Genomic DNA, 60,948 nt, shown 5'->3' with positions numbered 1-60,948 from the left:
GCGGAGCAGCAAGAAGAGGCTGCGGGTGTCCTCAGGTGCAGAGAGCAGCTGGAGGACTTGAGGCTTGTTGTGGGATCCAGGTGCGGATCTACTGTCCAGAGGCGGCCCCCGCTACAAGGAGGGGGACTCCACAGCAAGGTGGGGGCTCAGATATGGGGAAAGTATGGACGGGCGGAAATAGATGTCTTTGCATCAGAGGAGAGCGATCAGTGTCCTGTGTTTTCCTCCCTGACCGATCAGAGCTCCGGTTGGTGTTATAGCTGATCACTCCTACTCTCTCCAGAGGGCGGGGACAGGGCCTGATCCTGACAGCGGAGACTCTTCAGCTGTTGTGCTATAGAGCTTTCAGCTTTTTTTCCTCCTCCTTCTTCCACAGGGGAGCAGGAGCGGCTGCTGTCCCGCACCTCCATGGATAGGACACCTGGCTTCAGGAGGTCGGAGCAGCTGTTTGTGCTCTGGGCTACAGCACATTTGGGGACGCCTGTTACGAAGCAGCGTTTGGGGGACAGTGCGAGGGGCGTGTCCCACAGTGAGACCCCGCCCTCATGGTTCAGAGAACTGGGGTTAATCACTGAACCTGACGTTCGTCACAGCGCTGCAGTTTCCCGCCTCCTGTCTGACAGTGACATCACACCTGCTAAACTTCAGGTGTCACTGTTGCATGTTAGCGCGGTGACGTCAGTCTTCAGGTCAAAGTGCAGCCTCACAGAACAGAGTGGACTCTGTCTTCACTGTGAAACGTTTGTTTGACTTTACACCACTGATTCTCCTCCGAGCCCCAGGACTGAGCTCTCAGGTGATCTGAAGGAGGCGGAGTCTGTGGCTCTCACCCGCTCAGCTCTTCCTCCCTGTCCACACATGATGGATACAGCATCACCTGCTCTGCCAGGTATCCTGAGGATGAAGGAGGAGATGTCAAGACAGCAAAGAATAAAGTGACTCTCAGTGTTTCATGTCAGACCAGTGTCTGTTGTTGGATCCTGTCAGCACATGAAGATTCATCAGATGTCAGTTATTTTCCTCTCAAGGATTTCATGTAGGGCCTGATGCTCCTCTTCTCTCTCACGTCTTTGTTCCAGATGCCTCCAGAGACGCCTCAGCATCCATCAGTCCACCAGGTTTGGTGTCAGCAGGTCCCTGGGTGAAGCTCCAGATGAAAGTGGTTTTACTTTCTTTAAAGCTGACCTCAGATTTGGGGGAATTTTTTCTGCTCTGTTTCTTTGTTAAAGTCAGTAGCTGTAACACAAAAATAAGAACATCTGTACTGAAGGTACAGATGTGGAAAACAAGGCAAAATAGCAACAACCTGCTCACTTTCATCTGGGTTTTCCAGACACATGTTAACTTCACAGAGAGTTCAGTACCTTCCTGATGGAGCTTGATGAGTATTTTAGAAACAGCTCTAACATGCAGATCTCAGTTTATCAGCATATCATAAATCATGCAGCAGGCTTCAAGTGTTGCAAACATTCCTCATTTTCTCATCAACATTCATCAACTTTTCTCAACTGTCCCAGAGGAGGATCAGCAGGAAAGAGGCTGAACACAAGGTCTTTTTCTGCTGTTTCCAGCTGTTACACACACTTAAACTGTCCTCATATACACATCACTTCTTTTTTTCATTTCCCTGTTGGGTGATCAAACTCTGTTTAAACTCAGAAAACACTAAATCCTGCTCATCACAGTGGATCTTTGTGCCATGTTTGTCCTGTCAGTCCTCCCCCCTCTGGTCTGCACTGAGACCCACAGCTGGTTGCATCTCTGCTGTGAACTGGGATCAGAAGAACCACCAGACTCATGTCTCTCAGCATCTTATCACTTATTGTGACACATTTCAAATTCTTTCAATCTGACCTCTGGTTCTTTCCATTGAGTTGCACTGATATAAAACACAGTTTCACACACAGACAAAATGACACGTGTCGACGCCGCATCCTCTCTGATCACCTGCCTTGATGAGAGGACTGACAGACGCATTTTCATTTTCATGTTGACCCCTAAAGAGTGGAGTGATATGTGAATGTCAATGAAGGGACTGAGGCTGCAGCTTGCTTATTGTATTTGAATATTTCCACTGTAGAGCAGGTGAAAATTAACTGTCAAACAGATTTTCAATTTTCATTTTAATATGGTCACAGAGCGCCCACATGAGTATGTGGAAAGGAAAATGCTAACTGGATTACTGCATTTTCTTTTTCATTTTTACTTATCACATCCTGTGGGCAGTGGGGTCACATGACTGCTGACCTGAACAGCACAGGTGTTGCTGACGGGGCAGCTCACACAGGTGTCTTCAGTTTTCTTTGTTTTGTGTCCTGAGCTCATTCTCTGTTTGTCCTTCAGCTGAGCTGCTTCCCTCCATCATCTCACCTTTGCTCTTGATGTGTTGAGTGAGGAGTTTATTTCCTTGTCTTCATTTTGTTATATTTATTTTGTTGTTCAGTAGCACATCTAATCTCCTGGGTTTGTTCTCACATGATTATACTGTATATTCACAGTCAGAATGAAATAATGAACTGATTTTGATCTTGAAAAATATTTGTTGCTTCATTCATGATATGATTTGACCTGTATTTACACTTTTTTTCATTTGACCACTCAGCTGTAACCACTCACACCTGACTGACTGCTAAAGATGAAATACTTTGAAATGGAACCTGCTGACTGCTTCTCCTGCTTTGCTGTTATTCATTAAATCATGTCCAGTGTAATCCTAGAACCTGGGCTGTCATCGTGACGGTGGTTCTTGTTCTGCTCAGGTAGGGAGCTGGTACATATGTCACTTTGTCAAACTCAAGGAGTCCGCAGACCAGAACAAGGATGTTAAACAGCTGACAGCGATAAGCATCGATTCAACTTTTAAAATTACAGATCTAAATATGACTTTTTTAGTGGAGCTTGATACTAAATGAACTATTGTAATGTGGTCGTATTTGCCTCTGAACAGTGGCAGCTAGAATCAGGCATAGGGTGAAATAGGCTCATTTTCCATGGCACCAGTAACCACCACTTAAACCACAACCAAGGACTGTGAGGTTTAACACAGCTTGTTTGATGCTGAGAAATGTGGTGTGAACATGTTTATGTGAGGTTAGCAGCAGAAGCTATTAAAGACTGACTCAAACTGTTAGCTGTAACTACTATTAAATGTCACTTTTACTGGCTGTTCTCAAACTAGTCAATTAATATTGGTCAATTTTCATACTTTTATACTCACAGTATTAAATGAGTTTTAAATGGATGATTGGTCGATCTACTGTGGAGTCGCTCTTTCACTTAAAAGGAAACTTTCAGGATTCCTGTCCACAGTACCTGCAGTGGTTGCTGTGTGCAGCCTCCTTCTTTGGAACAGATGGGAGCTTCCTGCTGAACTTGCACCCGACTGATTTAATAATGGTAAGAGAAATTAATTTGAAGTAAAATTCTACTCACTGTTGTTTTGTGAAGAGCTGCCTCAAATACCCTGAAATGGAACGTTTATGGAGAGTATAATTGTGTGTTTTCATAGGGATGCCAGAGTCCACCTCAGCCCAGGACCACACCTTATGGTCCCTGACAACCAGCAAGAAACAGTAAGTCATTGGCATGACTACACCCCACACCTGTATGGACTCAAATTAGCGTCAAAAGCATTTTGTACTTGCTCAAGGCCCAGGGGCAAACTGATTAGGTTTTGGTGGCTAAAGGTCAAAGGTCAAGGTCCTGGTGACCTCTCAAAACACATTCTTGGGAACGCAATACCTCAGTCACGCCTTGAAGGAACTTGTAATTTGAAATTTGGTGCAAATGTCGACCTGGACTCACGAATCAACTGATTCGATTTTGGTCACAGGTCAAAGGTCATGGTGACCTCACAAAATGCGATTTTTGCCTCGTGAACTAATGTCTCTGTAGCATTTATAGGGAACTTCTAGAGGATTAGGCTAAAGGTCAAAGGTCATGGTCACAGTGTTTCTGTACTTCAACTCACTTCAACAGTTACTCTCATTTTACTCTTTTTTACTCTTACATCACAGTTTGCATTCTTCAGACTTATTTTTCCGTTTCTTAATCCCAGTTCAGTTTCTTCTTCTTACAAATTCCAGCCAGCAACGCAGTCTAGCTTCATGTTATGTAGATATTTCTTCAGAAATATGATCTACTCCGGGAGAGGTTCTGATAACAGTGAAAGAAGAAACTGTTCTCTGTAAACCACAAGAGGGCCCCACTGATTCAAATATGAGGCCTTGTCACACAGGAGGAGAATCATACATAGGTATTAGTTATTCAGATTTCACAGTGAGTGTGTTCGGCTTATGAAAGTTGTTATAACACTGTAACAATAACACTACCTTTGGATTTCATATGGACTGTATGGATTTTGTGCTCAGTGATAACCCAATGACTATCTTCTTTGTATTTTATGTTTTGCTTTTATATGCATGATATGGTTGTTTACTGCATTTTACTAAGTGTCTATGGGGAGTCAGTCACTAGACTTTCTATCTTTCTAAAAGTGAAAGCAAAAGTGATGATTCCATAAGCAGCAGAATAATGTAAGATAAGACGTAAGAGACTATTCCTTAGGTTGTCCAACTGTCTGAATATGCAAATATGGCTCTTTCCTTTTTGCATGTGTCCCTAATACTAATGCATCTCATTGGTGTGTTTATTGTTTAAACTGACAGAGAATGAAATGTGGGAGGTACCTGAATGTAACAAACTGCAAGAACAAGAATATATGAAGTATTCCCAAATCAAATTATAAATACCTCTAGATATTTAGCATGATCAATATGATCCAAATCCAACACTTGTTGCTCCTGAGGCCTGTCAGGGCTTCTGTTCTAAATACCTCACATCTGTTCAGCATCAAAGTTCAGTCTTGACCTCGGAAACAGTAATTTGACAAGAAACAGGACACATCTCATGGTCTTCTGACTAGGATGGAGTTTGCATATATTATATACTGAGTCTGCAGTTGAGATACAGCTGAAAGCTTCTGTTAGCTTGTAAGATTTTATTTGATTTGATTTTCAAAACATTTGTCTCAGGACAAACATTAACTTCTTTAAAAACAGAGAAACTAGAACTCCTTTTTTTCTTTGCACAAATTAATTTGTATTTGGTTATTAGTATTCAGATCCCTAATTTAGCTTAAATAAAAGTACCACTAAATTAATGTAGAGCATTGCAAGAAGAAAACTAACTAAAACTTGTATTAGAAAAAGATACTTAAAGTATTAAAAATACTCTATTTGTAGACAAATGGCCCCCAGTATTTTACTGCTGTGGCTGGATGAGGTGGAGCTGATTTGATCTACTTTATATACAGCCAGTCATCCAGGGGCCCAAGGGGCCCTCCAAAGGGTCACCAGATCTGAGGGGTCGTGACATGATTAATGGGGGAGAAATCAAGAAAAAAGAAAGTTCTGCTATAGATTTGTGTTCATGTTTTGGATAATTGTGTAATTTCTGCTGTTTTTTTATGAAGCGTTGGACGGTTGTAGCTGTTTGGGCCTCGGACAGTTATTGAAATGAGACTGTGTGAAGTTTAGAGGGGAAACGTGTCTGTGATGGAACAGCTAATGACTCATTTACATGTGAAACATTACAAAGAGCCACAGCTGTGTTTTTGTTTGGAGCCAAGAGCTGAAAAGTTTGTGAACCAGTGGCTTCATCTTTAACAATATGTTGTATTTTATAAACTGTTTTTTTTTTAAATGTAAAATCTTGATTAGAAAAGTATCAGATTACTGCAGCTACCTGATAAATGTAGGTTCATTAACTGTTGTTCACATGAATCATCAAACCTGTGATGTTGTGATCAGTTTGACCATTTTCCTCCTGCACAGTGTTTAGATGCTGGTTTTGTAGCTGTGAGTGTGAACTTTGTAACTGACTGTGAGAGTGGAAATAAACACAGAGGTGGAAACACTGAGTGTGAGAGTCTTACTGCTGTTTCAGAACAACGTTTATGTTTTGATCAAAAATCAATCATCAGATTTTTATATTTAGAGAACAAAAGTCTGAAAAAGTCTAAGCAATTTCTGAATCTGATCTTTCCCAGTAGAGCTGGGTTGATAACTGGCCAAATCAATACATTGACCAGTATAAGCTTATTACTGATATTGGTATTGTGTATATGTGTACTGATGTGTAACAAGATGTTTCTGTTAAAAAATGCCACAGACATCTTTAAGGTACTTTAGATAAGTTTGTAAAGAGTGTTGATGTTTATGTTAAAGTGTCTTCGATATTTTTAAGTGTTACATTTAGTTTAACTGACATGAGACAGAGGAGGCCAAGTCACATATCTATAAAATGTGAAGGATGACACAGTAAAGTCCAAGACTCTTGTTCATTGTGGTGAATGTTGATATTGAGAAGCAAATTAATGGGAAGCTCTGTTTTTATTCTTCTGCAGAACTCAATTCACTTTGCTGGAAACTTAGTAAAATATGAATAATATTAGCTGCATAGATGTTGTGAGCTGAATATAAAAGCTCCAAGTGAAACTCTTCAACTTTATAATTTTTACTGCATGTTGTAAATGACAGATAACACATCCTGTCTCTCACAAACTGCTCCTCTTTGTGGAGCGCAGAACAGACTGAAAGACACTTCCCTCTTTTCTCTTTTCTTCCTGCTTCAACACGTATCAAGCTCCACCCTGTCAAGCTGTTTCTTTGTTCCCTCCCCCTCACAGATCTGTGAGTATGAGGATGGGTGTAAACAACATGTTGTGAACTGTAGGAGATGATGAGTCTCACTCACTGCAGCAGGTGAACGAGAGCAGAGATCTGTTTTCCTCCAGAGCACAGAGATTGTTTCTGTTCAGAGAAAAGTGAAACTGTTTGACTGAGACTCTCAGGAGGTGAAATGGCGCAGCAAGGAAATCAGCTGGACCAAGAAAGATTCTGCTGTTCCATCTGTCTGGATCTACTGAAGGATCCGGTGACTCTTCCCTGTGGACACAGCTACTGCATGAACTGTATTAAAACTCACTGGGATGGAGAGGATGAGAAGAAAATCCACAGCTGCCCTCAGTGTAGGCAGACCTTCATACCGAGGCCTGTCCTGGTGAAAAACACCATGTTAGCAGATTTAGTGGAGGAGCTGAAGAAGACTGGACTCCAAGCTGCTCCTGCTGATCACTGCTATGCTGGACCTGAAGATGTGGCCTGTGATTTCTGCACTGGGAGAAAACTGAAAGCTGTCAAATCCTGTTTGATGTGTTTGGCTTCTTACTGTGAGAAACACCTGCAGCCTCATTATGAAGCAGCTCCATTAAAGAAGCACAAGCTGGGGGAGCCCTCCAACAAGCTCCAGGAGAACATCTGCTCTCATCATGATGAGGTGATGAAGATGTTCTGCCGCACTGATCAGCAGTGTATCTGTTATCTCTGCTCCATGGATGAACATAAAGGCCACGACACAGTCTCAGCTGCAGCAGAAAGGACTGAGAGGCAGAGAGAGCTCCAGCTGAGTCGACAAAACATCCAGCAGAGAATCCAGGACAGAGAGAAAGATGTGAAGCTGCTTCAACAGGAGGTGGAGGCTATCAATGGCTCTGCTGATAAAGCAGTGGAGCACAGAGACAAGATCTTCACTCAGCTGATCCATCTCATGGAGAAAAGAAGCTCTGATGTGAAGCAGCAGATCAGATCCCAGCAGGAAACTGAAGTGAGTCGAGTCGAAGAGCTTCAGGAGAAGCTGGAGCAGGAGATCACTGAGCTGAAGAGGAAAGACGCTGAGCTGAAGCAGCTCTCACACACACAGGATCACACCCAGTTTCTACACAACTACCCCTCACTGTCACCACTCAGTCAATCTACAGACTCATCCAGCATCAATATCCGTCCTCTGAGGTACTTTGAGGATGTGACAGCAGCTGTGTCAGAGCTCAGAGATAAACTACAGGACATTCTGAGAGAGACATGGACAAACATCTCACTGACAGTGACTCAAGTGGATGTTTTACTGTCACAACCAGAGCCCAAGACCAGAGCTGACTTCTCAAAATACTCACAGGAAATCACACTGGATCCAAACACAGCAAACACATGGCTGTTATTATCTGAGGGAAACAGAAAAGCAACAGTAACAAGTCAAGAACAGTCTTATTCTAGTCATCCAGACAGATTCACTTCATGTTATCAGGTCCTGAGTAGAGAGAGTCTGACTGGACGTTGTTACTGGGAGGTGGAGTGGAGAGGAAGAGGAGTTTTTGTAGCAGTTGCATACAAGAATATCAGCAGAGCTGGGAGCTTTAAAGAATGTGTATTTGGATACAATGACAAATCTTGGGCCTTAGATTGTAACCAAACCAGTTATGAATTTTGGTTCAACAAAATGAACACTCCAGTCTCAGGTCCTCAGTCCTCCAGAGTAGGAGTGTACCTGGATCACAGAGCAGGTCTTCTGTCCTTCTACAGTGTCTCTGAAACCATGACTCTCCTCCACAGAGTCCAGACCACATTCACTCAGCCTCTACATGCTGGACTTCGGCTTTATAGTCTTTTTGGTGATGGAGTCACAGCTGAGTTGTGTGAACTCAAATAGACAAAGGTCATTTAAGGAGCAGTTGTTTCAAATCTGTATTTTAGTTCCTCACTTTATTTTGTCTCCATGTTTGTTGCTAAAAGCTCATTGCTGTTGTGTTTCTGCACTGCACACAGATCAGCTGTCAATCAAACATTATGGGTGGTACTTTGACCTCTTCTCATTTCTGGTTGTGTTGATGTTTGAGTTTGTTCAGGTGGAGCTGGAGCCATGGAGGATATCACTGCTCATCATCATGTTTGTTTGACCTAAACTCACATTTGTCCACATGAAAACACAAACTTGTCTGAACTCTAAATGTTTGTTGGATATTTGTGTTGATGTATTTGTGTGTTGTTGTTTCTCTTCCACTGCATGGGCCTTAACAGAGAAATCAGCAGACCTTCCTTTATCACTGATGTTTTGTTCTCACTGTGTAAAGACACAAATCTATAATTACATTTACATTGATGTGTTTGTCAGAACAAATGTTGTTGTTATTCAAATCAACTAATAAATAAGGTCTATGAGGTTTTATCAAAGAGTCTCTATCATGATAATAATCAATGAGGAGACGATTGATTCTTTTCTTTTCCGTCTCTGAGATTCAGGTGAAACAAACTGATTGTGTGGATTAAGTCAATCTGTTCATGAAATCACTGAACAAGAGTCATTGAACAGACTTTACTGATTCAATGTGGGAACAAACTGAAGCTTCACATCATCAATAAAGTTGATTTTCCTCAATAATCAATCAAATGTTTTCTTGTGTCTTCATTCCAGGATCTGATTCAAAGCAGCAAAAACTACAGCGTTACAGTGTTGATGTTCAGGGCAGAGGAACATTTGTCAGTCAGTCTCTGTCCTTTCAGCTTCCTTCACTAAAACACATTTGTCACAGAGAAACGAGCAGAGTTTTCTTTCACTTGTTGCTTCACAAACTGGAAAAATGTTCAGAGTTACTTTACTTAGTTTCACACTAAGTTTTAGTGTGAAGAAGTTGAGTGGAGTCCTGACGCACATAAGACAAGAGAGGTTGTGTTGTTGTGGACTTGAGGTCATTTTATTTGTTGTGATGTTGATTCACATGAAGATGAAACTTCACAATGAGGCTGTCATGTTCAGTGAAAGTCATCAAGACACAATAACTTTTCACAGCCGTCACTCGACCACAGTCACACAGCTTTTACAACAAGTCAAATGTTGAACAGTCAACAACAGATGGAAACTGTGCAGCCTGCATCAGCTCCAGTCTCGTCACCATAACATGAATATATTTCTTTAGGTTTGATTTCAACTGTTTCCAGTCGCTCAATCAGAAGTGTAGAAGTCACGTTCCCACCTGAAGACTGATGTGAATAATATTTGTAGACTGGAAACTCTTGTCTTCCATCTTTCCCATGTGACCTGAATGCAGCATCAGTGTTACAGGGTGTGACTCCTCTTCCTGCAGTGAACATCACAGCAGGTGAACAACTGAAATCTGAAAACTGATGCACAACACAAGAGGGCGCCTTCATCCTGCTGAGCAGGGATGTAGTGGAGGTTAAAGCTCCTCAGCTCAGTTTGGCTCAAGTTTTTATTGAAGATGATGATTTTAGGCTGAGAAGATTTATAATCAAATGCCTGATATTATACATCATGGTTCGTGCTGTGAAACTGATGGAAGTCATTATAAATTCATCTTTTAAGAAACTTTGAAGACACAAACGCTTCTGTATTCAAACACAACACATAAATCACCATGACTCCACTACCATGTGTCTGTAGGTCAAATCATGTGTAAGTGATTTATTTGTTTCATCTTCAATGCAACAAAACTCGTGGACAAATGTGCTCAACTCTTTTAACACAACCTTAAACCTTCAGAAGAACCAGATCCTCATTTAAAGGCTCTGTGTCAGGCCTCTGGCTCTGCTGTACCCTCTGGGATCGTCTTGCCCTTGGTTTCTGTGTGTTTTGTCTCCCTTCAGGTCCTGGTAGGTGGAGTTGGTATCAGTGCACCTGGCCAGTCTACCCAGAATGCATTTCAAATCATCCATCCTCATTGTCTCTCTCACTCCATGGCTGAAACCACCTGGTTTCTCTGGTTTGGTTGTACTTTTTATTTTGCACCATACAACACCACCCTTTCATACATCCACTTACTAACACTACTGACCCACTGACTGCACATTTCATATATTTACTTACTGTGAGTTTAGAAATGATTTGATTCTGCAGCATACTCAGTATTACATAGTTTTTTCTTTTAATATATTGTACATCTGGATTGAACATGTGTCAGAATATGTAGTAGGATTTTATTCATTAAAATGGGATTATTTTTTCAGGTGAGCCCTCCAACCTCAACCACCACATAGATCATTTGTCCCGACCCTTGTACGACCCATAAGAGTATCAGCAGCAGGCCGACCACAACTTTGTCTCCATTGTAACAACAACAAACACAGTTTAGACAGGGACTCTTGGCTGTAATGAGCTGCTCGCACAGACGACCGGTCATTTTTTACAGGGGGACAGTCTCAGTGTCTCTTTTATGGCCTTTTGGATTCAGAGCGTCCACACACTCTCTGAGCTTTGACTCCACTGAAGTGTGAACGACTCTACAGCAGCAGGCAGTGTGTGGTGGTGCTAAATGACAGGAGGTACATCAGTGTCTCAGCCTTTGACATTTTGACCCCAGAAGAGCACAGTGACATGTGATGTCATGTGTTTTTACTTCATAATGTCTCCTGTGGGCAGTGGGGTCACATGACTGCTGACCTGAACAGCACAGGTGTCTCTGACGGGGCAGCTCACACAGGTGCCTTCAGTTTTCTTTGTTCTGTGTCCTGAGCTCGTTCTGTTTGTCCTTCAGCTGAGCTGCTTCCCTCCATCATCTCACCTTTGTTCCTGCCTGTGTCGAGTGAGTATCTTATTTCATTATATTTCATCATCTCATTTATTTTGCTGTTAAGAAGTACGTGTAATCTCCCTGGTTTGTTCTCACATGATTATATATCTAAAGTAAGAATGAATTGATGCATTGATTTAGAATTGTTTTATTCAAGATAATAGGATTGACTGCAAGCAAAACATTAAATACTTTCAAATGAAACCTGTTGGCTGCTTCTCCTGCTTTGCTCATATTCATTAAGTCAGGTCCAGTGTAATTCTAGAAAAATTACATCTTCAAGTTTACGTGATCATTTTAATAAAGTCCCGTGTTTCTGTCATGACTTTAGCATTTTCTGTATAGTTTTAGTTATTTTTCTGCAGCAGATGCTTTGAAGATGAAACACTATATTATCATCATGGGTTGTGTATTTAAAAGAACACAACTCTGTTTAAGAATCCACATTTTTCATTCCTGTGCTGCAGAAACCAAAGATTAAAAATGTGATGTGAACCCAGTTTGCTCTGAAACAATGAGTGGGACGCTGTGAGGACATAAAATGTTTGTGTAATCTCTTACACCAAGATCAGTGTTTCAGACCTTAAACTTTATGTCCAATGTAAAACCTGGATGAGACCTGTTCGGGCCACACGACACAGCTGCTGTAGATTATGGCTCAGAGTAATTTGTTATATAACTTCAGTGGCCTGACTTAAGAACGCCAGCATTCAACTATTTGAGGATGACTTTAGCATCAGGTCTTTACTGCCAGAGTGTTTCTATGCTGTAATAGTTCACTTGTGCTCAGTAGCTCCTAATGTAGGGGGGTGGGGCTCAATTAAAAAGAATAAAGCAATTTCTGCATTCCACATTTTCATTTGTCTCTTATGACATTTAATCGATATGTTAGTGAAATACACACCTGCTGATTCTTCACAAAGCTTGTGTCTTGATTTGTCTGTGGATATTTGTCCATTTGAGGGTCTGTGTGATTTACAGCTTCAGGACAGATACTACAGACTTAACTGTCCTTGGGCACAGGAAAAACATGACATTTAAGACTTTTATTAAAATGCTTTCAGATGAATAAACTATGATCATATGTGTTGTCTGTGTGTCACTGGCTTCAGCTTCGTGCACAGTTGGACTTTTACTTGCAGTTGAGCTTCAGTTACTGCTTTAGTTTGTGGACTGTTCCTGCAGTTTATGGCCTGTGAGCGCTCCTTCACTCTCAGCTGCAGCTCATGGAGTCTGAGTCACTTCAGTGTTTTCTTCCTGGACGCCATGTTTGCTGCTTCACTCTCTCCTGTGTGTTCATGGCTCAGCAGCGGCTCTCTGGGCCTCGGCCTCGGCTCTGCCACAGTCACATGACAAACTGCACCAGAAAAGTCACCTGGGGAGCAAACACGCAGAAACACGCGAGACGATGAGGGAAGGCAGGTGAGCAGGAGGAGACGAAGAAGAAGAAGCAGAGCAGAGCTGCTCTGTTTATACTCTGCCCTCTGGCGGGAACTGGGCAGAGCTCGCGCCTCCCCAGCTTTAAATCCGGGTCACAAACAACATGGCGGCAGTGAGCCTCCCGGGCTCTGAGCGCAGTCCGCGGGCAGTGAGGGAAACACCGGCAGCGCCTCGTCTCCATCCCGCCGGGCTCCGACATTGACTCTCCTCCTCCTCCTCTTACATCCTGTCTGCTCAGATGTCAACTACCTGGTTCACAGGTGAGTCCGCCAGGTGTTCAGTTTACGGTGTCAGAGATCCTGTCTGATGGAGGAGGACTCACTATGAGGCGACAACAGGGGCTTTAAATCTTGAAACGAAACAATGGCATTGAAAACTACAATCTTAAAATCTTTAATGTTGATATTTTTGTGTTGTTCTGTGTCGAGCCTGTTTTTTTCCTTCGTCTTATTTTGATTTATTTACTTTTTTAAAACGCTGTCAGCATTTTTCAGTTTAACTTCCTGTCTCCGTGTTGGCGGGAGCGGTGTGTAGGATTAATTACTTCCGGTTGGACAGGTGCGTACTAAAGCAATGGCCTCCACACATTCACCTGGAGCTCCCAAACCGCAGGTAACTGTTGTTGACGCCCTGTCGCTGTTATTTGACGTAGGCCCTCGCTGAGGTGACGTCATGGATGTGTCATCAGACCTGGACACGGCGCCGCCGCTCAGACTTGCAGCCGCTGTTTCCGGTGGTGTTGCAGCGAAAAATGCCCCCGCGGCCCAAAAAGCGTTTTCCCACAGAGCGCAACAGTAAAAGATTTAAGACATTTTTAAGCCACGGGGTTTTAACCTTTGTAAAAGTTTTTCAAAGCCCAGAAGAGTCTTTTTTCTGAGTGACGTCACCACTGTGTACGCGCACTCTATCCGCGGTCCCGCTGTGTCTCGGGAACGAGCATGGTTGCTAGGTTACTGCCAGCGTCGTCAGGACGAGAACAAGTTAATGAAAAGTGAATAAACAACAAAGGCGAGTTTTCTTCTACACATCAAGTTCATTGATTTGTGATTTTTTTTGTCGCATTTATTCGTCACTTCTTACACTTTTTTCAGGAATGTAATTGTTTTTAATCGATATATTCGCCGCATCACTGGATTCACTGAGACGCCGCCATGATTGTTCTTCCTCCGTCAGTTTCTTCAGGTGTTTTAATTTCAGTCCCTGAGCTTCTGTGATAGTTTCTGTGATGTGTGAGCAGCAGAGTCTCCTCCTGACTGCAGGTCACCACCTGTCATCAACAACCACCGCCTCAGTATTTATAGATGAGGGACCTTCACTGTGTCAGCGGGTTCAGCTAGAACTGAGTCCGGCCTGGACGCAGCGTCCTCCGGGTCAGCAGCGGGGGCCTGAGCCGCTGCAGCCCGCGGCCCCTCTCTGTCCCTGAGGGAGGAACCGGCCTCATCACCGCCTCTACCTCCCTCAGTGTGAGCTCAGTGTACAGCAGCTATATGTTCAGAGGCATTCTTCATTTAAATTACATCTTTATAAAAAATAATTTTGATATATTTTCAAATCAAATATCTGTGAAACAGTGAAACATAGAAAGAGCAGTGACGGGACATAAAGCTTCACTACAGCCCTGCAGTTCTTTAAAGAAGACATGTCGTATAATCTGCTGCTCAATGACAGAAAGTAAACGTAATAACTTTATCTGATGAGTTGTAGTTTTCTGTCACATGCAGCATCAATATCTTAAAATTGCCTAAAAGACAATTTAAACGTAATATTTTTTCCTGGTTATGATTTTTTAAAATGTTGATTTTAATGTGACTTTCGGCTCTGAAGCTTCAGCCTGAATGTTGTTGCTGTATAATCCGTGTTTCAGGCCCCGGGCCGGTCCTGGATCAGTCTGTTACACATCAGTCCTCCAGCAGAGCTCTCGTGAACGCGCAGCAACAGATCGAGAACGTTTTTCGCTCGTTCTCATCGCCCAAAGGCATGATGGGAGTGACACTACTGCGCAGTCTCTATGGGCCGCGTAACGCGGAAGTAACCCGGAAGCCAGAAACTTTTTCGGCGTATGCGCCAGGCGAGCAACTTGTATTGAACTGAATGGCGCCATTTTTAGATCCGTCATCCAGTTCTTATAATACATCCATGGGTGAAGTTGGCTTTTAACGGACGTGACGTTGTTTTGACAAAGGTTTGCTGGATCCAGCGCTGACGTCAGCTGACACACCTGGTTAAACCTGGTGATCTCCTGCTGCTCTGTCTGGTTTGGGGTTGGAGCCGATTCTGCAGCTCCTGTGACGGCACCGAGCTCTGCTGTGCTGGGGTTTGATGCTGAGTTTCTTTTTCGTCAGCACCTTGATGAGACCTTGTGCAGCAGCAGCAACTCTGGCCTCAAACTCTTATTCATCAAAAGACTTCACGGTGCGGGAGACTGAGCGGCATCACCGTCAGCTGGATGACTTGTGTTGGCCAACGTTACCGCCTGTTCCAGCGGACCTCTGTGAAAACAACATCATGTCTGTTAAGAGTTAACTTCTCCCTCACTTTTCCTCTCACATTGAAAGACAAAAACTTACCTTGAACCTTGGTTCGGGAGCTCCGGGTGAACCAGGTCGGCCTCCTGTCAGGCTTCTGATGTAAATTCCCCCAAACACCAAAAAGGTGACAAAGTTCAATCTCAAAACCAGTGACACAGAAACATGATGTAAAACATAAACTGTCCCCACAGACATGAAGAAAAAAACTAACATCGTAATGATGAAAATATTAGAATTACAAGTTTTTCACGCCATTGTTTCCTTTTTCAGTTCAGATTTTGTTTTCAATTTCAAAGGTTTAAGTCACTGTTTTATTCCTATAACTCACTTGCATGGTAAAGGAAATGAATGAACTAGAAATGAAGCACTGATCCTTATTGTTCTGTTTGGGGAGAGGGTTACTCAGAAACACTGAATACATTGAAATGAATTTTTGTTTTTTTGCTGAATCCCTGACAAGTGATATTTTTATTGAATGATATCAGTGGTGAGGTAAAACAAGTACACCGTGACAGAAGAAGTGCTGTTGTGCACCGATAGAGCAGAAACCTGTATTAAACTCAGGGCTCAAAGTTCCCACAGAGAGTGACGGTGAAGTTACAAGTGCAAGTTTGGCCCCGTTTTTCAACCTGAATCTGATTGGACAGCGACAGTCCAATCAGAAACCACAGTCCAGATCCTGAGAGGTGTGGTCGATTTTCAAGCCCACGCTGTCGTCCATCTTGAAAAGCTACAACACCTTTCATGATCTGCCGTGGACATGAGAACCACCTGCCCTCTGATTGGCCCCTGCTTTGTGACTGGGCTGTCACTGTCCAATCAGATTCAGGAGTAAAAATATTGTCAAAATGCTTCATGTAGCTTCTGCGTCACCCTGAGAGAACTGTGAGCTTTATACAGTTTTCTTCTGTCTGTTCACAGACAATAACAAAAGCTCTTCTTCTGTCACAGTGTCTGTGTTTTACCTCCCCACTGACATCATCAGGGATCCTCAGTTCAGTTTATTCAGTGTTACACATTTGTGCAGAGTAACCCTCTTCCCAAACTAAAGAAGAAGGATCAGTGTTTGGTGTTGTGAACATGTGTATGTTGGCTCAGCAGTGAATGGTTTTAAAAACAGACTGAGACTATTGTCAGCTGTAGCTGCTATTCAACGTCACCTTTGCCAGCTGTTCTCAAACTACTAGATTTATATTAGTCAGTTTTCATACTTGTGTACTTACAGTATTAAATGAGTTTAAATGGATGATTGATGAATCTTTTTATGCTTTATTTCATAGACAGAGTTTCCTGACTTAAAGGCCTCAGACTGCTCTAAAACACATTTTAAAGTCATCCTTTGACTTAAAGGGAGACTTTTAAAAATCTTTCCAGGATTCCTGTTAACAGTATCTGTAGTTGAAGCTGTGTGCGGCCACCTCCTCTGAAACCAGTGGGAGCTTCCTGCATAACTCGCCCCTGACTATGTTGATAATGGAAAGTGAAATGTGTATGATCCTGTTAAATGGTGTCTCATGGTACTTTAGGGTCTCCTCTTTGCTCTCTCATCAACAGAGTATAATTCGATGTAACGGTGTCTAAGTACCATTTGTTTTGGATCTAACACAGGATTATATGTGGTTTCTGATGACAGCATAATTTAGCTGTGGTTTATGGTGTCTACTTAGAGTATAACTATGTTTGTTTACTGTCTAATAAAGAGCACATTATTTCTAGTTTTGTGTGGCTTGATACAAAGTGCAGCTTGTTACGTCTTATTAGTGCACAATAAAATAAAGTGCAAATGAGATTTGTAACAAGAAAAACAAGAGTTTGTGACTAAAACTGAACAAGCGTTATCAGTGGGGAGGAAACTCAAAGACGGTGCTTTTTTCAGCATCTGTGAACAGATACAAAGCAGGAAATTGTGTCAGACTTGGTGCTCAGAGTTCCCACACAGTGATGTTACAAGTACACATTTTGACCCTGTTTTAACCCCTGAATCTGATTGGACAGTGACAGTCCAATCACAAAGCAGAGTCCAGATTCTGAAAGGTGTGGTAGATTTTCAAGATGGAAAATAGCGCAAACTTAAAAAATCTACTCCACCTTTCAGGTTCAGCTGCAGAGATGAAGACAACAGAACCACCTGCCCTCTGAATTCTGCTTTGTGGTTGGACTTTCATTGCATAATCATTTTCAGGTGTGAAAATGGGGTCAAAGTTGTACTTGTAACTTCAGTATCACACGCTGTGTGGAAACTTTGTGTGCAAAGATTTATGCAGTTTTCAGCTTTGTAACTGTTGTCAGATTCTGACAAACACACAGTGTCTTTGTGTTACCTCACCACTGGCATCATTTGTTCAGTTTTCTTCAAAGTCTTGTTTTTCTCTTTACAAATACAAATCTCATTCACTCTTTATATTATTGTACTGTAATAAGACATAACAAGCTGCACTTTATGTCAAATTAAACAAAACTAGAATTAATATCCTCTTTATTAGACAGTAAACAAACATAGTTATACCCTAATTAGACACCGCTGGCTACAGTTAAATTATACTGTCATTAGAAATCACATATAATCCTGTGTTAGATCCAAAACAAAAGGTACTTAGACACCGTTACATCGAATTATACTCTGTTGATGAGAGAGCAAAGAGGAGACCCTAAAATACCATGAGACACCATTTAACAAGATCATACACATTTCACTTTCCATTATCAACTCAGTCAGGTGCGAGTTATGCAGGAAGCTCCCACTGGTTTCAGAGGAGGTGGCCGCACACAGCTTCAACTACAGATACTGTTAACAGGAATCCTGGAAAGATTTTTAAAAGTCTCCCTTTAAGTGAAAATATGCTTCAAAAACATTTCACGGTGAAATGAAGAGCTGCTTGAAATGTCCCTGTGCGTCCTCTAATGGAAAGTAATTTGATGTGTTTTCACAGTGATGCCAGAACCCACCTCAAGCCTGTACCACACCTTAAGGTCCCCACAACCGGCAAGAAATGGTAAGTCAATAGCGTTACTCCACCCCACATCAATATGGGCTCAAATTAGTGTCCAAATGATTTTGAGCTTGTGAAGTGATGTTCACAAATAATTTCAATGTTTGTAGTTGTAAATCAACCCTTGTGAACCTGTAAAATAAATTAGCACGAGAAATTCAAGTTTGTACATGGAAAAAAAAAAGTGCTTTTGTCAAAGAGATTTGTATTTGTTAAAAAAGAGACAATGAATCAAAACTAACAACACATGGTCAGTGTTGAGGTTAAACAAAGACCTTGTAAGAGAAGAAATGGTTTTGTCAAAACCTGTTCACTGATACACAGCAGGAAACTGTAAAACTCTGCGCTCAAATGTTCCCACACAGTGTGTGACAGTGAAGTTACAAGGATCACAATTTGTAGTGATCACCATCAGTCTGAGTGCTGAGTTTTACACAATTTTCTGCTCTGTATCTGTTCACAGACATCCACTTTCTTCTTTGACTGTTTTAACCTTTCAACTGATCATTGGTTCAGATTTGATTCACATAGTGTCTTAATTAACAAATACAAATCTCTTAACGACAAGCAAGTTTTTTTTCCACCTTCATACTAGACTTTCTCAAGCAGATTTATTTAACATGTTTACAAAGGTTGATTTAAAACTACAAACTTTGAAATGATTTGTGAACATGACTTTACAAGCTCAAAATCATTTGTACCCTAATTTGAGCCTATATGGTGTCGGGGGAGTAAGTCGGGGGAGTAAGTCGGGGGAGTAAGTCGGGGGAGTAAGTCGGGGGAGTAAGTCGGGGGAGTAAGTCGGGGGAGTAAGTCGGGGGAGTAAGTCGGGGGAGTAAGTCGGGGGAGTAAGTCGGGGGAGTAAGTCGGGGGAGTAAGTCGGGGGAGTAAGTCGGGGGAGTAAGTCGGGGGAGTAAGTCGGGGGAGTAAGTCGGGGGAGTAAGTCGGGGGAGTAAGTCGGGGGAGTAAGTCGGGGGAGTAAGTCGGGGGAGTAAGTCGGGGGAGTAAGTCGGGGGAGTAAGTCGGGGGAGTAAGTCGGGGGAGTAAGTCGGGGGAGTAAGTCGGGGGAGTAAGTCGGGGGAGTAAGTCGGGGGAGTAAGTCGGGGGAGTAGCCTCGCGCGAGGCTGAACGAGCCCGATGGCTGGGCGCAGGGCCGCCTGGGGGTCGGGCTGGTCCAGCCTCGCGCGAGGCTGAACGAGCCCGATGGCTGGGCGCAGGGCCGCCTGGGGGTCGGGCTGGTCCAGCCTCGCGCGAGGCTGAACGAGCCCGATGGCTGGGCGCAGGGCCGCCTGGGGGTCGGGCTGGTCCAGCCTCGCGCGAGGCTGAACGAGCCCGATGGCTGGGCGCAGGGCCGCCTGGGGGTCGGGCTGGTCCAGCCTCGCGCGAGGCTGAACGAGCCCGATGGCTGGGCGCAGGGCCGCCTGGGGGTCGGGCTGGTCCAGCCTCGCCCCCCCCCCCCCAAATGCTAATGCTAATGATATGCTAATGATATGCTAAGGACGAGGTTTTGAATGCACTGTACTGTTACAAAAAATCTGAATACATCCCCGACTACTGCTGAAGGTCATCACCTTCTGGGAGCCCCTGAAGCCCGTCACAGAAATCGTTCACAAGCAGTCGTTGTCCTGGTCGCCGCCCTCCTGATCTTTGAAAATAAAATCTGCATAGCAGGTCATCAGACAGCAGACAGATGCTCTTGTTTATGTCAGCATGTAGTGTGTTGTACAGTATGTTGTGTTTTAACTTGAAGTTGACATTTATAATCTGATGATGAATGGTTTACCAACATTCAGTGCATTATCACTGAATAGAAACACAGCCATGTCATTGCCAACACATCTTATTTAAACAGAGTACACTGATCAAAGGACTCAAGCATTAATTACAGCTTCTAAACCCTTTATGAATGGTGCCTTTTTAGGAAGAGGCAGTGATATGTCTTAAACTTTGATGCACATGTTTGTGGTTTTTTGCATGATGTAAATTTTGATGCCTTCATCAGGATGCAGGGAGAAAATAATGGATCAGAGGGAGGTTCTTCAATGAGACAGCGCAAAGTCTAAAGACTGTAAAGGCTGCAATCCAGCAGATTCAAGCTTCTTTAAAACTTTTTTATTTATTTGCACCAAACAAAATGCAATATCCACCACTTTATAATCCTACTCCTTCGATTTGTTCAGTTTCCTTTTTTTTCTCTGCTTCACCAGAAGAAATGATTTTTACTTTTAATCAACAGTACGGTCACGATGGGTGAGAGAACAAATTGTTTACCTCCTCCTTTTTTACTCTTTTTAATTCCTTTTCACAGACAAACACACACTGTAAAGAGGAATCCTCCTGATCCTGCTCCCTTTTCACTGTGTGAACATCAGGCTGAGAAAAATAACCTTATCAGATTCATAACAATAATCCAACCAACATTTAACTGCTGGATCATTTTACCTGTGTATTTTTATTTTGTAGGACCTAAATTTGCCCACTGTCTCTCTAACTGACCACTCAGCATCAGCCACTGTGTTTTTCAACATATCTTCTCCTATGTTTAAGGTTTATTTCCCTGGGTTTTCTTACATGTTTCAATGTTTAGCATAAGTTCATTTTATAAAAGTGAAGTTGATGGCGTTATCCTCAGCAGGTTTCAGAGTGCAGCAGTTTGTGTTTTGCAAATTGAAACTGATATTTTATTTTTGTCTTGTGAAAAAAACACTTTCTGCAACTTTGAAGTCATCGACACACAGTGAAGTGTCCATGTTGAATGAGGCTTTGACCCTGTGATTGTAAAATACTGTAAAAACCTGGACAGATGTGGTCGATGAAGTGGACAAACTCCTGTCTGCCTAAAAATCAGTCAACTTCAATCAAAAGCTTGTTGAACTTATCACAGCAAAAGTTTAGTGATTCAGAAACAAATGATTCACTCTTAGTATTTCCTCTCATTTAAAATTAAACTACACCCCTTTTTCTCTCCATCCACTAATCTTCCCGCTTCTTTTTATCATTTGAAATCATAGATGTCAGTTTCCTGTTGGTTTGAATCGTCCAGTCAAGTTAATCTAAACCTCTCTCCTCTCTGCTGCACAGGAGCCGACCACTGACCTGTAGACCTCCACCTACACCTCTGTCACTTCTTTGTTCCCTCCCCCTCACAGATCTGTAAGTATGAGGGTGGGTGTATACAACATGTTGTGAACTGCAGGAGATGATGAGTCTCACTCACTGCAGCAGGAGAACGAGAGCAGAGATCTGGAGTAAAATGCTGATAATGCTAACTTACGCCTCTAGTTAACCCCTTTTGTTTCCTCTTTTTAGTGGCTCTTTGCCGACAACAGCTGGAGCCTCAGTCAGTGGGTTGTCCAACCATACATATGCACATACGCATCTCAGTCACCTCCTGACTCGCTCCACCTGGCGATGGTGTGGTTCCATGAAGCCGGTCATTTCCGTGAGAAGGAAGAGCAGTGGGATCAGGACTCGACCGTGTTCCACCTGGAGAGAGCAGCCCTGTGTGATGTCTCCCAGGTGTCCAGCTTGATGGCTGGGCACTGGGCCCGCCAGGGTCAAGCTCGCTGTCTTCTGAGGTGTCCAGTTTCATGGAGGGTCGAAGGTCAACATTACAGTGATGTCACAAAATGCGATTTTGACCTTGTGAACGCAATATCTCACGCAATATTCTTCATTATTCCAACATTTTCTTTATTCACATCTCCTTCCAGACTCCTCCACATAGAAACTCCTTTTGTGACATTTTTTTCCTCCCCTGATTCTTCAAGATTCATCACAGTAAGTGTCCAACAATAAATCCTGTACGTCACAGTGGATCTTTGTGTCCTTTATGTCCTGTCAGTCCGAACCACACTGGTCTGCACTGAGACCCACAGCTGGTTGCATCTCTGCTGGGAACTGGGATCAGAAGAACCACCAGACTCATGTCTCTCAGGAACTTATCACTTATTGAAATATGTAAAAAGAATAATTTAAATCTTATTTCTGATCATTTCCATTGAGTTGTACTGATATTGATTTTGATATTGACAGTTTTGCACATGGAGCAGTAAAACAAGCTGCTGCCACTGCCCCGGACAGACAAAGAGACAAGTGACAAGGAAGTGACGTCCTCACTGATAAGAGGACAGGAGAGCATCTTCATGTTGACCCCAAAAGAACTGTAATGAATGTTATATTTGTGTATATATATATATATATATATATATGTTTATATTGTAATATATGTAAATATTTGACCTATATGTATGTTTTCTTTCACTTGTAGAAATATAACTACTCACCTGTCACCACTCACACCTGACTGACTTTCAAAGGGAACCTGTTGACTGCTTCTCCTGCTTTGCTCATAGTCATTAAGTCAGGTCCAGTGTAATCCTACAACACATACATGTGTGAAAAATTTAATGTTATTTTCAAGTTTGTCATTTGAATAAAGTCTCCTACAGGCTTCTGTAATGATGTTAATATTTTTAATTTTACTCTGTTATTTGTCTGCACCACATGCTTTGAGGATGAAACATTGTGTTAATGTCCACATAAACTACTTGTAATATATTGTGATATGCTGAGGTGGTTTTTGGGATTTCTTTTGTTTCATATTTGACTCAGATACTCACTAACACAAAGGCATTTTAACTATAACTGTAACCATATTATATCCTTTGCTCCGTGTGAGTGTGCCTGAAGTGACCCCAGCAGCTTCCCTTTGTCCAGATTAACTGCTTCAAGAGCATCTTGCAGTTATAATATGTTTATTTATAAGATATGATTCCGTATTAGATCCAAGATAAACAATACTTAGACACTATTGCACCAAATAATGCTGGGTGTTTTATATTTTTAACACTTGTGGGCCACCGTAGCTCAGGCTCACGACAACAACACGAGTCAGCGACGTTGGTCACCTGCGACATGTTTCTGTCACCGAGCGGAGGGAAAATATATCCTGTCACCCAGAGCTGTACGGTTGTTGTCACCCAGCCCCAGTCCTGTCTTTTTCAACACCTGCCGTGAAGAGAAAGGTTGGCAACGAGCACAGACGATTTCAGGAGAAGCGGGAAACGGAATATGTTTTAGTTGAGCACAGGGACTTCCCAACAGGTCCAACATGCACGGATAAAGTTGCGGCGCACAAGGAGGACCGGGTCGCCAAACTTAAAACATGTCTGCTGAGGTAACGAGATTTATTCAAGGAAGCGAGCGAGGAGAGCGATGCGGCGGTCAGAGCTAGCTACGTGGTGCGTGAGATGGTCGCTGAGGCGGGAAAACCATTCAAAGGCTGCAAGTGTCGTCTGGCGGGAAAAGAAGGGTCAGTTTAGCAACATCCGCATTTCTGTCATGTCAGGTAACATTTACGATCGACTGCGGGAGAAAGCCAAACATTTCCCTCCGTCCTCAGTCGCTCTTGATGAGGGCACAGACGCCACTGACACTGCGCAGCCGCAGTACATGTCCGTGGTGTTGATGCTCACTATGATTCAAATGCACTTGTTCAAAGGAAACCGGAAGAGGAGGCTGTGGAAGAGCCCGTCGCTCTGCACTGCATTATCCATCAGCAGGCCCTTTGCAGCAAATGCCTGAAGTTTGAGAATGTGATGTCTGACGTGAAATTCATCAACCATATCAGATCCAGGGGCTTAAAGCAGTTCCGCGCCTTTTTGGAGGAACCAGAGTCAGCATATGAGGACCTGCTCTACTTCACCGAGGTACAGTGGCTCAGCAGGGGGAAGGTCTTGAAGAGGTGTTTTGAGTTGAGAGCAGAAGTGAAAGCCTTCATGGAGAAGGATGGGATGACTGTTCCTGTACTCAGTGATCCCAAACGGCGAATGGACCGAGCTTTTCTTGTTGACGTCACACAGGAGCTGAATGTACTGAACAAGAAGTGACAGGCCGGGGCCAGCTTGTCAGTGCTGCATATGACAATGTCAGAGCGTTCTCCACAAGACTTGTGTTATGGACAGCCCAGCTTTCCCAGACAAACCTCTGCCATTTCCCAGCATGCAAGGCACTCGTGGATTCAGTGGTGAGACGTATGCTGATACCATTGGAAAGCTACAGGAAGAATTTGATCACAGGTTTGCAGACTTCAAGACTCACAGAGCCACTTTTCAAATGTTTGCTGACCCCTTCTCCTTCGATGTGGAAGATGCCCCCCCTGTGCTTCAGATGGAGCTAATTGACCTGCAGTGCAATTCTGAACTCAAAGCCAAGTTCAGGGAGGTGAGTGGAAAAACAGACAAGCTTGGACAATTTTTGAGAGAATTGCCCCCCACCTTCCCTGAGCTTTCCAGGATGTTCAAGCGGATCATGTGCCTTTTTGGCAGCACCTATCTGTGTGAAAAGCTCTTCTCCACAATGAACTTTAATAAGTCAAAGTTTAGGTCCAAACTTAAAGATGAGCATCTTAAAGCCACACTGAGGGTCTCAATTGCTTCCTCCCTCAAGCCAAATGTGGCTCAGCTGTGTGAGAGGAAGCGCTGCCAAGTCTCTGGCAGCAAGGAGCAGGAGGAAGTAAGAGAAGCCTCTGTTCTGAAGAACCGTTGCTGTTCTGTGTGTTCTGACGTGTTATTAGTAAAGGTTGAGAAGATTGGATCAGTTGTACTTTTTGTGGAATACTTGATGCGGCCCAGCCTCACCCAGACTCTACCTCCAGCGGCCCCCAGGTAAGTTGAGTTTGAGGCCCCTGACTTAGACACAAGTCTACAAATGATGCTGCAATACATCACATTGAATACTTCCATCGTGGACCTATGATGGTTCCATGAGACAACACAGGCTGTCATTAGAGGAATGTAATGTCATATTATTTGGCCTTTAACATATTTTCACTTTCTTAGTGTCATTTGCTGCTCATTAGGAGAAAACTGTGCCCTAATCTGAGGTCATCGGGTCACACCTGAGCACTCCTTCACCTGTCCGCTGTTCTATCTGTCTGGATCTACTGAAGGATCCGGTGACTATTCCCTGTGGACACAGCTACTGCATGAACTGTATTAAAAGCTTCTGGGATGAAGAGGATGAGAAGAAAATCCACAGCTGCCCTCAGTGTAGGCAGACCTTCATACCGAGGCCTGTCCTGGTGAAAAACACCATGTTAGCAGATTTACTGGAGGAGCTGAAGAAGACTGGACTCCAAGCTGCTCCTGCTGATCACTGCTATGCTGGACCTGAAGATGTGGCCTGTGATGTCTGCACTGGGAGAAAACTGAAAGCTGTCAAATCCTGTTTGGTTTGTTTGGTCTCTTACTGTGAGAAACACCTTCAGCCTCATTATGAAGCAGCTCCATTAAAGAAGCACAAGCTGGTGGAGCCCTCCAACAAGCTCCAGGAGAACATCTGCTCTCGTCATGATGAGGTGATGAAGATGTTCTGCCGCACTGATCAGCAGTGTATCTGTTATCTCTGCTCCATGGATGAACATAAAGGCCACGACACAGTCTCAGCTGCAGTGGAAAGGACTGAGAGGCAGAGAGAGCTCCAGCTGAGTCGACAAAACATCCAGCAGAGAATCCAGGACAGAGAGAAAGATGTGAAGCTGCTTCAACAGGAGGTGGAGGCTATCAATGGCTCTGCTGATAAAGCAGTGGAGCACAGTGAGAAGATCTTCACTCAGCTGATCCGTCTCATGGAGAAAAGAAGCTCTGATGTGAAGCAGCAGATCAGATCCCAGCAGGAAACTGAAGTGAGTCGAGTCGAAGAGCTTCAGGAGAAGCTGGAGCAGGAGATCACTGAGCTGAAGAGGAAAGACGCTGAGCTGAAGCAGCTCTCACACACAGAGGATCACAACCAGTTTCTACACAACTACCCCTCACTGTCACCACTCAGTCAATCTACAGACTCATCCAGCATCAATATCCGTCCTCTGAGGGACTTTGAGGATGTGACTGCAGAGCCCAAGACCAGAGCTGGGTTCTTAAAATATTCACAGGAAATCACACTGGATCCAAACACAGCAAACACATATCTGTTATTATCTGAGGGAAACAGAAAAGTAACACGGAGTAAACCACAGTCTTATTCTAGTCATCCAGACAGATTCACTTCACGTTATCAGGTCCTGAGTAGAGAGAGTCTGACTGAACGTTGTTACTGGGAGGTGGAGTGGAGAGGAAGAGGAGGAGTTTATGTAGCAGTCGCATACAAGAATATGAGCAGAGCAGGGAGGGGGAATGAATGTGGATTTGGATACAATGACAAATCTTGGGCATTACATTGTAATAAAGACAGTTATGTATTTTGGTTCATCAATATCATCACTCCAGTCTCAGGTCCTCAGTCCTCCAGAGTAGGAGTGTACCTGGATCACAGAGCAGGTATTCTGTCCTTCTACAGTGTCTCTGAAACCATGACTCTCCTCCACAGAGTCAAGACCACATTCACTCAGCCTCTACATGCTGGACTTTGGCTTTATGGGCTTAATCACAGGCTTTATGGGCTTTATGGAGGCACAGCTGAGTTGTGTAAACTCAAGTAGACAAAGGTCATTTAAGGTGCAGTTGGTTCAAATCTGTATTTTAGTTCATCACTTTATTTTGTCTCCATGTTTGTTGCTAAAAGCTCATTGCTGTTGTGTTTCTGCACTGCACACAGATCACCTGTCAATCAAACATTATGGGTGGTACTTTGACCTCTTCTCATTTCTGGTTGTGTTGATGTTTGAGTTTGTTCAGGTGGAGCTGCAGCCATGGAGGATATCACTGCTCATCATCATGTTTGTTTGACCTAAACTCACATTTGTCCACATGAAAACACAAACTTGTCTGAACTCTAAATGTTTGTTGGATATTTGTGTTGATGTATTTGTGTGTTGTTGTTTCTCTTCCACTGCATGAGCCTTAACAGAGAAATCAGCAGACCTTCCTTTATCACTGATGTTTTGTTCTCACTGTGTAAAGACACAAATCTATAATTACATTTACATTGATGTGTTTGTCAGAACAAATGTTGTTGTTGTTCAAATCAACTTACAAATAAGGTCTATGAGGTTTTATCAAAGTGTCTTTATCATGATAATAATCAATGAGGAGACGATTGATTCTTTTCTTTTCCGTCTCTGAGATTCAGGTGAAACAAGCTGATTGTGTGGATGAAATGAATCTGTTCATGAAATCACTGAACAAGAGTCACTGAACAGATTTTACTGATCCAATGTGGGAACAAACTGAAGCTTCACATCATCAATAAAGTTGATTTTCCTCAATAATCAATCAAATGTTTTCTTGTGTCTTCATTCCAGGATCTGATTCAAAGCTGATGGAGAAAATATGAGCGTATATCTGAGGCAGTTTTCCTCCTCACTGCTGACAGGTCCTGAGCAGAAAGAGTCTGACTGATGTAGTCACTGGGAGGTGGAGAGGGATGGTGGATGTACAATAACACAACAGGATTTTCGTAGAACAGGAATTTTAAATAAATGTGCATTTGGATACAAAGACAAGTCCAAGCAACTCTGGACCAGGTAGCAACACAACAGCAACATGGACTGTACAGAGTAATTAATGTTGTTCCATATCCTCTGCCATGTGTACATTTGTTCACATGAAATCATCAAACCTGTGATGTTGTATCAGTTTGATCATTTTCCTCCTGCACAGTGTTTAGATGCTGGTTTTGTAGCTGTGAGTGTGAACTTTGTAACTGACTGTGAGAGTGGAAATAAACACAGAGGTGGAAACACTGAGTGTGAGAGTCTTACTGCTGTTTAGTGGCTGTTTGACAAAAGTATGTCAGATAATGCTACTGCACCCTTCAAGCTTTAAATTGTTTTTGTCTGATTGATTTTCATTCTGAATAATAAACACTAAAGATGATGATTTTAGGCTGAGAAGATTTATGATAAATCACCTGATGTCATACATCCTGGTTAGTGCTGTGAAGCTGCTGCAAGTCAGTAGGAATTCATCTTTTCCATTAAATAAAATGCAGAAATTGTTGCTTTTCTTTTATTCATTAGAAAATGTTCCCAGGTAACTGATCAACTTTATGTAGTTCTTGTTTGGTTATTGAGACTATACTCTGGTCTTATTATAAAGCCAGTAATCAACTACATGTGACATTTTGTAATATCGTAGTTTATTCTTCACTAACATCAGATTGTTGTTAAGTTGGGGGTTCACTCCAGTGTGTTTGTATTATTTCAAACAGCTGTTTCACTCTTGGTGCTTTTGTATTAATAATTGTTTTGACATCAAACTGTAAAACTTGAGTTTTGCTGAGATGATGACAACATAATATCTACAGTGTGATGTCTGAGGGATCATTTGGAAAACAACTCAAAGGATATTATTGATCACATGTGTAAAACTCCAAAACTAAACAACAGAGTCAAATTCAAGTACTGTGGGATTCACAGTGCAAAAAGTCTTTCGTTTGTTTCTTTAAATGCATCAAATATTAAAATATTTTTATTTTGCTCAAAATTACATTCTAAATTTAACCTGTTTGATTCAAAAATATTTCAAGAACTTTATCGAACTATTCAAAAATATTGAAAAGAAAACAGAGATTTATTTCTCTTTATTTTTCATGTACTGCAGCCTCATTACTTTCATTTATGAAACCAACAGTAAAACATATTTTGAGACAATAGAAGAACAAACTCAGACAGCTGGGAATCATCTCTTAACCCAAAGATCCAAAGAAGAGTTTCTCATCTAAAAGTTATGCTGATCATTTTTTTTAAAGACAAATGAGCTCGATAGTAAACAAAAGAGAAAAGGGTTAAACACACATTATCAAACTGCTTCTCCTCCTGGACTGAGTCACAGCCTGATAACCCTCCCTCTTCTTCCTGCTCTCTAACACAGCCAGCTCCACTGTTCATGTGTTTCCTTGTTCCCTCCCCTTCAGATCTACAGTCTGAAGATGGGTGGAACCAACATGTGGTGAAGTGAGAGAGCTGACAGGCCCCGTTCACTGCAGAGACACATGTTGTGTAGATCACAGCTCAAACTAGATTCACTTCTGAGGAAGTGAAACTCAAACAGTCGTTGACACTGAGAGGTGAAATGGCGCAGAAAGGAGTTCAGCTGGACCGGGAAACCTTCTCTTGTTCCATCTGTCTGGATCTACTGAAGGATCCGGTGACTCTTCCCTGTGGACACAGCTACTGCATGAACTGTATTAAAAGCTTCTGGGATGAACAGGATGAGAAGAAAATCCACAGCTGCCCTCAGTGTAGGCAGACCTTCACACCGAGGCCTGTCCTGGTGAAAAACACCATGTTAGCAGTTTTAGTGGAGGAGCTGAAGAAGACTGGACTCCAAGCTGCTCCTGCTGATCACTGCTATGCTGGACCTGAAGATGTGGCCTGTGATTTTTGTACAGGGAGAAAACTGAAAGCTGTCAAATCCTGTTTGACGTGTCCGGCCTCTTACTGTGAGAAACACCTTCAACCTCATTATGAAGCAGCTCCATTAAAGAAACACAAGCTGGTGGAGCCCTCCAAGAATCTCCAGGAGAACATCTGCTCTCGTCATGATGAGGTGATGAAGATGTTCTGCCGCACTGATCAGCAGTGTATCTGTTATCTCTGCTCTGTGGATGAACATAAAGGCCACGACACAGTCTCAGCTGCAGCAGAAAGGACTGAGAGGCAGAGAGAGCTCCAGCTGAGTCGACAAAACATCCAGCAGAGAATCCAGGACAGAGAGAAAGATGTGAAGCTGCTTCAACAGGAGGTGGAGGCTATCAATGGCTCTGCTGATAAAGCAGTGGAGCACAGTGAGAAGATCTTCACTCAGCTGATCCGTCTCATGGAGAAAAGAAGCTCTGATGTGAAGCAGCAGATCAGATCCCAGCAGGAAACTGAAGTGAGTCGAGTCAAAGAGCTTCAGGAGAAGCTGGAGCAGGAGATCACTGAGCTGAAGAGGAAAGACGCTGAGCTGAAGCAGCTCTCACACACAGAGGATCACACCCAGTTTCTATACAACTACCCCTCACTGTCACCACTCAGTCAATCTACAGACTCATCCAGCATCAATATCCGTCCTCTGAGGGACTTTGAGGATGTGACAGCAGCTGTGTCAGAGCTCAGAGATAAACTACAGGACATTCTGAGAGAGACGTGGACAAACATCTCACTGACAGTGACTGAAGTGGATGTTTTACTGTCACAACCAGAGCCCAAGACCAGAGCTGGATTCTTAAAATATTCAAAGGAAATCACACTGGATCCAAACACAGCACGCACACATCTGTTATTATCTGAGGGAAACAGAAAAGCAACAGCAATGAGTCAACAACAGTCTTATTCTAGTCATCCAGACAGATTCACTGACTGGTCTCAGGTCCTGAGTAGAGAGAGTCTGACTGGACGTTGTTACTGGGAGGTGGAGTGGAGAGGAAGAGTTCGTGTCGCTGTCACATACAAGAATATCAGCAGAGCAGGAAGCAGGAAGGAATGTGTATTTGGCCGCAATGAAAAATCTTGGGCGTTATATTGTGACCAAAACAGTTGTGAATTTTGGTTCAACAATATCAAAACTCCAGTTTCACATCCTCACTCCTCCAGAGTAGGAGTGTACCTGGATCACAGAGCAGGTATTCTGTCCTTCTACAGTGTCTCTGAAACCATGACTCTCCTCCACAGAGTCCAGACCACATTCACTCAGCCTCTACATGCTGGACTTCGGCTTTACTCTTTTAATGGAGGCACAGCTGAGTTGTGTAAACTCAAATAGACAAAGGTCATTTAAGGAGCAGTTGGTTCAAATCTGTATTTTAGTTCATCACTTTATTTTGTCTCCATGTTTGTTGCTAAAAGCTCATTGCTGTTGTGTTTCTGCACTGCACACAGATCACCTGTCAATCAAACATTATGGGTGGTACCTTGACCTCTTCTCATTTCTGGTTGTGTTGATGTTTGAGTTTGTTCAGGTGGAGCTGGAGCCATGGAGGATATCACTGCTCATCATCATGTTTGTTTGACCTCAACTCACATTTGTCCACATGAAAACACAAACTTGTCTGAACTCTAAATGTTTGTTGGATATTTGTGTTGATGTATTTGTGTGTTGTTGTTTCTCTTCCACTGCATGGGCCTTAACAGAGAAATCAGCAGACCTTCCTTTATCACTGATGTTTTGTTCTCACTGTGTAAAGACACAAATCTATAATTACATTTACATTAATGTGTTTGTCAGAGGTTTTATCAAAGTGTCTTTATCATGATAATCATCAATGAGGAGACGATTGATTCTTTTCTTTTCCATATCTGAGATTCAGGTGAAACAAACTGATTGTGTGGATGAAGTCAATCTGTTCATGAAATCACTGAACAAGAGTCATTGAACAGACTTTACTGATTCAATGTGTGAACAAACTGAAGCTTCAAGTCATCAATAAAGTTGATTTTCCTCAATAATCAATCAAATGTTTTCTTGTGTCTTCATTCCAGGATCTGATTCAAAGCTGATGGAGAAAATATGAGTGTATATCTGAGGCGGTTTCCTCCTAATTGCTGACAGGTCCTGAGTAGAGACAGTCTGACTGATGTAGTCACTGGGAGGTGGAGAGGGATGGTGGATGTACAATAACAGGATTTTCGTAGAACAGGAATTTTAAATAAATGTGCATTTGGTTACAAAGACAAGTCCAAGCAACTCTGGACCAGGTAGCAACACAACAGCAACATGGACTGTACAGAGTAATTAATGTTGTTCCATATCCTCTGCCATGTGTACATTTGTTCACATGAAATCATCAAACCTGTGATGTTGTATCAGTTTGATCATTTTCCTCCTGCACAGTGTTTAGATGCTGGTTTTGTAGCTGTGAGTGTGAACTTTGTAACTGACTGTGAGAGTGGAAATAAACACAGAGGTGGAAACACTGAGTGTGAGAGTCTTACTGCTGTTTAGTGGCTGTTTGACAAAAGTATGTCAGATAATGCTACTGCACCCTTCAAGCTTTAAATTGTTTTTGTCTGATTGATTTTCATTCTGAATAATAAACACTAAAGATGATGATTTTAGGCTGAGAAGATTTATGATAAATCACCTGATGTCATACATCCTGGTTAGTGCTGTGAAGCTGCTGCAAGTCAGTAGGAATTCATCTTTTCCATTAAATAAAATGCAGAAATTGTTGCTTTTCTTTTATTCATTAGAAAATGTTCCCAGGTAACTGATCAACTTTATGTAGTTCTTGTTTGGTTATTGAGACTATACTCTGGTCTTATTATAAAGCCAGTAATCAACTACATGTGACATTTTGTAATATCGTAGTTTATTCTTCACTAACATCAGATTGTTGTTAAGTTGGGGGTTCACTCCAGTGTGTTTGTATTATTTCAAACAGCTGTTTCACTCTTGGTGCTTTTGTATTAATAATTGTTTTGACATCAAACTGTAAAACTTGAGTTTTGCTGAGATGATGACAACATAATATCTACAGTGTGATGTCTGAGGGATCATTTGGAAAACAACTGAAAGGATATTATTTCTCATCTAAAATTTGTGCTGATCATTTTTTTTTAAAAGACAAATGAGCTCGATACTAAACAAAAAAGCAAAGGGTTAAACACACAGTATCAAACTGCTCCTCCTCCTGGACTGAGTCACAGCCTGATAACCCTCCCTCTTCTTCCTGCTCTCTAACACAGCCAACTCCACTGTTCATGTGTCTCCTTGTTCCCTCCCCCTCAGATCTACAGTCTGAAGATGGGTGGAACCAACATGTGGTGAAGTGAGAGAGCTGACAGGCCCCGTTCACTGCAGAGACACATGTTGTGTAGATCACAGCTCAAACTAGTTTCTGTTCTGAGAAAGTGAAATTCAGTCGTTGACACTGAGAGGTGAAATGGCGCAGAAAGGAGTTCAGCTGGACCGGGAAACCTTCTCTTGTTCCATCTGTCTGGATCTACTGAAGGATCCGGTGACTATTCCCTGTGGACACAGCTACTGCATGAACTGTATTAAAAGCTTCTGGGATGAAGAGGATGAGAAGAAAATCCACAGCTGCCCTCAGTGTAGGCAGACCTTCACACCGAGGCCTGTCCTGGTGAAAAGCACCATGTTAGCAGTTTTAGTGGAGGAGCTGAAGAAGACTGGACTCCAAGCTGCTCCTGCTGATCACTGCTATGCTGGACCTGAAGATGTGGCCTGTGATGTCTGCACTGGGAGAAAACTGAAAGCTGTCAAATCCTGTTTGATGTGTTTGGCCTCTTACTGTGAGAAACACCTTCAGCCTCATTATGAAGCTGCTCTGTTAAAGAAACACAAGTTGGTGGAGCCCTCCAAGAAGCTCCAGGAGAACATCTGCTCTCGTCATGATGAGGTGATGAAGATGTTCTGCCGCACTGATCAGCAGTGTATCTGTTATCTCTGCTCTGTGGATGAACATAAAGGCCACGACACAGTCTCAGCTGCAGCAGAAAGGACTGAGAGGCAGAGAGAGCTCCAGCTGAGTCGACAAAACATCCAGCAGAGAATCCAGGACAGAGAGAAAGATGTGAAGCTGCTTCAACAGGAGGTGGAGGCTATCAATGGCTCTGCTGATAAAGCAGTGGAGCACAGTGAGAAGATCTTCACTCAGCTGATCCGTCTCATGGAGAAAAGAAGCTCTGATGTGAAGCAGCAGATCAGATCCCAGCAGGAAACTGAAGTGAGTGGAGTCAAAGAGCTTCAGGAGAAGCTGGAGCAGGAGATCACTGAGCTGAAGAGGAAAGACGCTGAGCTGAAGCAGCTCTCACACACAGAGGATCACACCCAGTTTCTATACAACTACCCCTCACTGTCACCACTCAGTCAATCTACAGACTCATCCAGCATCAATATCCGTCCTCTGAGGGACTTTGAGGATGTGACAGCAGCTGTGTCAGAGCTCAGAGATAAACTACAGGACATTCTGAGAGAGACACGGACAAACATCTCACTGACAGTGACTCAAGTGGATGTTTTACTGCCACAACCAGAGCCCAAGACCAGAGCTGACTTCTTAAGATATTCACAGGAAATCACACTGGATCCAAACACAGCACACACATGGCTGTTATTATCTGAGGGAAACAGAAAAGTAAAATTTATGAGTCAACAACAGTCTTATTCTAGTCATCCAGACAGATTCACTTCATGTATTCAGGTCCTGAGTAGAGAGAGTCTGACTGGACGTTGTTACTGGGAGGTGGAGAGGAGAGGAAGAGGAGTTTCTGTAGCAGTTGCATACAAGAATATCAGCAGAGCAGGGAATGAATGTGGATTTGGACACAGTGACAAATCTTGGGCATTAGATTGTTTCTTAAACAGTTTTACATTTTGTTTCAACAAAATCAACACTCCAGTCTCAGGTCCTCAGTCCTCCAGAGTAGGAGTGTACCTGGATCACAGAGCAGGTATTCTGTCCTTCTACAGTGTCTCTGAAACCATGACTCTCCTCCACAGAGTCAAGACCACATTCACTCAGCCTCTACATGCTGGACTTTGGCTTTATGTGTATTATGGAGACACAGCTGAGTTGTGTAAACTCAAATAGTCAAAGGTCATTTAAGGAGCAGTTGGTTCAAATCTGTATTTTAGTTCATCACTTTATTTTGTCTCCATGTTTGTTGCTAAAAGCTCATTGCTGTTGTGTTTCTGCACTGCACACAGATCACCTGTCAATCAAACATTATGGGTGGTACCTTGACCTCTTCTCATTTCTGGTTGTGTGGATGTTTGAGTTTGTTCAGGTGGAGCTGGAGCCATGGAGGATATCACTGCTCATCATCATGTTTGTTTGACCTAAACTCACATTTGTCCACATGAAAACACAAACTTGTCTGTGCTCTAAATGTTTGTTGGATATTTGTCGTTGATGTATTTGTGTGTTGTTGTTTCTCTTCCACTGCATGGGCCTTAACAGAGAAATCAGCAGACCTTCCTTTATCACTGATGTTTTGTTCTCACTGTGTAAAGACACATTTACACTGATGTGTTTGTCAGAACAAATGTTGTTGTTGTTCAAATCAACTTACAGATAAGGTCTTGGGTCTTAAGGTCTTACAAATCAGCTCCAGTCTCGTCACCATAACATGAATATATTTCTGTAGATTTGATTTCAACTGTCTCAATGTCGCTCAATCAGAAGTGTAGAAGTCACGTTCCCACCTGGAGACTGATGCGAATAATATTTGTAGACTGGAAACTCTTGTCTTCCATCTTTCCCATGTGACCTGAATGCGGCATCAGTGTTACAGGGTGTGACTCCTCTTCCTGCAGTGAACATCACAGCAGGTGAACAACTGAAATCTGAAAACTGATGCACAACACAAGAGGGCGCCTTCATCCTGCTGAGCAGGGATGTAGTGGAGGTTAAAGCTCCTCAGCTCAGTTTGGCTCAAGTTTCTATTGAAGATGAATATTTTAGGCTGAGAAGATTTATAATTAAATGCCTGATATTATACATCATGGTTAGTGCTGTGAAACTGATGGAAGTCATTATAATTCATCTTTTAAGAAACTTTGAAGACACAAATGCTTCTGTATTCAAACACAACACATAAGTCACCATGACACCACTACCATGTGTCTGTAGGTCAAGTCATGTGTAAGTGATTTATTTGTTTCGTCTTCAATGTGACAAAACTCATGGACAAATGAGCTCAACTCTTTTAACACAACCTTAAACCTTCAGAAGAACCAGATCCTCATTTAAAGGCTCTGTGTCAGGCCTCTGGCTCTGCTGTACCCTCTGGGATCGTCTTGCCCTTGGTTGCTGTGTGTTTTGTCTCCCTTCAGGTTCTGGTAGGTGGAGCTGGTATCAGTGCACCTGGCCAGTCTACCCAGAATGCATTTCAAATCATCCATCCTCATTGTTTCTCTCACTCCATCACTGAAACCACCTGGTTTCTTTGGTTTGGTTGCACTTTTTATTTTGCACCATACAACGCCACCCTTTCATACATCTACTTACTAACACTACTGACCCACTGACTGCACATTTCTGTGTAAACCTGTTGTGAGGACATCGAAACAGTGGAGCAGTGAAGCCATAGAGGATCTGCGGGCATGTTTGGACTGCACTGACTGGGAGGTGTTCAGGACTGCTTCCAACAGTCTGGATGAGTTCACAGAGGCTGTGACGTCATACATCAGCTTCTGTGAGGACTGCTGTATCCCATCACGTAACAGGGTGAGTTATAACAATGACAAACCCTGGTTCACAGCTAAGCTCAGTCAGCTCAGGAGGCAAAAGGAGGAAGCTTTCAGGAGCAGGGACAGGGACAGGTTTAAAGAGTCCAAGTACAGGTTTAGAAAGGCGGTGAGAGAAGCTAAACGACTGTACTCTGAGAAACTTCAGCTCCAGTTCTCAGCCAACGACTCTGCTTCTGTCTGGAAAGGGCTCAGACAGATCACTAACTACGAACCTAAACCCCCCCACTCCATTAATGACTTCCGTCTGGCCAACGATCTGAATGAGTTCTACTGCCGCTTTGAAAGACAGTTGGACAAGCCTGACACTAACCTCCACATCAGAGCCACATCAGAACCCCCCTCCTCCTCCCCTACCAAAGGAATCTATCTCTCTATCCTGGAGAGAGATGTCAACAGGCTTTTTAAGAAGCAGAACCCCCGCAAAGCAGCCGGTCCTGACTCTGTCTCTCCATCATCCCTGAAGCACTGTGCTGATCAGCTGTCTCCAGTGTTCACGGACATCTTCAATACCTCACTGGAGACCTGCCACATGGCAGCCTGGAAAGCATGTGTCTGACTCCCAGACCATCAGCACTGGATCCCCGCAAGGCTGCGTTCTTTCTCCTCTGCTCTTCTCCCTGTACACCAACACCTGCACCTCCAGCCATCAGTCTGTCAAGCTCCTGAAGTTGGCAGACGACACCACTCTCATTGGACTCATCTCTGATGGCGATGAGTCTGCCTACAGATGGGAGACTGAGCGTCTGGTGACCTGGTGCAGGCAGAACAACCTAGAGCTAAACGCTCTGAAGACAGTGGAAATGATAATGGACTTCAGGAAGAGCCCAGCCCCACCCACCCCCATCTCCCTGTGCGACTCCCTCGTGGCTACCGTGGAGCATTTCCGCTTCTTGGGAACCACCATCACACAGGATCTCAAATGGGAGCTGAACATCAGCTCCCTCATCAAAAAAGCTCAGCAGAGGATGTATTTCCTGAGGCAGTTGAAGAAGTTCAACCTGCCAAGGACTATGATGGTGAACTTCTACACCTCCATCACTGAGTCCATCCTCACCTCCTCCATCACCATCTGGTACGCTGCTGCCACGGAGAGGGACAATAACAGACTGCAGCATATCATCCACTCTGCTGAGAAGGTGATTGGCTGCAATCTACCATCCCTCCAGGACCTGTACGCCTCAAGGACTCTGAGGCGTGCAGGGAGGATTGTAGCTGACTCCTCCCACCCTGGACACAAACTTTTTGTGACACTCACCTCTGGCAGAAGGCTGCGGTCCTTCAGGACCAAAACCTCTCACCACAAAAATAGTTTCTTCCCATCTGCTATCAGCCTTATCAATGAGGCTAGAGAGCCCCACTGTTGCTGATCCCCCTGATCCTCAATTGCACCAATCACCAGAAGAAATTCCTTGTATGTGAAAACATACTTGGCAATAAAACTGATTCTGATTCTGATTCTGATTCTGATATATTTACTTACTGTAAGTTTAGAATTGATTTAATTCTGCAGCATACTCAGTATTACATATTTTTTTCTTTTAATTTATTGTACATCTGGATTGAACATGTGTCAGAATATGTAGTAGGATTTCATTCATTAAAATGGGATTATTTTTTCAGGTGAGCCCTCCAACCTCAACCACCACATAGATCATTTGTCCCGACCCTTGTACGACCCATAAGAGTATCAGCAGCAGGCCGACCACAACTTTGTCTCCATTGTAACAATAACAAACACAGTTTAGACAGGGACTCTTGGCTGTAATGAGCTGCTCGCACAGACGACCGGTCATTTTTTACAGGGGGACAGTCTCAGTGTCTCTTTTATGGCCTTTTGGATTCAGAGCGTCCACACACTCTCTGAGCTTTGACTCCACTGAAGTGTGAACGACTCTACAGCAGCAGGCAGTGTGTGGTGGTGCTAAATGACAGGAGGTACATCAGTGTCTCAGCCTTTGACATTTTGACCCCAGAAGAGCACAGTGACATGTGATGTCATGTGTTTTTACTTCATAATGTCTCCTGTGGGCAGTGGGGTCACATGACTGCTGACCTGAACAGCACAGGTGTCTCTGACGGGGCAGCTCACACAGGTGCCTTCAGTTTTCTTTGTTCTGTGTCCTGAGCTCGTTCTGTTTGTCCTTCAGCTGAGCTGCTTCCCTCCATCATCTCACCTTTGTTCCTGCCTGTGTCGAGTGAGTATCTTATTTCATTATATTTCATCATCTCATTTATTTTGCTGTTAAGAAGTACGTGTAATCTCCCTGGTTTGTTCTCACATGATTATATATCTAAAGTAAGAATGTGTTGATGCATTGATTTAGAATTGATTTATTCAAGATAATAGGATTGACTGCAAGCAAAACATTAAATACTTTCAAATGAAACCTGTTGGCTGCTTCTCCTGCTTTGCTCATATTCATTAAGTCAGGTCCAGTGTAATTCTAGAAAAAATTACATCTTCAAGTTTACGTGATCATTTTAATAAAGTCCCGTGTTTCTATCATGACTTTAGCATTTACTGTCTAATTTTAGTCTGTTATTTTTCTGCAGCAGATGCTTTGAAGATGAAACACTATGTTATAATCATGGGTTGTGTATTTAAAAGAACACAACTCTTTTTAAGAATCCACATTTTTCATTCCTGTGCTGCAGAAACCAAAGATTAAAAATGTGATGTCAACTCAGTTTGCTCTCAAACAATGAGTGGGACGCTGTGAGGACATCAAATGTTTGTGTAATCTCTTACACCAAGATCAGTGTTTCAGACCTTAAAACTTTATATCCAATGTAAAACCTGGATGAGACCTGTTAGGGCCACACGACACAGCTACTGTAGATTATGGCTCAAAGTAATTTCAGTTATATAACTTCAGTGGCCTGACTTAAGAACGCCAGCATTCAACTATTTGAGGATGACTTTTGCACTCAAGTCTTTACTGCCAGAGTGTTTTTATGCGACATTTATGCGACTCATTTAAGAAGATCATACACATTTCACTTTCCATTATCAACATAGTCAGGGGCGAGTTATGCAGGAAGCTCCCACTGGTTTCAGAGGAGGTGGCCGCACACAGCTTCAACTACAGATACTGTTAACAGGAATCCTGGAAAGATTTTTAAAAGTCTCCCTTTAAGTGAAAAGATGCTTCAAAAACATTTCATGGTGAAATGAAGAGCTGCTTGAAATGTCCCTGTGCGTCCTCTAATGGAAAGTAATTTGATGTGTTTTCACAGTGATGCCAGAACCCACCTCAAGCCTGTACCACACCTTAAGGTCCCCACAACCAGCAAGAAATGGTAAGTCAATAGCGTTACTCCACCCCACATCCACCCCTAGTTTTATATGGAGGACTTGTTGTATTAAACATTTTAAAACTGTTGTATCTCTACTTTCACTAAATTACCTCAACAGTTTATCAACTTCTCAGCTGCTCTGGAGGGAGTCCCATGGTGAAAAGCAGCTAATCGCAGCCCCCTCCCCTCCCTCCTGCAGGAAGTATGTGGGGATTAGGGAGAGGTCAGTTTGTTCTGGAAGATGCTGTGACCTGCCTGGCCTGCTGTACCCGACCTCTGCTCAGAGCTGCCGATAAATCCTGCATGTTCTGAGATGATCCCACAGCACAGAACTGCCTCATGAACAACATCCCTAACTGTTTCCTAACATTCGCTGCTAAACCTGACGGCACTAAGCGTATACTGCTGTCAGTTATGAGAAAACAATCCTGGTGATGTCATAAGGGTCATCTCTGATTGGGCTTGAAACACCACTGGCCGTGTAGTTATGCTACTGACTATTTTTGATTTTTATTCAGTAATCTTTGTGTTTTATTCTTATCGTTACATTCATCAGTTTATATGATGCAAGTTTAGTGCAGTAAACAGCCTGTAATAAATAATGACGCGTGACATGATGTGAGCACCGATATCAAACACAACATTTTGCCATTTTGTTTTGCTTTCTGCACATTTTTCAGTTACAACTGAATCATCCTGTTGAACGCACCTCTACACCTTTCATCATGTGGGGTTGAAGAGTCTGTCTTTGTCAGACAGCGAACAGAAAGATCTCTTGAAGTGAAGATCAGAGCCTGGAGTTCAAAAGCAGCTTGTGACGTGTCCTGGTGATGTCGAGTCATGACAGACAAACCACAGTCAACACCGTTATTTAAGCATTAATTATACTGCATTAAACCCCGCTGATGATTATTTTTGAGAGTATGGTTAAAATGTCTGCTGCATACTGTGCTGTTTATTCAGTATACCAGATCATAATGTAATAAATGTTTTGATGTCTAATTTCATTATCACAAGTAGAAGATATAGAATAATCTTAGATCCACATCTCAGATTTGAAAAATATAAAGATCTCAAAAACAGCAAAGACCAGCCTCAATTGCTTCAAATTAATCAGACACTACACGCTCACTCAGGTAGTAGAGTTATTTATGAACTGATTTTTCTCATATTGTATCACAGTATGGGCTCAGTCTGACCTCTCACATCCTTAAACAGGCAGTGAAAGTAATGAACAAAAAGCCTGTCCAATGGCATCACTGTCACATACTGAAATGATACAATCTAGTTAGTTTTGAGAGCTTTATTCATCTTTGATTTCTCAAATGAGTCCATAAATGTATCAGCCCTTTAGCCCCAGTCTCTTTCCCCATATTTTGAAAGGAAAGACAGTCATGGAGTAACTAGTGTTGGACAATCAGCTTTCTCCATAAAGAGCCGTCAACTGCGGAACACATGACCAACTGAATCAATTTTTAATGACATTCATTTGGTTCTTTGGACCCCTCGGATGGTGTTTCCCTTGAGAAACAGGCCTATTGGAAGAATTTGAATGAAAATCTGTTTTTTAACATCACATTTTTAGAGGGGGGAAGGAAAACTGTATTGACAGATTATTTGAGTAAAATACTTCCAAAAGGGCAGTGGTTCAAAAACCTTTTCCAACTCATGGCCCACTTGAAAATCTCAAAATGTTTGCCTACATCTGCCCCCTTAACAATACATTATTATTATTATAATTATTATTGTTATTATTTGGGAACCACTGTGTAACCACTACAGTAACATCTAACAGTTGTAATCAAGTCACTGAGTAGAGTGTTGATTTACACTGCAGTCAGACCTTCACTGCAGGGTCGCCACCTTCTCTATCTGCCACAATTAAGTGCCTTTAACAGTAGCCCTTAATAACCAGACCATAAGGAACTCTCCAGCTTTCTGGTATTTTTACTATTTCAGTGTTTGTGGTGCTTCTCTGCCCCTTCATAAGGGGTTAATAGTAATAACTGGTCAGCTCGTCAGGCCCTGCCCAGATTCAAAGACTTTGCTGCGTCATCATTTGTCGGTAAGTGGCTCTGTAATCACAGGGAGTTGAAGACAAGCATGACTGCAAGTAATTATCAAACTCTCTCTCTCTCTCTCTCTCTCTCTCTGCCTCCCTCCTTCACGAGTCCTTCAGAAGTTTCCACGAGGAGGTTTCTGGGGTCTTTAAAGGCGTTCCAGATCTATCTGATGAGGTTTTGAAAGTTATTGAGAGGATTACAGGAGTTACTGAGGTTAGAGCAGAGCTCTTGAGGAGGTTATAGGCAGTAATGTCACCAATATTGATATAGTCTAACCTGTCAGACCCACTGATCTATCATTACAAAAATATTACTATACTGAGGTGTTGCATGAGAGTAATATTACCCGGCCTCCCACAGGGGCTTCATGTGGCTCTTTTTGTTGATATTCAGTTTAAAACAAGAAAATAAAAACCACAAAAATCAAATCCAAATTGTAAACCAGTGAAATCATCCTGGTCTTGAATCAGAATTACATGACCTGACTCAAAGTCGTCATCATCTCCTCCAGGTGTTTGATTTGTCGGTATCAGTCCTCCACTCTCTCTGCCTTCCCGTCGCCAGGATATCGGTTGGAGGAAGTGTGTTGTGGCTTCACTGGTGACACGCTTAGCAGGAGTCCCGGCAGAAAAGAAACTTCCCGGTCCCGTTATCGCACATCTTTAGAAGAAGTCTCAAACAGCCACAGGAAATGTTTGTCTTCCTCATCCTGTTGTGGGTCATTTGGAAGTTTGGAGATGCTGGCAAAGAATCAAACAAGACACAACTGGCTCCTGTAATCCTCCAGCACTTACTGACGCTGAGACGATCAGTCCAAGGAGACGAGGGAGCGATGATGGAGTGAGGCAGATATCTCAGCCTGCACCGATATCTCAGCGTTTCAGTTGTCATTAGTCAATATCTTGGCTTCAACTAATACATGATACAAACTCTGATCCCTTTCATGTTAACGTATTGTTGTAAGATAATGTAAAGTAGAAAAGATGTGTCTGAATTTCTAAAACCCTGCATCATGTGATATGAAGCGTGAGTCGTGCTGAAGTTAACAGCAAGTTAAGTGCTTCAGTAGCTCCTCAGTCTTTCACTCAAACTCAACACCTACATGTCAGCTCCCACAAATCCCTGACACCAGAGGTCGAGACTAAAAGTGGAGCTGTGTTCACATTTCTGTGCCCTCGGGAAGGTGGGCTCACCTCATACCTGTCACTATCTCCAGTCTGACCCTGACTGAGGAATCCCCACGGGCTTAAAGACCACGGCTACGGGTAATGAGCGTTACTTAACCTCTGTCAGCAGCCAGGAGTTAGAGGTCAAGGGTCGCTGAGATGACACTGTCCAGACAGGTGACCTGTGGAGGGTGGTTATGGGTGGAGGACACCTCAGAGACAAATAGCTGGGAGGAGTTTGTGAATCCAGAGAACAGCTGTGGAGAGACATTAACTGAGGGAGTGCTGCATCCTCCTCTGTGTATTTATGTACAGACACCAAAGCAATCAACAGGCGTGGTTGTTTCGAATCCTTTCTGACTGACTCTGGTTTTCTTTGCACTGATCCACTTTCGGTATGTTTCATTTCCTGCTCAGCACTGATCTGACGGCATATTTGCGGGACGTGACGCTTTTTAATTTGAAAGAAGAGGTTTTCAGAAGTCACGATTACGTTAGTGGCTGTTTCAACATAATTTCAATCACTGTAGTTTCAGGTGAAGCAGGTCCTAAGTCGACTTGCAGACTATAGTAATTAAAATGCTACCGAAACAACAGAGAGATGTCCAAAAAGCTTCCACTGTTTAAATTTAGCCTCATTTAAATTCAGACTTCTAGACGTCTTTGAGCTGCAAATGAGTAAATCAGTGCTGACTTGTTGGTTCTCATTACCCATGTAACTGTGCCTGGTTGAATTGTTTTATTTCTCTTATAATTGTAGCTTAAGTACTCTATAAATAAAGATTATAATTATCGTTATTATTATTATAATTTTCTGGCACATTTTATAAATATTTCAGACAGTGACCACAACATGGAGGACAAGTTTGCTGAGGAGAACTTTTTCAGTTCCTCAAAACCTAAAATACTGCATTTTTAAATCAGAGTACAAACAACAAATTGAACATGAGGATCGTGTCTGGGCAGCCAGAAACTCTTGGGCCAACAATGGCTGAAATCCAGCCTGCACGGTCACTGGATGTAAACCAGATCTGAGATGTGTGACGTGGGAAACGGGGACATACTTGTTCCAAAGCTGGTCAAGAAAGGTTTGCTGGATCTATGGTAACTCTCAGCCCAAATCACTGTCAGTAAGCACCATGTATGGGTTGCCACAAACCTGAGTCCACCAACACTTATCGGCACCTGGTCCTATATATTTGGCTGCCTCAATGGACTTATAGTTAGACCATATATAGCTGAGTATGAGCAGCACTGCAGACCTGCTACACCTTGTTCTGCTCAGCTTTGTAAAGATCATGTATCAAACATCCATCTCCTCCTCCTTGTGTTTGGTTTTTCTCATGTCTGACTCAGATTGTGTTTTCATAGTTTAACAAACTGCTGAGTCAAAAGATCAAAATAACCATCTGTGGGTTTTGGTGTCGCACAAGTTCAGAACAGGCCCAGAGCGTTTCAGTATAAAGGCTTCACTGTGAACCCGTGAATATCATCTGAAGCACCTCAGAAGCCTCCTGTGTCTCATGAGCACAGAAATAAAAGTGTCCAGATGCCTCGGGGAAAAAAAAAATCTGAGACTCTGATTCATCCAATAATTAAATGTGAATGTAAGGAAAATAAGATAAGATGAGCTAAAATAGTCCTTTATTAGTCCCACATGGAGGAAATTTGCAGTGTAACAGCAGCAAAGTGGACAGTACAAGAAAGACAAACTGCAAGATGTCAGTAAAAGATAATCATAGATAAAAATATAATATGTGCTATGTACAAACTAGCAGCATCTGAGGGATATAGCACAGATGGTGTGTAGATCTGGACTGAATGATAACTGCCCTCTTTTGCATTTGTACTGATAATAATAGAGAAATGAAAGCTACAAATATCCACATCACCTCTTTAGTCTCCTCTAGGTCCTGGTCTTGATATGTGATGTGGACTGGGTGAGGGGGGGGGTCAGGTTTGCTGCTGTCCTGCCAGTCAGCAGCAGTGGGCGCCAAATCCCAAATGGAACGATGGATATCTGGTGGGGCCCCTGGGTCTAAACCAGCAGGGGTCAGGGGCCATCCTGTGTGCTGAGTAAGTTCAGGAAAAACCAGACACTCACACACACACACACACACTGACAGACTGAAGGCTGGATGTGAACCCACAGCTCATCATCTGATTCTACAGACGGCTGCTCTCAGGCTCCGTGCGACATTTATATAAAGTCAAACGTTGGTCAACAAAACCCTGAAAACCTGAAGTGGTTTTCAAAACTGACCGAGTCTTTAGAAAAGAGACACAGAATCTGCATTTGAAGCCAAACAGAACAGACTGAACTCAACACCCCCGAGCAGCAAGTGTTTGACTGAGCGAGAGTCTGACATAAACCTCCCACAGCAACACAATGAAAAACCAAAGTCTTCATTTTGTGTATAGTTATGATATTTGTACAGGTATCAGTGAATCGATATTAAACTCTGTAAATTTAGGACGATTATAACGAGTCAATATAAAGCCCATTTACTGAACAAAGACGTGTTAGAGTAGCTCTTTCCTGTGTTCTCATTCTCACACGTTCTTTGTTCCATTTCATTTGTAATAATGCTTCTAAATCTGCCTTATTAAAGAAGACCATGTGATGTGCTGGAAAGACGCAGAAAAAGATAGTAAGTGCATGTTGAGCTGGGACTGTTTGGTCAGAAAGAGCTCTGACTTCTCTAAGTGACACTGGTCTGCCCCTGATCACCTCTGTGACACACACTCACACACTGACTGTCACACTGACATCGCTGCTATTTCTCCAGCTCATAATATTACAGGTTTTGTTTTTTTGTTCTTTTTTTTTTTGCACTGATGTTGTTTCTTCAGGCCTTTGTCGTCGTTTTTCTTTTTGTTTTTCTTAAAGTGCACAGTTTGCGTCGCACAGGTTGTGTGATATTTGTGTGTGTCCTTGTCTACTCTATGCGCCCTTTAAATTGTCAAATAAAGTTTCCTGGATTGAATTTATCAGCAGTTTGCTGGTTGTAGATGTTTTCTGAAAACTGTATGTCAAGGATTTTGACCTTGGGAACAGTCTGTTAGTTGCTGTCTAGATAAAATGTGTTTTATCTTCTTGGATTAAGAATCAACTCTTCACCTCACAGGCTGTACATAAACTACAGTCTCTTATTGTTTGAAATCTGTTTTCTTCACCATCCTGCCTTTACCTGCGAACACCTCCACACTTCGCTCAGCTCGGTGTCAGCAGGAGGAGTCAGAGAGACGGCGGGGCTGCAGGAGGCGGTGGCGGGGGCGGGGGCGGGGGGGGCGCCGCTGGGGGTGGAGCCTCAGGATCATTGTGCCCGGTCTGACTGACTGACTGACGGAGCGTCTCCAAAGTTTACCGGCCTCTCAGGAGCTCGCTCCTGGTGACTGTTGACCAAGCGGACCGGCCACCGAGCCACCGGTCGGAGAGGAGCCTGGGCTCCGGCAGCAGGAGACCCGCAAGTTTCTTCTTTTCTTTCTTTTAAAGAGCTCCCGGTGTCTCTGCTGGAGCAGTAACTCATGAAACAAAGAGTGAATCCACTGCTGTAGCTCTGCACTGACTCCAGCCGCTGCGCTGCGTCCTGCAGACCCCCGGAGGAAGAGCATGGACTGACGCTCCGGGATCTGCCTCCTCTCGCTCTGCCTGGAGTCACAGCATCAGCACAGGAGCTGGGTGTCCACAGTAAACCCCCGGGGACTGAAATAACGAGGGCGATGGATAACTTCTTCACGGAGGTAAGAAGGCACCGCTCAGGTCTTTCTCTGCTTCATGTCCTGTTGGACAGGCTGTTGGACAGGCTGTTGGACAGGCTGTTGGACAGGCTGTTGGACAGGATGGACTCCAGGCGCTTTCTCTCTGCAGCTGTTTGGTTTCAGAAGACTTTTACTCCTGAGCAGAACTTTTAAGACATGAAAACATCTTTAAACGTGTTATTCTGCAGATGATTGTTGATTGAATCTGTGCAGCAATAAAGTGAGTATTAACTCACCGCAGAGCTCCACAAAGTCATTGTGAGATGCGTCAATATGGAAATAAACACAGTGAGGTCAACATCAGCTCACTATATGACTCTATTGAAGCATGACAGGGGTTATATGGGAGTAAAGGTGCCATAAAGTTCTTCAAATTGGCCCTAAAGTCATAGCAGGATGCCACACACGCACTGTGGGCCCCTGTAGGTATATCACAGGGATGTTACAGGGACCGTGCTGGTCAGACTGGGGTTTGGACGGGGTCCCAGTGGATCTGTGGTATTTCCGCACCTCTTTTCTCGTTTCCTCCAAGAAGAAGAAGAAGAAAAAAAGCCCTGTAAAGCTATTAATAGAAGTCTGAACCTGTAGCCCACGGGGGTTGATTGGCCAGCTCAGCAGACAGCCGCTTGTTGAGTCCTTGTTCTGGTCTGGTTCTTGTCCTGGACTCTGCAGTTTCAGGAGCCTCCTTCCAGTGTCAGTGCTTTAAAAGCTGCTTCAGTCATTTTATTAGATTTATGGGGAAGTTATGGTGAAGCTGATGTGAATGTTCCACTTTGTGTTTGATTAATAACTTTTGTCTGAATCATTTTAAGTTTATCTTGAGCTTTTGTTCATTATGACCTAAAAATCTTCTATAAAACTTTTTTTTTCTTCCTTTTTTTTGTAAGAAAAGTTGTTATTAATCCTTTTGACACCCTGAAAATGTCTTGTCATCCTAAGAGGAGTGGAAACAATTCAAACAAAAGTGCGAAACATCAGTTTCAGTCATGGTGGCTTTGGTCAGTCTAGCAGGTGTGTGAGCTCTGTGGACCAATCAGCAGGTGGGAGGGTGGGTGACCCTGGTTCAGGTGGGTTTGTTCTCCATGATAATGAACCGCAGTCCTGTCTGTGTAAATCTGTCACCAGTTGTGACTCACAGCTAATTTAAGCAATAACTGCGGTGGATTTACGGTGTCAGTATACCCACGGCTCTCTGTGATGACGTCGGCCAGGTAACGGCAGCAACACCTGAGTCATTCCTCGGTGTTTTCTCCAGGCTTTTAGGGAAAGAGTCTGTCACCGCTGTGGCTGACATTTCGCTGACGGGTTGGCTCAGAGAAAACAAAACAAACGATTTAAAACTGGTTTCTCTTCAGGCAGTGGTGTAACAGTGAGAAGAAGTTCTGCTTCCTGGTTGACAGACTGCCTGCTTTCTGATTGGTGCTCATCCGTTTTTCAAAGTCCAGAGAGGTTTTCAGCAGCATGAAAGGCCAAAGGTCACGTGACCCACTGAGCTCATAGGTGCCTGTGTGAGCTTTCAGCCTGAGCAAAACAAACACTGTGAGGTTGAAGAGCTTTTTTCTTCCCCTGCAGCAGAGATGTCTCATGACGAGTGTGTACAGTACATCTGGCTGCTGAGCTTTCCCTGGAAATCTCAGAGAGAGAGAGAGAGAGAGAGAGGGGGAATATTTGTGAGTGCCAGAAGCAGGCAGGCGTGCACAATCGGCTCAAATATCGGCCTGCCTGCCTTTATATCTGCCAGCTAATCGCAGCCGAAACAAAGAGCCCAGTCTTTAAGGAAAAGGGCATTTGACAAGGAAGTAAACCAGCTTCCAGCTCCTGCAGACGGAGGCCAGTGGTTTGAGCAGGGAGGAATGTGGACCGGGAAGGAAACCGGAGTGTTTCATATTTATAGTGAAGACAGTTTAGATGAGGCTGGACAAAGACGCTCTGTTGATAAAGGTCATCGAACCTTCATCTGTCCTTTAACTGTGAGGAGCCTCTTTCAGGTTCCTGGTTCACTCCTTCAGTGTAAAAGACAAAAGACATCATGGGTACATCTTGAGTTCAGAAACTGTTTTGTATTTAATTCTTCATCCTTGTTTGGAGGACGTTCTGTTTTCTGCTTGTCACCTTTTAGCATTTTCATTAGCCTAAAGATAGAAATCGAGATTCAAATTTAATTTTTGGATTTCCAGAAAGAAATTTCTTCGTTTTTGAGTTTTTTACTGAATTGTTTCAGTATAATCTTGAATTTTCGGACCCCCCCCCCCATTTGTGGTGAAACACACAATTTTCAGTTTTAATCCTAAAGTGTCAGGTTTTACAAAAATGTCCGATTTTAATCCTAAAATTCAAAATATCCCAACATTTTTTCTAAAGATTTGAGTGCAATCTCTGACTTTAAACTTTAATCCTGAATTTTCAGTTGCATAATATAATAACAACTTTTCTGGTTAATTCTTTAAAAGGCTCGTAGAACCTCAGTATTTGTGTTTAATCAGTTATTTATTTTGGTTTTAATCCCAAATTTAAATGTTTAATCCCAATTTGTTTTACAAATTTCTTTTGTGTGTGTTTTGAGTGTAACCTCAAATTTAAATATTTAATCTTGAATTTTTAGCTGCATAACATTATTTTTTTTAACCTTTTCTGGTTTATTCTTGAAAAGGCCTGTAAAACCCTAATATTTATGTTTAATCAATAATTTCACTCAGTTTTAATCTCATCATTCCAGTTTTAACAAAATGTTTGGTGTTAAATCCCAGTTTTAATCCAGTATAGTTGGTGTTTGACAAACGGTCTAATCCAGATTTTTTGGCTTTAATCACAGAATTTATTTATTTTTTAACTTTTGGGGTTTTGCAAAACTTTTCAGCTGCACTTATGCATTTTCTGATTCAATCCTGACTCATCAAATTAATTTCTGTTTGTGTTTTGTCTGACGTCTTAGATTTACTGAGGTGTTTCATCACTGAGACAAGCAGTAGTTACCACCATCATCAGGATCATTCGCTTGTCTTCTGTTAACTTCAGTTGCAGGGTGTCACAGGTCCGATGAAGCTGTTAAACTGAACTAATGAATGACCAGTGTAAACACAGCCAGTGTTATTCACAACACTCGTCAAGAGTGTGTTATTTTCAGCACTCGGTGCCTGCAGACACTGAACTGACTGTGGTTCACGGTGTTTTGGGAGGAGGATGATGATGAGGAGAAGCTTCTCCTATGAATGTCAGCTGAAAACACTTCTATACTTTGTTTAATGAGGTCAAAGGTCAGAGACACCAGCCTCAGTTTAACTGAATGTTACATAGAAGAGATACAGCAAAGCACATTGTCTCAAACCAAAGGGACACAAATGTGTTGACGGTGAGACATCTTTTAGCGGGAGTTTTCTCGTGTCTAATTACTGAGTTGCAGCCAAAACAGTCTGGACCAGGGTCAGTTCAGGGGCTATAAATAGAGTCTGACCACAAATCCAGACTGCAGGTTTTCATCACTTTGTCATTTTCTTGAAACATGAATCGGTTTTCCTGTCCAACGACTTCCAGAATCGCTTTTCATCCTGTGCAGGTTTTAGTCTGATGCAGGGAGAAGCTGCCAAACACAGAAACATGCTGCACAGACAGGACCTGATTTAAAGTGTTGAGGACAAGCACAACTTAGCCGAGTGTTTGGATGTAAGCTGCTAGTAGCTGATATTTTCTAACAGAAGTTGATGTTTTAGGGACAGACTCATGTATGGATGTGTACTGGCTTCATGCACATTGGATTTTGGCCAATCATGTAGTTCTCTTCTGAAGTGATGGAGCTTCCTCCTTTATCACAGCCACCAAATATGAGTTGTATTCCTGCAATAACGGGTTTTGTTGTCATTCAGTTCATGTATTATGCTCATTCCTACATGTATCTTTACAAAATCATTGCATAATGTCAAGACAGTAAGTGTTTGGTGTCTCACCTAAAGAAATACCATCAATCCGAGTCCAGATGTGGTTTCAAAACCACTTTCATTCTGGTAAGATAATCATATTGGAAGTTAATTTTACCACATCTAAGCCATAACAGACCTAAAAACCTCCGAACCTGTTCTGTAGTTTTGTATATTACCATGTTAATGTGAAAAGTGAGAACCCACAAATATGAATTCTTATTCTCAGAGTGGAAAAACTTCTCTGGTGGCTTTCTGAAGCACTGATACTCTCCACTGAAACCAACACCAGCAGCTGTTGCAGGCAGGACGAGGCAGGTTTCATCCAGGTTTCAAAGCCCGACACCCTGAAGGCTGCAGAGGAGAGCGATCCTAGTCGGTGGGCGTCTCTGATTGGCCGATATCCAGCAGCCAGCAGTGGATCAGTTTGTGCTTTGAGGCACAGAGACCTGCAGTTGTGTTAGAAGGTGGAGTGTGTGTGAGTGTGAGTGTGAGTGTGTGTGTGTGTGTTGACACAGTGGAGTCGGTCGTTGAGCCTTTCAGACAGTTCCAGGGTTTGTTTTTATTTGAACTGGTGGGCGGGGTTCCACCTGTCCACCAATCAAACATCAGGTCTGCCTCAGGTGTGGGTTTGCAGTCAGGTTCAGAACATCAGACGCAGAGAACAGAGACCTGGATCCAGAACAGACCAGAGATCAGTCAGACCTATGATTAACAGGCTGTACATTTACCTTTTTACATTTGTAAAGACATGAAAAAGACCAGACTGCTTAAGAACTGATGCCTGAAAAGCTTCATCAAATCTTATGTCCCCATTATCTGCACCCCATCATGCCTCCGTTAGCTTGTAGCATTTCTTCCTTGTGCGTCTTCTTTTCTTCTATTAAGTTATTAAGTTAAGAAGCCGGTTTTATCATGGTGGAGTGGAGAAGGAAGTGACTTTCGTTTCCAGTTAGGGGAACAAGTGCTGCTGGTTGTTGCACTTAATCAGGCTGAACATGGACATTTGCATAGAATTGAACTTTTTTCCTCTTTGAATCTCTGTGATTTGCATGCGTATTGAAGTTCAGATTTGCAAGTCGGTATCTGAGAGTTAGGGGTTTCAAAAATAAAATGTAAATAGTTCTGATAATTGATGAATGACTATTAAGTTTATGACCGAACATCCACAGATTTCAGCTTCTCAGATGTTTTTATATCATTTCAGGTTAAATAACTTTGGAAGATATCACCTAGGGCTCTACATGTTTGACTTTTAGTCGGATGATTCATTTTAAAAAGGTAGTTGCAGCGGTGATAAATAGGAAATGAAATAAAAGACCTGACTGGCTCAATCAAGTAAAATTACCATCATCACTTTTTCCTTTTTGCACACAACAAAAATTGTCTGACACTGGATAAAAATAAGTAGCAGAGCGAAGATGAGGAGATGTTCTTTAGCAGCTGAAAATCACTCTGGGTGAATCTGCCAACTTTTTTGGCAGATTTTTAACTTTTAACATCTGAACACCAGTGTGTTGTGACCAGGCACTTCAGCCTAAGAAAGATCATTCTTTCTCAGTTTGTTTTATTTGAGTGATTTTTTTAGGGGGCTATGAAGGTAAAAATGAATGAAAATCTTGTGATTGAGAGGAAAAAAAAGCAAAGATTTGAAGAAATTTTGTGCATCAGTTTTCTCAGTAGGTGAGAATATCCAGGTCTGCAGAGCTGTGTTGCATTAATCGGCTATTGTGTTGGAAAATGAACCCAGGAAGAGAAATGATCGGCGCTGCAGCTTTGGCAGCCTGAGCTCAGTGTTGGTGATGAGCCGTTCAGAGGTTTGAACTTCGCTGAGAGCTGCTACTTCAGGGCTGTAATAAATAAAAATCACACGCAAAGTTATCCTTCCAAAATAAGCCTGTCAGAATCTGATCGTTGAAGATCGTTAACCTGGTTTTCAGGACTCCTGTGGACCTCAAACCTACGGGGAACCTACGGGGCTTTTTACTCTCCAAGTCTCTCCTGCTCCTCCTCCTCCCACGAGCTTCAGCTGCCTGCATTTCTCATTAAAGCCATGAAAAGTAACAGCCCAATCATAGACGTTAATAGGCTCACCACAACAAACAAAGCCCTGCCCAGTTTATACTGCTTCATTTTAACCATGTACGAGTTCCTCTGCTGCGTCAGAGTGTTTCTCTTCCCTCCCTCGGCTTCTGCGGGGCTTGTTTTAAAGCTGAAACCCGACACCTGTGGAGCGGTTTAAAGGAATTTAAACAGCTAGCAGATTTGTCATTTTGTGCACTGCAGATGCCCCCTCCCACATCCCCCCTGCTCCTCGTTGTCCTCGCAGGACAACTGTGGTGTACATACAGCTGAATTCCTGCTCAGTCTGCAGGTTTACTGAGGTCACCCCGACAAGTGACCAATCAGAGACTGAGGAATCTGAGAGCAGTCATGTGTCCTGTTTAGGCCCCTGTCTATAGTAGAAAGAAAGTCGTGGGAGACTAATGAACACCAAAAATAAAAATACAGATACAGAATATGGCCAAAAGTATGTGGACAAACTTGATCTGGGAAACAGCAACTTGACAAAAGAAATTCTAAACACAAAGTCCATTTACTTTCTATGATTTCAACCAAACATCATGATCTTCCTCACTGAATGGAGCTGCCTGGTTTTAATGGAGATGGTTTAGTTGCTATCATGTGACCTAGGTATGGAACAGGTACGTGGACACCTAAAATCTCCAGCCTGAACTGAGACCAGTGAAACCGTTTCTGTGTGGATCTGGCTTTGTGCTCGTGAGCAGCGTCATGTTGAAACAGGGAAGAAACAAATTCAAACTGTTGACATAAAATTGAAAGAACACCATTGTCTAAAGTTTCATTGTATGTTGTAGCAATGAAATTTCCCTTAGTTTGAACTAAACAAAGCCGGAAAAAAAGGGGCGTCCACATACTTTTTGATCCCCAAACTGTGTCTCAGTTCCAAATGAAGTTTCTTTCCCAGACTCACATATAGGCAGTCGGCATCTTATGTCTCACGTCATTTTAATGTGAGTTAAAAAAAGGCTGCTGGCTCAGTCATGGCTTCTTATGCCGCTGCTGAAATAACACCTACTCAAGGAGGCAGACACTCTGGACACGAGCCAGAGCCGCCTGCACTCGATCTCAAACTAGTCTCACCGCTGTCAACCGACTGTATGTGGGGCATAGGGGCAACTGTGGCTGTGGGAAATCAAACAAAGTCTCAGGCAGGCCTGTAGCCCCAGACCCAGACCCAGGCCCAGACAGGAAACCTATTTATTTTTATTTCCTCCTTTGCCTGCAGTGGTGAGCGCGTTCCAACATTTTCATTTTAATTTGTCATTTTAATGAGCAGCTCAGCAGACTGGTGGCGAAGCAGGTAGAGAGACATTGGACTTTGTGTGGTAGAATTTTGTAGACTTAAAGCGTCCACCCTGCTGAAGTGCCCTTGAGCAACTTGTTGCTCTCAGCTGTTCTGTAGCTGAACTCCTCCTTCAGCAGAGGAGGAAGAGGACAAAGTTTCCTACAGTGCTGAAACGATTAGTTTAAATCATTGTGCTAATTAATTCTTTTACAGCCGATTTCGACTTAAGAGTTTTATGAACTAAGGAGCCACAGGAACTGAACTGTTTTCTTTGCATTTTGGCTTTATTTCATAGACGTAGTAAAGAGAGACAGGACGGGGGTGGGGTGGTGGGGTTGGGGTTGGGGGGGGGTCAACCTGCTGCGATAAGGACCTAGGTGAGCTGCTGGGGCAACCTGGCCTTCCAGTTTTCAGATTCAGAGATATATATTTTGCAGACAAAAAAAAAAAATCTCCATCCATACTAACGCACCTAAAAAACCTGAATCACATGACCGTTCACGTACACTGGGCATGTGTATGCCGGTGTGAACAGCTCTCTGTTTGAGCTCTCTGCAGATGGTTAGTTGTAGGAACAGTAAAAGCAGCTGTAGCATTACCTGCACATTAGCTGTTAGCAAGGACAATGAGGTTGTCAACGCTTGTAATTTGTTATCCATGTGGCGTTCACCACGGGTAGTCGTGACTGATGACACCCAATCAGGAAGCGAATGTGGGCACGTGTGTCATCGATTCCAAAGGTCTGAATCTCCGTTGTTGATCTCCAGATTGTCCTCCAGGTTCTTCCACATCTGCTTCTTGTGTCAGTTGTAGGTTAATCCATGATTTAGATGCTACAATAGCAGCCTTGTGTGTGTAGGTCCATGTTATTGTGATAAAGAGGCCGCCACAGACGACGAGGCCGGTCCTTGGTGGTGAAGGCTGAGCCCACACATATGTTTTGACTGCAAACGCATCAGTTTAGAGGATTAGGAATCCAGGATTAGTGTTAAAATTGTCTTTGTTTTTCTTTTAATTTCAAAAAAATGTTGAATCTCCTTTGACCTGTTTAAGCTCAGTCACAGCTGTAAACAACAGGAGTGCATCACAATCATTTAGTCCTGCGTGAGGTGTTTTTGTGAAAACCTTTCAAACTCCAAGTCTTCAGTTTGATGACACTGAGAACCTTCAGCAAGGGCACTAAATCATTTGTTATCACGTTCCTCTTTTCTCTCCCTCCATTCATAAATCTCTGTGTCCTCTTTACTGTTTCATCACCTTCCTCTCCCTCTGTTCTCTGCCGGCTGTTCTACAAAGTTTCGTCTTCCTGCCCGGATGGCTCTAAACATTCCTCTGGGTCCGGGCACTTCCTCACCTCTCACTCTCTCCAGCTCCCTTCACACGTGTGCTCATACAGAACATTGTATGCAGAAAGATGTGATGGATGTATAGAGAAAATGCGAGACTGTCCTCCAGTAGAAAAATGAGCCCACAGGTCGTCTGTGCAGCAGGTTATTACGACCCATAGTTACATTTTGTTGCTAGTCAACATCTAGTGGCCATAGTAATTATGACAGAGGTTTGTTCATAATATAAAATGTCCAGAACTCAGTTCTCACTCAAGAACTTGAGTATTTTGTTAAACAATGTAGAGACTAAGCCAAACTCGGTGTTTGAAAGTTCAGGTGCTCACAAAAGTACAAAGTACGTCAGTTCAGATGCAGCTCATGACCTTTGCTGTCACCCGACCTCTCGATGACCTCGCTGTCATTGTGCAATAAAGCAGAAACTCCATTAAGATAATGATAAAAACCATCACTCTACCTGTAGGTGACATGCCTACATATTTTCCCCCAGAATCAACCTGGCGTACGTACTTTACGGTACGAACTGTTATGCTGCTGCATGAGAGGTCATTTCTTGGTTCGGTGGCTGCAGAGGTGATATTTAAAGAATTCAGTAAAGCAGGTTTTAATCTGAGATACTCTCCTGACACTAATCCCTCAGCCTCCTGGTGTGTCGCGGTTCCCCCCCTGTTGAAATGGTCAATTAAAACCAGGACTGGAAGTTTCTGGATCCGTCCCTGTTTGATTTACCTTCACTGACGAGGCCACACTGTGCTGCAGGAGTGTTTGGATCTGGGTGTACATAGCTAAAGGCAGTTTACACTTGTCATAGACAAAGCATTATATAATACACACCCATTGGACATGCACACACACCTGACCCACAAAATAACTGTCCAAAATTTCACCTGGCTGTAAAACTGCTGTAATAATTTAATAGAAACACCTGCAGGAAGGAAGCGGTCTTCCTTTTTCCCTAGAGGGACAGAAAAAAGTGCCTTTAAGATGAAACATATGTCTGACGGCAGGGGTTTGAAGAAGAGTCACAATGAGGTTGTCCATTGCATCTGTACTCCCCCTGCCCATGATTTCCTGTTAGGCTCTCAATGGCTTGTCTCCAAGGTGCTGCAGCTATCTCTGCATCTGGTTTTTGGCTTTGGAACCAGATGACCCATTGTGAATCCATACTGACTCAAGACCTATGTTTCAGATCTGAATAAATTAACTGGGGCATGCAAATGGTGGCAGGCGCCCCAGATGTTACGGTTCCAGGAGTCTTCATCAGAACTGCTTATTGGATGGTCTACTATCTTCGAACTCCCTCCCCACAGCACTGATGTTGTTGGAATTGGCTATGGCTGTTCTTTAAATTTCTAAAACCAATGATCCAACATTCACACTCTTCACTTTACCTTCTGATGTAGTTGGACGACATGTTCTTTTCTAGCATAACCCAACTCTTAGCTCAGTTGCGCATCAGAACTTTTTAAAATAGTTCTCCATTAACCACCATGACTTAGGTACTTCTGATTATGGCCTTCAACCCTTAACTTTCCCAGTGTTGGTTGCTCTTTGTGGTTTTAATGACCAGAACATCCCTGAGTAAAAATGTTTGAGAGGTTTTGACCTTTTGAATGTTTTCACCATAACTTAAAAGGATGTTGCGTATTGTCTTGGCCATCTTGGACACATACAGTTCTGTTTCTGATCAGGTCTGAGAGAGAAGTAGGAGGGAGGTTATCTGATCCTAGATCTGTGTTGACAGCAGCTTCCTGGAAACCCCCGTCCACACAAACACACACAACATAAGGCTAGACACAACCAAAAAAACCAAACATCCATTTCCACTAATTAGCTCTTTCTCATGCGATCCTGTTACCTTGTGAGAGTGCAGGTCTTCTCCTCTGAGGACTCCTCAGAGTACTTATCTTAACTCTGGCTATTAGAGGAAGATGAAAAGTTGGGTCATTAAGGATCTGATTTGATGCAGCTGATTGATTTTTCTACGTTGCATGGAGCCAAAAATGCAATAAGTGCATCTTTTTTAAGACATCAAGGTCTCTCTCCTGATTACTGAACACCTGTGAGAGTTATTGCAGTATCTTTTGAAACTGCATATTTATGATCTGTTGTATCTTTGACTAAAAAAAAAAAAAAACAAAGTCTGGGGCATTTTCACCTAGCAGAATATCAGTACTAGTTTGGACACTTATGTACTTTTCCATTTTGGTGTTTACTATTAATTCCTTTACCACTGACGATCATCAGTCCACTCATTCCTTTTTATCCTTTAAATACCTTTACTAGTGACTAATGTGGATAAACTGAACCATCAAATGCCACATTATGTTATTTCGAAACTGAATTTTTTCTTTGGTGAGTAAGAAGTTACCGTTCTTTGCTTAATCAGGAAGTGAGCAACCAATTGGATCAACCAATAGATTTGCTTCAGCTGCTCTGAACAAAAACCCTCAGTGTACGAGCAACAGCTCTTTGTAAAGATGGACTCACTGCAGCCTTATGTTCATTCACAGCAGCGAGAGAAAGATGTTCATCTGCCTGTCACGCTCACTCTTCCCACCACTATCAGTCTGTCTCATCTGTGAACGCTTCATTTTCCCAGTAAGATCCAACGTCTGCAAGAGATGAAGTTGGAGAGTTGAAGAGAACCAGGTGAAGCCCTGTCTCTCCTTAATATTGTTTTCTGGGAGCCAAATCTTGGCCTCACAACATGCAGAGTTGGATAAAGTGAGGATGCATGGTTGGCTTGAGAGTGTAGAAGTCTGACATGAGAAAGCAAGCGAGATCCACTGTACCTGCTGGGGAACTGCAGCTTGCTGAGGTTAGGAGGGGTACTTTCCAACAAGCAAAGATTTGGTGATTTGTGGGTCAAAGAAATGTCTTGGGTAAAACTGGGTTAAAGATGAGATTTCTAAAAGACTCTGAATTACAAACCATATCTATCTCACCCAGATGTTTTCTTTAAATCATCGAATTGATGCTAACTGGGACACTCAACAGACTGAAGAAGAACTTCTCAGTGTAACCTCTTGAACGAAGCAGATTATAAAGAAAGAATGTGGTGATTTTGGCAAACTTTGCAGATCTGATCTACAGTGATGTTGTAAATCAGACGTATCTGGCCCTGTTGTCCTGTTTTGGTGTGAGGAATGTTGGCCGATGAATAAACAGTTTGTTTTTGTTGGGTTGCTGGATTAGACTCTGGATGCCTTCATCCTGGCTTGGTTTGAAATGATTCTTGACCAGAAAATACATTTTGTCTTTGTCCAGAACCATCTTCTCAACACTGAACCACATTTTGAATATTATAATCCCAGTTTCACTAAGGTCAAACATGAAATATTTTCATATATTTGAGGATCGACTAATTCAAGCCTTGTCTTCTTGTTATTAAGTGAATATATTTTGAAGTAGTTTGAGCTCTAGTGAATCCTTCCAAAACCCAAAAGACCAATTCTGAGCGGTGTCTTCATGAAAAGTGTCGACCAGTGTCCTTGAGCTCGCCTCAAGAACTGTAGTAGCTGTAGATCTTTGTAGTTATGTCCCACAGGACAACTTTCTCATTACACTGTGTGAAATATGGTGATTTAAATACACTTTGAGGTCTCCAGTGATAAAACAGAACCTTTCATTTTGTTTACACATGCACTGCAGAGTAAGTCTTGAGTTAATTCCACCCTCGCCTGGCCACTTAACCCAGTTCTTCTCCGGCCAAGCCAGCACAATTATTAGACTGTCTATGCGAGTGCACTCAGTGACTTGACACTTTTCCAAAAAAGCCATGAAGTCATTAGATGAAGTTAAAAGCTCTGTGGGTTGAAGCATGTCCCAGGATCAGGCCTTTCTCACATTAAACTGAGCAAACAGCCCGAGACAGAATAAACAAGGTTATCTCTGCAGTTTACTGGGTCAAGCTGCTTCAAAGGGATTTTATACCTGAAGATCAAGGCCTGTTCCCTAAACTTAGATCTAACTGAGATATAGGTAAATCAGAAATTAAAGGCAGAATGTGAAAATATAGGTCAATAAACAAGACGAGAGGAAAACCTCATTTTGATTTAGTATAGGGAGAAGCATGCTGGATTTTTTCAAGACAACAGAATAAAGAAAAGTATGATGTTAGTAAGAGGGGGGTTCATGATATAGTGTATGTAAGTGTTTCTTACCATGGGGATGTATTGAAGTTTTGATATTTGCTTCAACTGCAAAATGGAAGTTGTAGCTGCTTCATAATAAAACTTTTACAGGGGTTGGTCAGTGGAAAGCTGTAATTGTGAGGCAGTGAAGAGGAGGTGTTGTTGTGTTTGTGTTAACAGAAATTTAACTGCCGATTTCACTCCAGCTCTGGGCAGAAAAGTTCTGCTGGTGAAAACAATAATTTCACCATCTGTAGCGTTGGTGTCTGTCGGCTTTTCCTGTGACTGCTTCACAATTAAAGCCATCCCATGTTTTCCCAGTTGATGCTTTTAATGTGAAGCAGCAGCAGAAGGAATTGTTTGGTTTGCATTCGCACTAACGTAATGCAGCTCTGATATGTTGTTAAGAGAGTGAATAACAAACTGTTAACGTGATATCAGTGAGACAAGATTGTGCTGGATTGCATGCTGCATAGTTTCTTGTTAATTCTTGTGCATAAAAGCATTTTGAACCTCAAGTTATGACAACTCCTACACAGAGAGGTAATTAGATCATTTAAAGGGGCTATTTTTAAGTTCCGCTATTGCTGCATAGCCAACATTAACATTAGTAGCTGTTTACTTAAGAGTCTTTGTAAGAGCTACAATACAAGAGGTTACTTCCTCAGGGTAGACTCGATGCTACAGTGACTCGGTATCGAAAAGGACGAGATGATTGGACCAGGGCTATCTGGTTAGCATGCTAACACCAGCAGAAGTGGAAGCAAAACAAGAGGGTTGCTTTCCACCACTGGACGCAGCTCTTGGTGAGCAAAAGAATGAATTGTGATGTTCTTGTTTCTTCTAGACTGGTAAGTAAACAGCTGTTAATGCTAATGTTGGCTACATAGTGATAGCATAAACTCACAAAGAGCTCCTTGAAATAAATGGGAAAGCTGCTGCTGGAAATGGTGACTTGTATAGTATCAAAAATGGCCTTTGATTTTAGAAAGATCTGACAGATTAGAACCAGAACTGAAACAGTACCTCACCCTACTTACATCGTCTCCACTTCCCTGCATTTAACTGACTGCAGATAGTTTCAGGTCATAGTGAACTACTGCTTCAATTTGTTTCAGCCACACAGTGTGTTTCTCAGGGTGAAACTACCCCTTTGTTGTACAACAAGGCGTCTGTTGTTTGTCCAAGAAGAAAGCAGAGAGGGGAAGACAGTATTTATATTCTGCCCATTCCCTCCGCTACGAGTCTGCACAACCAGCGCCAGGCGACCACAGCTGGGCAACACATGGCAGCTCTGGCCTCAGCTGCCAGCCTGTAACACACACACACACACACACACACACACACACACACACACAACATCCTGCAAGTACAGTTCCTCAC

The 60,948-nt window shown here is 42.8% G+C and overlaps 5 protein-coding genes and 2 long non-coding RNA genes across 12 annotated transcripts in view; all 7 read left to right on the top strand.

Moving 5' to 3' along the window:
* Window positions 1-389: 389 nt before the first annotated feature.
* On the top strand, window positions 390-9,046 carry LOC139629129 (tripartite motif-containing protein 16-like). Of its 5 annotated transcripts, none has more exons than XM_071491545.1 (4): window positions 390-2,390; window positions 2,603-2,759; window positions 3,220-3,396; window positions 3,509-9,046. In XM_071491545.1, exon 4 carries the CDS (start codon window positions 6,862-6,864, stop codon window positions 8,542-8,544), a length of 1,683 nt encoding a protein of 560 aa, XP_071347646.1. In that variant the 5' UTR covers window positions 390-2,390; window positions 2,603-2,759; window positions 3,220-3,396; window positions 3,509-6,861; the 3' UTR covers window positions 8,545-9,046. The 5 variants fall into 5 exon arrangements, with proteins under 5 accessions (XP_071347646.1, XP_071347644.1, XP_071347647.1 ...); XM_071491543.1 differs by having other exon boundaries at window positions 390-2,463; XM_071491546.1 differs by having other exon boundaries at window positions 390-2,759; window positions 3,509-3,572; window positions 5,474-9,046.
* Window positions 9,047-12,893: 3,847 nt separating this feature from the next.
* Window positions 12,894-25,085, top strand: LOC139629648 (uncharacterized). Of its 2 annotated transcripts, XR_011693013.1 has the most exons (7): window positions 12,894-13,119; window positions 18,318-18,380; window positions 21,459-21,530; window positions 21,687-21,981; window positions 22,091-22,157; window positions 22,413-22,542; window positions 22,648-25,085. It is a non-coding gene; the product is annotated as an uncharacterized lncRNA (long non-coding RNA). The 2 variants fall into 2 exon arrangements; XR_011693012.1 differs by having other exon boundaries at window positions 12,895-13,119; window positions 22,413-25,085.
* Window positions 25,086-25,132: 47 nt separating this feature from the next.
* LOC139629305 (tripartite motif-containing protein 16-like) lies at window positions 25,133-26,796 on the top strand (the record flags this gene model as incomplete). The annotated part of the gene is made up of 2 exons (XM_071491848.1): window positions 25,133-25,138; window positions 25,264-26,796. Coding segments are annotated over exons 1-2 (1,539 nt in total), but the record flags the coding sequence as incomplete, so codon positions are not given.
* Window positions 26,797-28,973: 2,177 nt separating this feature from the next.
* LOC139629130 (tripartite motif-containing protein 16-like) lies at window positions 28,974-31,198 on the top strand. The gene has a single exon (XM_071491547.1). The coding sequence runs from the start codon at window positions 29,390-29,392 to the stop codon at window positions 31,061-31,063; it is 1,674 nt and encodes a 557-aa protein (XP_071347648.1). The 5' UTR covers window positions 28,974-29,389; the 3' UTR covers window positions 31,064-31,198.
* Window positions 31,199-31,320: 122 nt separating this feature from the next.
* LOC139629131 (tripartite motif-containing protein 16-like) lies at window positions 31,321-36,979 on the top strand. Its single transcript, XM_071491548.1, has one exon. It carries the CDS (start codon window positions 33,183-33,185, stop codon window positions 34,851-34,853), a length of 1,671 nt encoding a protein of 556 aa, XP_071347649.1. The 5' UTR covers window positions 31,321-33,182; the 3' UTR covers window positions 34,854-36,979.
* Window positions 36,980-38,569: 1,590 nt separating this feature from the next.
* Window positions 38,570-40,730, top strand: LOC139629815 (uncharacterized). Its single transcript, XR_011693050.1, has 3 exons — window positions 38,570-38,709; window positions 39,752-39,814; window positions 39,930-40,730. It is a non-coding gene; the product is annotated as an uncharacterized lncRNA (long non-coding RNA).
* Window positions 40,731-46,687: 5,957 nt separating this feature from the next.
* Window positions 46,688-60,948, top strand: part of myo10 (myosin X) — a 120,418-nt gene continuing 106,157 nt past the window's right edge. Inside the window, exon 1 of the mRNA XM_071492690.1 lies at window positions 46,688-46,784. Coding sequence (XP_071348791.1) covers window positions 46,764-46,784 — 21 coding nt within the window. The 5' untranslated portion in view covers window positions 46,688-46,763. The remainder of the gene's footprint in view (window positions 46,785-60,948) is intronic.

The sequence above is a fragment of the Trachinotus anak genome, unplaced genomic scaffold, assembly GCF_046630095.1.
Source record: "Trachinotus anak isolate AG129_WGS33_773 ecotype Australia unplaced genomic scaffold, CSIRO_AGI_Tana_v1 ptg000012l, whole genome shotgun sequence".
NCBI classification, from domain to species: domain Eukaryota; kingdom Metazoa; phylum Chordata; class Actinopteri; order Carangiformes; family Carangidae; genus Trachinotus; species Trachinotus anak.
Note: the sequence above shows the minus strand (reverse complement) of the source record. Positions and strands in the feature narration are given on the sequence as shown.

Bases quoted from the DNA above. Each gene is read 5' to 3' on its own strand.
- LOC139629129 (XM_071491545.1), top strand. From the start codon at position 6,862: ATGGCGCAGCAAGGAAATCAGCTGGACCAAGAAAGATTCTGCTGTTCC.
- LOC139629130 (XM_071491547.1), top strand. From the start codon at position 29,390: ATGGCGCAGAAAGGAGTTCAGCTGGACCGGGAAACCTTCTCTTGTTCC.
- LOC139629131 (XM_071491548.1), top strand. From the start codon at position 33,183: ATGGCGCAGAAAGGAGTTCAGCTGGACCGGGAAACCTTCTCTTGTTCC.